Below are 64,185 nucleotides of genomic sequence, written 5' to 3'. Positions count from 1 at the left end.
CATTTTCATAATGATAAACAAAACAAAGCCTAAAAGAATACAGAACAATGGCAAAAATAAAAATCATTGACTGAAATTATTAAGTAGTAATGCTTCATCATGAATAACAGTTGAATCGAAAAGAGCCTACAATGAAAACATGTGAAACTAAGCATAAACTTCAATAGTCAGAGGAAGCAACAACAAAACTCTAGAAAACTACATGAACTAAGCATTAATAAGCATTAAGTATCAATTACAAATAGTCTTGTTAAGTCAGATAGATAGAGAAGATTCTCGGTTAGACTTAGAGCTTAGAAAGCTTGAAACAGAATAGAAATCGTAAGATTTCATTTTGATAAAAGATAATCAAAATAGTACATTGGTGACTCTTATATAGAGCAATTTTGCGTATTAACCAACTAACCAACTCTAACAAACTAATGGAAAGGCTAACTATCTATATTCTTAACACGAATCAACAATACTTCGCACTCGGCACAATCTCCATCATGTTTTCACAGTTTTAATGTTGTCCTGCAAAGACATTATACAGAAAAAATGCATAACCATAAAAATAAAAAGTGCAATGGAAGATATCAATCAAAGCATACATGACCAAAAATTGCAAAAAAAAAAAATTTACATTGCTTTTGAAGGTGTAAAAACTAATTTTGACATGTTTTGTTGCCCTCAAGTAGAATTGATTTTGTAATTTATTCTGACTTGAAGTTAGGGTTTGTAGCTTTTGAGTCTAAATGTGATTTTTACACATTTGAAATTTATTGTTCAACTCACTTTTATGTAAATGTATCCAAATATAAACCATTTACTCACTTTTAATTGAAATCAATTCATTCAAAATCAATTTTATTTTTAATTGAAAAAGTTAATAATTCAACTTTATTATAGATAAAAACATTTGCAAAGACACTCCAACATTGAATTAGTAACACTTACATGTGACAATGATTCTTGCATCCCAACTATACTGAACTGATTATCAGCAATTGTTTCTGGAACTTTGTTTCGGTCCTCAACATCAGAAGCCGCCATGTCTTCATGCCAATCTATATTGAACTGATCAGCAATTTCTTTTAGTAGTCTGTTTCGTTCCTGGGCAGGTGGTTTGGGAACTGCCAACCACTCTATTATCTGCAATTGAAAGTGTATGTATAAGATGTTTTATCCGCAAAAAACAAAAGCTTAAATAAAGAGCATTAAAAACATTCACATAACCTGCTCCTTAACGCCACAGTCTGGCTTGAGCTTGGCAGCATTAGTTATGAATTCTGACCCGTATTTTCTTGAAAATTGTGACAGAAGCTTATTGAAATCTGGAAGTTCACCGTACCTTGATCCAATATAGCATAAACTAGCTATGATTTCCTTCATGTCGGGGGGAACTTCACTGAAAAACATTGAGACTTCAGGTACAAATTGTTGTAAAATGGCTTTGCTTTTTTGTACTTTTGTTACAACCAAAACAGTAAAAATTTTATTAACATAATTTTGACTTGTTTAAGGAGTTATGCATGGAAATGGGGAATATTTTACATACAACAACAAATAAGGGAGAAAATGTCTCAATATATTGATAAATAACACGTTCCTTTGCTCTAAAAAAAAAAAACACGTTCTAATAATTACACTATATATATATATATCAATAGCAGCAAGTTGTTTACTTTGAATATTAAGTGAAATTCACTTGCCTTTTGGATTCAAGGAAAGGAAGATGACGATCAACTACTTCACAAAAGTATATAATATACTTTAGAAGATTAATCATGTTATTCTCGTCGATAAGATTCAATACCTCCTGCATATATATAAAAAAGAACAAGTTACTACTACAAAAGTTACTACTACAAAAAAAAGACTCGTGTGTTGAATCCTAAGACATTGGGTTTAAATAGAAAAAAGATGCAACAATAGAGTAGATGGGTATACCACAGTGTGAGCAATACGCATTTCCGACTTTTCCGGATTTTGGAGTGTTTTAGAGATGTCCTCTTCAATTTCTTTTACATGAATTTCCTTTCTTTCAATGAGTGACTGGGCATCTACAGCTATCTTTTTCAGCAAAGTCTCGCTGAAATGTAAGATATATAGAGAAATAATAAATAACATTTCAATTATGTTTTTGGTAAAAAGAATATAGACGGTGAAAAGTAAACAAACATTAGAAATTTGAAAATATATACACTTAAAATGTCACATATTTCATACAGAGAAGAAGGTGAAATACATATGAAGTCATTACCACGTGGAAACATTGAATCGCTTGTAAGAACAGGGGATCATGTTATAAAGCACCGACATCATGTGGTAGTTTCTATCTACATCATAGGAAAGGAACAATGATGATGAGAATTAAAACATGCAACAAAAAGAAAAACATGATCTATCTATTGCTCAAAAGAAAACCGTGCTCTGAAACTCGCAAACCCTTACGAAAACCCAATTTTTATCAAACAGGGCAGAAAATCAGAAGTTCTCCCATAGCGTACCTTGCATGTTGTCCTGCAAAGACATTATATGGAGAAATGCATAACCATACAAATAAAACGTGCAACTGAAGATATAAATCAAGCATACATGACCAAAGATTGCCAAAATAAATAAATAAGGTTTACAAAGTCTATGTTTGGTTCCACATTTGTAACAGCTAGAATTGACTCTGAAGTTTAAAATTGATTATGTTTTGTTGTCACTCAAGTAGAATTGATTGCGTCTAGAATTGATTCTAACTTGAAGCTAAGATTTATAGCTCGAGTCTAAACAGGATTTTTACAAAAATATTATTGTTCAACTCACTTATACGTAAATGTGTCCAAATATAAACCACTTTATATTCAACTCAGTTTTAAGTAAAATCAATTTAACAAAATCAATTCATTCAAAATATATTTTTGTCATGACAGAACCAAACAAATACTTAATTGAGTAAATAGTAACGATCCTTTATCATAATTTTTGTAATTGAAGAAGGCAATAATTCAACTTTAATATTAAAAACATTTGCAAAGACACTCCAACATTTAATTAGTAATACTTACATGTGACATTGAGTCTTTCATCCCAACTGTACTGAACTGATTATGAGCAATTTTTTCTGGAAGTTTGTTTTGTTCCTCAACATCAGAAGCCACCATGTCTTCATGCCAAACTATATTGAACTGGTCAGCAATTTCTTTTAGTAGTCTGTTTCGTTCCTGGGCAGGTGGTTTGGGAACTGACAACCACTCTATTATCTGCAATTGAAAGTGTATGTATGTATGTATAAGATGTTTTATCCGGTAAAAACAAAAGCATAAATAAAGAGCATTAAGAACATTGACATAACCTGCTCCTTAACGCCGCAGTCTGGCTTGAGCTTGGCAGCATTAGTTATGAATTCTGTCCCGTATTTTCTTGAAAATTGTGAGAGAAGCTTACCCAAATCTGGAAGTTCACCGTACCTTGATGCAATATAGCATAAACTAGCTATGATTTCCTTCATGTCAGGGGGAACATCACTGGAAAAACATTGAGACATGAGGTAAAATGGGTTTGCATTTTGTTAGGACCAAAAACAAGAGAATTTTGACTTGTTTACTTACCTTTGGGATTCAAGGAAAGGAAGATGACGATCAACTACTTCACAAAAGTATATAATATACTTTAGAAGATTAATCATGTTATTCTCGTCGATAAGATTCAATACCTCCTGCAGCATAAAGTTACTGGTTAGTTTAGTTGTGTGTTGAATCCTACCTAAGACAGACATGACATTGGGTTTAAATTAATAGAAAAAAGATGAGATGGGTATACCACAGTGTGAGCAATACGCATTTGCGACTTTTCGGGATTTTGGAGTGTTTTAGAGATGTCCTCTTCAATTTCTTTTACATGAATTTCCTTTCTTTGAATGAGTGACTGGGCATCTACAGGTATCTTTTGCAGCAAAGTCTCGCTGAAATGTAAGAAGAAGATATATAGACATGTTTCAATTTTGTTGTTGGTGTGAAAGACAGGAAAAAAGAACAAGTCACTAGTTGTGTGTGTGTTGAAATGTAAGATTAAAACAAACACGAAAAATGGAAAAACACAAACAATAGAAATTATTACCAAGTGGAAACGTTGAATCGCTTGTAAGAACAGGGGATCATGTTAAAAAGCACAGACATTGTGTGGTAGTTGTTTCTCTCTACAGTCATAGTCATAGTCATAGGAAAGGAACCATTGATGATGAGAATCAAAACATGCCATTAATAATTATTCAAAACAAAATTTATAAACCCTTATCAGAAGTAGTTTCTTCCTTACCTTTAGAAGAAACAAACCCACCCTCGATGCCGCCGATAAACCACAAGCACAATTTAGGGGAAAATCAAATTCAGTAGAGTAGACGAGAAAACAAAAGAGTGTCAAGAAAAGAAAGACTCAACACTCATGGACCGGGTCGGGTAGGGTCGGGTCGAGTCGGGTCACAACCTCCCCCTTTCTGGCCCAAATACAGTATCGCTAAGACCCTTTTTTTTTTTTTTTTAACTATATACAACAACTATTTTCTTGGAGTTTTTAATGTTTTTATAATAAACCATGGAATAATAATATCTAATTTAAATCTATAAAAGTACCATAGAAACTCTCAATGTCATGTTTCATCCCATACATATGATTCTCCTCTAAACGTACCATAGTTGTTTTGCTTCTTCACCTGTCTGTCTTATGCAGCAAAACCGCTAGACATTTGGCACAAACAATAGAACCAAAAAATAAAATTAATCAATACCCCGAAAATACTATTTAGCATTTTCCATTAAACAAAAAAAACTATACTTTAACTTTTTTAAAAATCTCAAACCTTTAAATAAAATTTTCAAGTCTTCTGAATCCGTAACTAAATTCAGAAGCAGCTGAAAACTTTCTTCGAAGAATTGAAATTATATCTAAAATCACAAATACTATCATATATTTTTCATCAAAAAAAAATAATACTATCATATATTGCTGAAATTCGGAGACAGTTAAGATGATAGTAACATGTCTAATAATGGTAATGAAAACTATCCATACATGCAATATGCAATATTTATAGTGAATCCGCCTCTCAATTTTCTACACAAGGTTGATGTGGGACTTATCTCTTTACATACTCTTTATCTTCATCTTCATTTTATGGTATTTCTCATCTGTCTTAGTCTTTGTTCTATTTGTGAGTTCTATGTGTTTGTTCTATTGCCTCAGTAGATTAATAGATAGTTACACATTGGTATATTGCTTGAGTCCAAAGTAACATCTTTTCTTTGAATATATAATATATATTGTGTTGTGCATTCTTTATTATATAATTTGATCAGGATAAGTTTACATAAATTACATTATTCTTAAAATTTATAAATTTAATTAGACTAATTATACTGACTAATCTATTAAAATCCTCCAAATAGTTCTTGTGGATCTATTTCTTGAATCCTGTAAGCTTGCTTACAGTTATCATACCAAATGGAAGAGAAAGACAATCCTGTGTAGGTGCTGACAATTCTTGTGCAACAGATCGCATCGTGGGTCTAGACTCAGGAGCAGCTCGCGTACAAGCCAAAGCTACTCTCATTGTGAACACTATTGTTTCACCTAATTTGTCTGTTGGAGGTGGAAGCCTTTGGTCTACAACATCCTTCACAAGCACTTCCATTAATGTCAAAGACTTGTTTGAATACAAGGTACCTAAGAATTCTCCAGGGTGTTTTCCCATCAATATCTCTAACACTACCACACCAAAACTATACACATCACACTTTTCAGTCACCCTCATAGTTTGTGCTAGTTCTGCAAAATTCAAAATTAAAATGTTACTAGTGAATATATTATTGATGTAGTCGTAGTACAGATCTAGAAATTTTAAATTGTAGAGTCAGTACTCAAATACATATGCCGGTAGGACACAAAAATATGTAATGTTCATGTATGAATCAGAATTTGACTCCTATAAAATATGTGACGACTAAAATTCTTATAATTTCATAATTTATTATATATAAGTAAATCATTAAATGCATTGTGTACCTGGAGCCATGTAGCCGTAAGATCCAGCAACGGAGGACCAGGTTGAATTGTTTGAGCTTAGAAGCTTTGCTGTGCCGAAATCTGCAAGATGAGGTACTAAATTTGAATCCAGTAGTATATTATTCAATGTTATATCTCTGTGCACAATTGGTGGAGAGCAATCACTATGAAGGTGAGAAATTGCATGTGCTATTCCTTGCACAATTTCTACCCTTGTACCCCAATTTATCTCCAATTTTCCTTCTCCTCCATACAACAATTTTCCCAAACTTCCTCTTTCTACATGTTCATAAACCAGGAACATTTGTCTCCTCGTAGAACAGAAACCAAAGAGCTTTATTATATTCCGGTGTCTTACTCCTGTTAGTGCTCTTATCTCATTCATGAAGCTCATATGATTCACATTTGGAATGTCATCAGAGTCAGACATATTGAATCTTTTCACAGCAACAACTTGACCTGTAACTAGTTCTGCCTTATAAACACTTCCAAATCCTCCTTTTCCAATACAGTACTTTTCATTGAAGTCGTTGGTTGCTTTCACCAGATCAGAAAATGTGAATTTTGCATCTTTTCCCCATACCATGCTAGTAGATTGATCATTATCTTCATTGCTTTTGGACTCTTCACTAAGTTTTTTGGCTTTTCTTTGAAATAGTAGGATTCCAAAACCAATCATCCCTATAAATAGTACTCCACCAACTGATGTAGTAACACCAATAAGTACCTTTTTGTTGGTCCCTCCAGAATTTTCTTTAGACAATGTTGTGGCACATGTTAATCCTTTTACCTCACCACACAAACCTGAATTCCCAGCAAAAGCTTCAGCAGTTTCTTTTTGAAAAACACCGCCTGTTGGGATCAAACCTGATAAGTGGTTGTAAGAAAAATCCACAGATTGAAGGCTGCCCATACTTGAAAAGGATTGTGGGATTGTTCCAGATAGATTGTTGTGTGAGACATTGAGGATCTCCAATGATGCTAACTTTTGAAGATTTTGAGGAATTTCTCCCAAAAGATTGTTGCTGCTGAGATCTAACATGGATTGGAGGTAGAACAGATTGCCTAGCTCATAAGGCACCGTGCCAGATAGATTGTTATGGCTTAAGTTAAGACTTACCAACTGATCACAATTACCGATCTCTTTTGGAATGCTTCCATTGAAGTTGTTATCAGATAAATCAACAAAGTTAAGCTTAGATAATCTTCCAATATTCTTTGGGATCTCTCCTGAAAAATGGTTCCTGCTCAAGTTCAACTTGTAGAGGAGGCTTAGATTTCCAATTTCTGGTGGGATATTTCCGGTGAATTCGTTGGAGTGCAGGCTAAGAAATTCTAATTTGCTCAGCTTACTCAGCTCTGATGGAATTTTCCCTGAAAGTTTGTTTCCACTCATTTCCATCTCAGTTAAGTTTATACATTTACCCCAATCCGAAGAGAGATGGCCATCGAGACGATTTTTGCTAAGTGAGATGAAATTAAGATTTGGATGAACTCCAAATGCTTCTGTCATGTTTCCACTGAACTGGTTATCATCAAGCCTAACTCTTGTTAAGGATGAACAATTTCTCAAGGAGTTTGGCAATGGCCCTGAAAAGCTATTGTTATTTACTGCCAAAACAACTAGATTGAGGCCACTGCACATGTCAGAAGGAAGTTCTCCTGAGAAACTATTGTTTGAAAGGTAGACATTAGTTAAAGAAGGACTGTTCTTTCCAAAGTCTCCAGGAATGCTACCCGAAAAATTATTGGTGAACACAGAAAAATGAATTAAGGAAGTTAGATGAGAAATTGTATGTGGCAATTCTCCATCAAAGTTATTATTGTCGATATCAAAGATTTGCAATAAGGTTAAGTTTCCAATATCCGCTGGAATGTTTCCAGAGAGGTTGTTGAAGAAAAGATTTATGACTGTTATGTTTGTGAGGTTCCAAATGGTTGTTGGAATTGGACCAGAAAAATGGTTTGCTGAAAGGTCTAACTGTGTCATTGCCTTTAAGTTTCCAATCTCTCGAGGAATAGGACCTGAGAAAATATTTTTGTAGAGAAAAAGGCGTATCATTTTTTTCAACAGGCCAATCTGTGGAGGAACAGTTCCTGTTAATTTATTGTTTTGGACTTGCAAAGAAGTTAACTCAGTCCAACTAGAGATCAATGAAGCTGAAATTTGACCAGAGAATGAATTTTCTGATAATCCTAGTTCTGAAAGTTTGGTCAAATTAGCTAATGACAAAGGCAAAGAACCTGTTAGATTATTTCCAGCTAAGCTCAGGAAAGTTAGATTTGTGCATAGGCCAATCTCATAAGGGACACTAAAGTTAAAAAAGTTAGCACTTAGATCAAGATGCACTAGCTCCTTTAGTTGACCTATGGAAGAAGGAATTTCCCCACGGGCTGAAACGTTGTTCAGTTCAAGGAATTGAAGCCTAGATAGCAATCTTATCTCTGTTGGAATAGAACCATTAAACATGTTATTACCGAGACGAAGATCTTTAAGATTTGAGAGCATAGACAAGTTGGAAGATAGTTTTCCTTCTAGTCCACAGTTGGTGAGGTTAAGATATTCTAGCCTTTTCAAATTACCATAAATGGATTCAGGTATTTTACTATTCCAGTTGTTCTGAGAGAGGTCAAGGTATGTTAAGTTCTTGCACTCAACTATGAAACTCGGAATGTCACCAGTGAATTTATTTACTTCCAAACCAAGGTAATTTAAGGAAGGCATGTTTGAATATTGGGACCAGTCAAGGGAAGATACAAAAAAGTTTGCTCCAAGTTCAAGGTAACTTACCTTGGGGAGATTAGTGAGCTGATAAGGAATCGTACCATTGAAATTGTTGTTGTAAAAACTAACATGTTGAAGTTCCTTAAGTTGGGCTAGGTCGGAAGGGAGTGTGCCTTCAAATAAGTTGTTTCCCAAGTCCAAGAAAGTGAGCGTCGAGAGGTTGCCAATTGTTGATGTTATTGATCCATGAAACCTGTTGTTATTGAGGTTGAGGAGAGTGAGGTTTGGGAGAGAAGCAAAATCTAAGCCAGTGAGTGTTCCACTGAGATTGGCATTAGACAAGTTTATCTCTAAGACAGTTGCATTAGTGTTGTCACAAACAACAGCATCCCAATTGCAAAGGTTGATATGGTTGGTGAGTGACCATGAATTGAGAGGAGAAGGAAAAGGAAGAGGAGGGGATAGATTGTTTTTCCATTTGACAAGAGCTTCTGCTTCTGTTTTTAGTGATGAAGTGATTTTCAATGGAAGCAAAGATATAAGTAGTAGGAGTATATAAAAGACAGAAGCAATAGACTTTTGAATATTTGCCATGTCTCTTATGTCTCTTAGTATATGTCTTTTATGTTAATGTTTTAATCTCTTATATAATGAAAAAAATCATTCATGTTTTAAGGTTTAGGAGTTGTGAAACACATGTTGACCTTAGAATCCAACTAGGAATTAGTTAAAATGAAGTTTATGTATCATAAAAAGGCACAAATGTTAAAGCTAGGGAAGCAAAGTCATAGTGTGGGACACATAATTCATGGTGTGATTGTTTTCCTAAGAAATGCAAGCTGAATATTCTAACATGAAATTCATTTATTTGGTTGAATATTCATCATTTTGATGTTACTTTCGTTGGCAAAATTTTCAAGACTTTACATAACGTGAATATTTTGTTAATAAATGTTGATGTTTATTGCACTTGCAATGAAGCTTCCGATTATTGACTGTGTGAATATCATTTCACCAAACTTCAAAGTTTTTGAATAATTATTTGGTTGTTGTCCAAGTCTATGCCACGGTCACTTCATATTCATTTGGAAAATGCTAACTAGTACCCCTGTGGCACTGGTTAAGGAGCTAAATAAGATATGAATGTATTGGAAATTGATTTTTGCGGGAGTTAGACAAGACTTTTGTTGGCACAGTTTGATTTTTGTTTTACGAGACTTTTTATGTTTCAATCTATTATTAATAGTCCCTCTAGTCTTTTTTATAAGAAATTTTTTACTTTTCAGATTCATTCAATAACTAAGGTATTTTGTTTATATTATCGACCAAATACATTAGTTATTCAGTGAATCTAAAAAATTGACATTTTTCTTATAAAAAAGACCGGAGGGAGTAATAAACATGTCAATGCCCTACCAATATGACAATGTCCTCCCAACCGGGTTATATTCATGAAAATTGTTTCACCTTTTAGGGTGAATAAATGAGAATAACAGAGTTCAATCTCTGGTCATACATATTACATGTGATGTCCCTTTATGCTCACGGGGGACAATTACTTTGTTTTATTCTTTTAGGATGCGTTTGATTCGTAAAACAACAAGAACTGAACATAACAGTACATGACAAAACAAGATAATACATGACAGGACAAAACTGTACCAGAGTGATATAAGGCGATAATATTTTCATATTCGAAAATAAAATGGGTATTTTCGTATTTTTTTATAGTTGTACTGTGGACAAAAAGTTGTCATGTGGTTATGTGAGGGACAAAAAATCTTGTTTTTATCCTGTCACTTGCTGCCTAATTTGTTCAGTCCCATAATCAATTTCAAATCAAACATGGTACAACAAAAGTTGTCAGGTTCAGTCCCCTATTTTTTTAGCGGATCAAACGCACCCTTATATTATTAATTAATAATAACGCGTAATTGCAGAGACTAAAATTTTAAGTCCTGTATGATTCAAATAAACGGCAAACTATCCCTAAAAATTTTAAAGTTTCTACTTGTTATAGTTTAGATTTAACTTTAGACATTGATTATGTAAAAAGATAGTGTCATCATCCAGCCCCTATTAGATACACAGCTTCGTTATATTATAAACTAACAATGAATCTAAGACCATCTCCAATGGTGTAGTACCTATTAGGTACTTATGGTACTTATTAGGTACTACCATTGGAGTACCACCCATTTGAGTACCTATTAGGTACTACTTCTAAAATAAGAACCATCTCTCTCCTCTTGGACCCACCTTAGTTTTCATTAAAATATTATTTTCATGAGCCCACTTTATTTTCTATATTCAATTTGAATTAATGGTACAAAAACACAATTTTATTTTTGTACATCACAAAAGCATAATTTTTGAATTGGCATGCCTCTAAAAAAATTTAATGCCAACCATATAGACGTTGGTGCAATATTCGATAAATAGAACCTAATATAATATGGGGTATTATTTAGCCGATGATATTTATCCATAATGGGCTACACTTGTCAAGAAGAGCACAAATTCAAGATAGACGAACTCATTTTCAACTTCAACATGATCTTGTCGAGCATATTTGGCAACGTTTTGGGCATGATGATCAACAAAATTAATTGTTTTTAAAATTATGTAATGTTATTTTAAATTATTTTTTAATTATCTAATTCTTAAAATTTGACAATATTATTTTAAATTAAATTTTGAATTTTAATTATTTTTCGAATTATAAAAAAAAAATAGTACATACTAATTTTTTAATTTTATCATTCAATCAATTTATATTATAAAATATATAATTAAATAATAAGTTATTGTAATGATGTGGAATTATTGATGGGACCCATTTTAGAACTTTTTAAGAAGTGCTCCATTGGAGGGGGTGAGTACCTATTAGGTACTATTATTAAAAAATAATAAATTAGTGATGTGTCAATGTGGGACCCATTTAAGTACTCAAAGTTAGAGTGCTCCATTGTGGATGGTCTAATTGACCGTGAATATCACTTCGCTAAACTTCTAAGTTTTTGAATAATTAATTAATTATTTGGTTGTGGTCAGTCCATGCCGTGATCACTTCATAGGTCATATCCATATCATGTTTGACTTTTATTGTTTCAAGTTTCTCTTTTCTATTTTCTAAAATGAGAAAAGAAGCAAACTGAAATTACTATTATGAGTAAACAGTGTAGTAGCATGTCGTGCCACTTAATAATAATATAGCTTGTGAAAGTTAAAAATTATTTCACGCCACAACACGTATTGTGCGTTGTAACAACCGTAATACCTACATACAATCGCAACAACTACACAACATTCGTGACTGCATCTGTAATCTAAAACCATAATTAGTACTTCTTAGTTAGTTCTTTTCTTGCTATTATAAACATTTTGTCTCCCCTCTACTCTTGATATATTTATATTATATTTAGATATAAAGGGTGATTTTATTTTTGTCAATTAGTCTAACGACTACATTTCATGTTTTAAGATGAATAAGGGAGAGTACAGAGATCGAACTCCGGTCTATACATATTAGATGCAATATCACTACCAACTAAGTTACTATATGCTCACAAAGACAAGGTAGTTACTGACATCAATACAAGTACAAATCCTTAGAAATAATATTAGGCTAATCAAACATAATTACATTTCGAGAAATACTAGTGACACACTCTTTAACGCACACATTCCAACACACACTTATGTATTAGTTAAAATTCATTAGTCCCACATAAATTTCAACTAATAAAAAAGAGTGTGTTCTTAGCATTATTTTTACCTTTTAGACTAAATACACATAAACTTCGTTGCCCTAACTTATTTTCTTGTATTTAGGCGTGAGGCAATTGATATAAAATAGTACCTTTTTTTATGTACCAAAAAAATAAAAGAGTACATTTTCGATTCAATTGAAGCAAGACGTCGAGCAATTAGTTCACAAAAGGGTATGATAATCTCTAGCAAAGTCATATAGTGTGGGACACATAGTTAATGGTGTGATTGTTTTCCTAGAAATATTGCAAGCTGAATATTCTAACATGAAGTTCATTTATTTGGTTGAATTCATAATTTTTTGTGTTACTTTCGTTGGCAATTTTTTTTGTCAGGTAGTTTAGTGGATTGAAATTCCACATTTTAAAGATGAATAAGTGGAGTGTTTGGGGTTCGAAATCCAACTTCTGCATATAAAATGCTGATGTCCCTATCAATTTAGCTAAGTTCATGCGGCCTGGCAAAATTTTATCTATTAAGACTTTACATGTAAATATTTTGTTAATAAATCTTGATGTTTATTGCCCTTACAACGAAGCTTCCAACTATTGACTGTGTCAATATCATTTCACTAAACTTTAAAGTTTTTGAATAATTATTTGGTCCAAGTCTATGCCATGGTCACTTCATATTTATATTATCATTTGACTTTCTATCTAACAATAACAAACGTATCTTTGGGAGTTAGATAAGACTTTTGTTGGCACAATTTCATTTTTGTTTTACAAAGACTTTTTATGTTTCAATCTATTTATCTATTATTAATAATTAACAAAACTTTACAAGTTTCATTCTATTTTTTAAAGTTGTTTAGTGGTTAGAATCTTATTCTCTCTTAAGATGAATAAATAGAAAATTTTGGATTTGAATTCTGGCAGTTCAATAGGGCAATGTCTTATCGACTGAGTTATGTTCACGAAAATTATTTCGTCGTTACGGTGAATAAATGAGAGCATCAACGTTCGAACTTTGATCTTACATACATATGACATTTTTACTAACACTATTATTAACAATTTGTGTATTATCAAATGGTAAAGGTTTTGTCCCTTTAAGGAAATGTTTGACCTTTAACTTTTGCGTACGAAAAAATAGTTGAAGGATGAGAATCTACCTTATATATTTCACATATTTATCAACATATATTAATCATCAATAGAAACTTTATATCTATAACATGGTAACTCGGAAAACAATTGGTATATTTCCCACCATTTAATGTATAGTACAACTACATATGATATTGAGTCAATGTAGGATGATATTTTAGTAAAAAAAAAATAAAAATCTAGAATGATGCTTACCGGTTAAAGATACTAGTTACTCCCTCTGTCCCAAAACTTTAGTCCTTTTGGAGTTTTGCATGGAGATTAAGAAATGATAAAAAAATTATTTGTAAAGTCATTTTTACCCTTACTTTATTAAGAAAAAGAAAAAATATTTAATTAATGTTTTAACTTTAGTTATGGTAGAAATTAGGGGTGCTCAAATCCAAACCAATCCAAATAAAAACCGAAAACCGATCCAAAAAAACCGAAAACCGCAAAAAACCGAAGTTTTTTGGATGTGTTTGGATGTTCTTTTGTGAAAACCGCCGGATCGGATCGGATTTCGGATTGATTTCTTAAAACCGATCCAAACCGAACCAAACCGCATACATATATTTTAATATTTATTTATCTTTTTATTAGTATAAATATATATATTGCATTAACCTTTTTTTCATTTTAAATTTTTTTAATACTATATGTTAGTTTAATTTAATCTATTTTAAATTTTGATAATACTATATGTTAGTTTAATTTAATCTATTTTTTTTATTTTTTATATGTTTCGAATATAATTGGTAATTGTCATTCCAAAATATTAATTTTCAATATATTATATGTTATATTTTACATCAAACTTAATATTTATTTTGTCAAAAATATCAAACTATTATTTTGTAGCGTTTTTTATAATATTTATATTTATTAAAAAAAAATACAATTTATAATTTGGATATCCAAAAACCGATCCAAATTAAACCGCATAATATTAGATCGGATTGGATCGGATTTTTTTTATTTGTCATCCAAAACCGAACCAAACCGCAAATTAATTTATTTTTGGATCGGATGAGTTTTTGCCTCAAAACCGATCCAAACCGAACCGCGAGCACCCCTAGTAGAAATGGTAAAGTATCACTAAATATGCTTTGGTTTCTTAAAGAGACTACAAAACTTTAAAACTAAAAAGACTAAAGATTTGGGACGGAGGAAGTAAATAATATCATGACAATAAGATTAGAGGACAGAAGACAAAGCTAAATATATCAACAAAAAATAATTTTTAATGCAAACAGGGTAAAGATCAATGTTTTAAGAACCGGACCGGACCGGCCGGTTCGACCGGTTCAACCGTGAACCGAGAACATCAGCGGTCCGGATGGAGGCCAAGAACCGGCAGTCAGTAAAACCGGATAAAAACCACTCTGAACCGGATTGAACCGCCCTGAACCGTTGAAATCGTTGAACCGGGGACGGTTTTGGAAAACCGGCCGGTTCGGAAGCCAGTTGGGGAAAAAATAAAAAGAACGGAAAATTCAATTTCTTTTCTTCAGTTTTTCAGTTTTTTTTCTCACTTTTGTGAAACAAAATGAAACCCATTTTTCTCTTCTTTGTGAATCCATTCTTTTTGAAGCAGTATCCTTCCACCTTCCATGATGTGTATTGATGATTTGTTGTTAGTATATATTCAGCCTTGGGGCCAAGAAAGGAAGGAAATTGATGAAAGAAACTTTTTGAATAAAAAAGGAAGAACATTGTTTTACAATCTAGAATATTTTCTTTGTTTTTTTTGAAGTTATGTTTTGTGTTGAATGAAAAATCAAACTAGCATTAAATTGAGAAGAAGAGAGAAATATGAAGAACATAATAGAGAAAAATTATAAAAAAAAAAAAAAATGGGAAAGAAAGCAAGAAGATGAGGGAGGGTGGCGGCTGTGTGTGTAGTGTAGTATGAGAGAGAAACTGTGTGTAGTGTAGTATGAGAGAGAAACTTTTTTAATATTATGGTTATAAAACACATAACATTATAAGTGGGCTCAACCAAATTTAGTAACATAATAAAAAAAAACTATCATAAAAATTCTAATTCTATACCTTAAAAAAAATTCTATTATATTTTACTATCATAGAAAAATTATATGAACGGTTCAATATAAACGGTTCAATAACGGTTGAACCGATCCGACCGGTTGACCCTTGAACCAGTTGTCACAGCGGTTTGACCTCCAGTCCGGTTCTTAAAACATTGGTAAAGATAATTTTTTAACTTTTTGTTGTTGATATATTTATGTAGCTTTTATCATGATGCTTACTTCATTTATAGCTTCGTCGAGTGTGAATTTATCTTTACCATGACGCTTACTTCATTTTTATGAGTTTCAATAAATTTGGCAAAAAAAGTTAAAAAATTGGGGTGAGAGAGGCTCGAACTCTCGACCTCAGGATCACTCAGTAGCTATGAGACCTACGCGCTAGCCAACTGCGCCACCACCCCATTGTTGTTAACTTTCATTCGTATCCGTATTTATCTTAGCTTTACGTCTCCATGACATAAAATTAGAAATTTGTGAATGGTGTAATTTCACAAAAGAATTTGACAAGTTAATAGCTGCATCATATACTAATATTTTTGCTTAGATATAACTATTTCAAAATATATCTTAAAAACTTTCATTAGTTTTACTTTAAAATTTATAGTATTTTATGACTTGGCTTTGGATAGTAATTTTATCCACTATGTTTGTTTTTTTAAGGAAAATTAAATATATAATTTAGTTGGTAGAGATATTGTATTATGCAGAGAACGAAATTCGAATCTAAATATTTTTTTTCCTTTTATTTGTCTTAAGGATAAAATTCAATCACCAGACAAGTTGATAAAAAAAATTCATATTGTATCAATTAGCTTATATCAAACAATGCATGCCCTTAATCTCTAAATATATTCTACCAAAGCCAATTTAATCAGCACAAATTTGTTGTATTCTCTAATAGCTTATGACATTTTGTGACATGTCCATCTCACACTAATAATTTAAAGAAAATGTTACAATAAAAAAATAGAGAGACGAATAAATTGTAAATAAAATGACACAAGTATAAAACAAGAAGATGTACGTTGCAACAACATATTTTTCCAAGCAATTGGACAATTAATTAATGCATGGTCTTAGGTAGAAGAAGCAATATAAATTAATGTTCAATAGAGTTAGAAAGAACATATAATTTTCTAGCATCATGACAATGGTAGGAGAAAAGGGCAGTGCTAGAGGAAAAGAAGATTATACTGAAGATGGCACAGTGGACCTTAAAGGTAGACCAGTTTTAAGATCAAATACAGGAAGATGGAGAGCTTGTTCTTTCATAGTAGGTACTGTAAATGCAACCTTATAGGTCTCTTAATGTCATACTGAATTTTTTTTATTATTATTTTCTGTCTTAACCTTATAATTCAAAGTGGAAAAAAAAAAGTCTAATAATATAGAGCTTATTAACAATTTAAATTTGTTAGTTAATAAAGTTTATTTAATTGGGGTGGGATGTGTAGCTCAAACTCAACTAAGAGTTAAAAGAGTTGCAACCGACCAAGTGTGATAGCCATGGGTAGGTCTAAACTTTTACGGTCATGTTCACTTAACCTGGTACCCGATCTATGTCTCACTCGGTAAACTTATGATATGGTCAATCATTGGTCTAGGACCCCTAGTCATTCTACAATGGGGGACGTATCTAGAAGGGTGGCCGTCAACCTTACTCCACATTTGGTCCTCATAAATTCCGAATACTTAATAATATTGAACACATTTTCCGAGTATCAAACCTAAAAGGTGAAGGGCAAAAGCGTTTTAATCGGGCACAGTGACTTAATATTTGGTACTGAACACAACTTTTTTCTTATGTATCTCATAAAAGCAATTATTTGACAATTCACTTAAGTAATGTATAGTAAATTACTAACCATATATTCACAAAAAACTCTCAACAATTTCAATTGTTTTCAGTGTAGTACAAAGACCGATTATGATTTCTTAATAAGGAAAATCTGTGTGTTTATTTATAGGGTATGAAATGATTGAAAGGATGGCATACTATGGAATAGCATCAAATCTAGTATTGTATCTAACAAAGAAGCTTCATGAGGGTACTGTCAAATCTTCAAACCATGTTACCAATTGGGCTGGTACAGTTTGGATCATGCCAGCTGCTGGTGCTTACATAGCTGATGCCTATCTTGGTCGATATTGGACCTTTGTCATATCATCAGCCATTTACTTTTTGGTTAGATATTCAATTCTAAGGTTTTGAATTTCTTATGTAGTGATCTTTGATATTGTTAAAAATCATAACTAAATATGATTAATGTAGTCCTCATTAATCCATTTTACAACCATTTTCAACCGATTTGAACTACATCCCTTGAGTTTACAAAATCATATTTTTACCAGTGTTCACTTGTCATCTCGTAAACTTACGATCTCATTAATGAGTATTACATGTGGCACTTAGTTACACAAACTAATTAATAATGAGACGTCAACAATCTGAATGAAACTCCGTCCAACTCCAAAACGCGGCTCAGGTGTCTGCAAACTTTTTAGTCCTATTTATAAACTTGACATGTTTTTGATTTTATTGATGTAGGGAATGTGTTTATTAACTCTAACAGTATCACTACCAATGTTGAGACCACCACCTTGTGGTCAAGATATAGCAGACAAAGATTGCCCAAAAGCTTCATCATTCCAAATTGGTATTTTCTTCTTTGCTTTGTACATCATTGCAGTAGGCACAGGTGGAACTAAGCCAAACATTTCCACAATGGGAGCTGACCAATTTGACGAGTTCGAGCCCAAAGAGAGGTCCCAAAAACTTTCCTTTTACAATTGGTGGGTTTTTTATATTTTAATTGGAACCATTTCAGCCCAAACAGTATTGGTTTATATACAAGACAATGTTGGTTTTAGCCTTGGATATGGGATTCCAACCATTGGACTTGTTATATCCATATTGATTTTTGTGTTAGGAACACCACTTTATAGACATAGATTACCCTCTGGAAGCCCTTTAACTAGGATGGTTCAAGTCTTTGTGTCTGCTATGAGAAAGTGGAAATTAAATGTCCCAATTGATTCAAAAGAACTACATGAGGTCAGCATTGAAGAGTATACAAGTAAAGGAAGGTATAGAATTAATCACAGCTCTTCATTAAGGTTAGTACTTAATAGTCTTTGTAAGTTTTTTTCATGTCACATAAAACACCAATCTGACACCGACACATATATTAGATATTATCCTGACACAGACATTGATAATATTTTTTAAAAAAAAAAGAAAGTTATTGAATGTAATCATACTTATAAGCATCATGTAAGTTTAAGACACTGATACATGTCTGATACCGGAAACGTCTCTGCACTACTTATATATATATATTCTCTAGTTGTTCCTACTGAACAAATTATAGTCATAAAATTGATGAATGTTTGTAGATTCCTTGACAAAGCTGGACTGAATACTGGCCAAACATCACCATGGATGCTTTGTACTGTGACACAAATTGAGGAAACAAAACAAATGATAAAAATGATTCCTATATTGATTACAACATGTATTCCAAGCACAATTATAGCTCAAACAACCACACTCTTCATAAGACAAGGCACGACACTAGACAGGAGAATGGGACCTCATTTTAAAATTCCTCCGGCATGTCTCATAGCATTTGTAAATATCTTCATGCTGATAAGCGTTGTAATCTATGATCGCATTTTTGTTCCTGCTATCCGACGCTACACAAAGAATCCAAGAGGAATCACAATGCTACAAAGACTAGGAACCGGCCTGGTTATGCACGTCATTATAATGGCTATTGCATGCCTTATCGAGAGAAAGAGACTCGGCGTTGCTAGAGATAGCAACCTATTAGGCATGCACGATACGATCCCTCTTTCCATTTTCATTCTCGTCCCTCAATTCGCTTTAATGGGGATTGCCGATACGTTTGTTGATGTTGCTAAGCTAGAGTTTTTCTATGATCAAGCACCTGAATCCATGAAAAGTCTTGGAACATCATATTGTACCACAACATTGAGCATTGGGAATTTTTTGAGTACTTTTCTTCTATCAACTGTTGCTGATCTCACAAGTAAACATGGTCATAAGAGTTGGATTAAGGATAATCTAAATGTCTCACGTTTAGATTATTATTATGCTTTTTTGGCCTTGTTGAGTGTTGTCAATTTCATTTGTTTCTTTGTTATTGCCAAATTCTTTGTATATAATGAGGATGTAACACAAACCAAAATGAACTTAGAGATGAACCACCCTGCTTATAAGACTGAAATAAGTCAAAGTATCTCACAACTAGATGCATCCTAGAGAAAACACTAAAAAAAGTTTTTCTGTTCTTGTAATAAGCCTTTAGTTGTGACTCATTTTCTATGCTTATATGTTCTTTTAAATCGCAAGTGTGCATATGTTGCTTAAAATCATCAATAAAATTGAGATAATTTTACATCTCTCCACCAGAAAAGACCTTCCATCAATAAGGTATGTTCCATTTTGTTGAGTATGATTCATAGTTACCGATAAGTGGATAGAGACACGTGTTGTCCTTTAGGCCATACTCAAATGTTTGTTTTTTTTTTTAAGTTAGATAATATTGTAAATTGGACCATAAATATTTAAATACAAGTTTGTACTAAGTAAATCATAACTTTGTGATTAATATAAGGGTAAATAGTGTTATACCCCCTGCAAAATAGGCGAGTTTTGCGTTACCCCCTGCAAAATATTTTTTTGAGATTACCCCCCTGCAATGTCAAGATTCTTTGAGTTACCCCCTGGCTTAACAAGTGGGCATATGACATGGAAGAATCTTGACGTGGCATGACACGTGAAAATTAATTTATTTTTTAATGCCAACTCATTAATTAATGTGGGTTTTTAATTAAAAAATTGAAAAAAAAAACTTAAAAGTTGTTATATTTTTATGAACTTACTTAAAAGAAAGTTTTGTTTTTTTTTTTTTTTTGACTAAAAGTTGTTATTATATATATAAAAAAAATTCTTATATATACATATAATAACTAATAATAGAGTAACAAAAAAAAACGAAGATGAAAAAAAAACTAATAATAATAATAGTAACCAAAAAACTAATAATAATAATAACTAATAATAATAGAGTAACAAAAAAAAACTGCAATCACATAGTCAGCGATTGCAGTTTTTTTTTTTGGTTACTCTATTATTATTAGTTATTATTATTATTATTAGTTTTTTGGTTAATATTATTATTATTAGTTTTTTTTCATCTTCGTTTTTTTTTGTTGGTTACTCTATTATTAGTTATTACTTATTATATATATATAAGAATTTTTTTTTTATATATAATAACAACTTTTAGTAAAAAAAAAAAAACAAAACTTTCTTTTAAGTAAGTTCACAAAAATATAACAACTTTTAAGTTTTTTTTCTTCATTTTTTTAATTAAAAACCCACATTAATTAATGAGTTGCCAATTAAAAATAAATAAAAAATAAATTAATTTCCACGTGTCATGCCACGTCAAGATTCTTCCATGTCATATGCCCACTTGTTAAGCCAGGGGGGTAACGCAAAGAATCTTGACATTGCAGGGGGTAATCTCAAAAAAATATTTTGCAGGGGGTAACGCAAAACTCGTCTATTTTGCAGGAGGTATAACACTATTTACCCTTAATATAAAGAAACTGCAACCACTCTGCAGACTGCAGTCGGATATATAGGCATAATTGACTAAATTTTATTACCAAACATCATGTGTTATTTGTTTGCATTTTTCTCATAGCATCTTCTTAGTTTCTTTTAAGTACTACCAAAAACACTTCAACCGTTAATTATATGTTAGAAGCCAGCATTTTGACCTTAAATATGTTTATTAATACCTAAAAATTAATTTGAATAGAAAGAAATTGTTTCAAGTTAGAGATATCTATAACAACATATAAAAATGATAACTGAGTTTCGGATGAATTTTACAATATACTTATTTTATCCTTGACTTAGTTTCACAATGTCCATTAACCAATCGGTTATTTAAAAAAAAATTAAATCATAAAAGTGTGAATAAGTGGCAAATGGGTTGCCTATACATGAACGTTACCAACTTAATACTATATCTATACTATATATATAAAGATGATACAAATATTTTTTGTGTCTATTTTTCATAATATCAACCATATCCTTATTTTTTTAGCAATTAAATTTTTTTTATTAACAAATTCAGCATAACATAAGACATGTCTTTGTTTTGGACATAAATTAGACAATTGCAGACACATAACGCGCCTGTCTGACACGCTAGTTGACTCATAAAGAATGTAAGAATTTTTTTTATATATATTACTTGATTAGATCCTTAAAAAAAAAATCTAATTTTCATTTATCTTTCAATACAATTCATATGGATTTCCAAGACTAGTAAGCTAGTATTATACTTATTATTTTTTTTTTATAAAACATTAGCTGCATAGGCATCACATGATAATTATGACATCCCAACTATGTTGGCACCCCATAATCATCACTTATCATTTGCAGCACCCTAATAAATTTATTAAATAGAAAGAAAAATAGACAAACTTGGGGGGACTAGACCAAAACCCAAGGAAACAATAATACAAGGAGCCTACCACTACCTCATTAAAAATCTTTCCTGGAAAACCCCAAGGGATAAAACCAAGGATAGGGAAAAAGAGTGCAGTGGATTTAATGAAATCTAAAAGACGGAAGACCCATTAAATTACTAATATAATCTCCTTGAACACTCGGCGGAACATTGTCCCACCAGTAAAAACCATTAACATTAATGTCTAAAGCAGCCATTCTATCTGCACAACAGTTCCCTTCACGATAAATGTGAGTCGCTCTAAAATGCATGGTTTTAGTCAACGTCAAGCAATTGAACCATCTATTACGAAGCTTCCAAGGGACAATGTGGGCGGACTTAAAAGCTAAATTAACCAATTGTGAATCGGATTCAATCCAAAGATTGTTCAACCCTTTTAAATGAGCGATCTCAATAGCATTCATAACACCTATAAATTCAGCATATATTAATAGGAAACCCCCCAAGAAAAGTAGCAGTAAAGTATTATACTTATTAGATTTTAGATTGAATTGCATTTTTGGTCCACCTAAATTTCACAATTTTACGATTTTATTCCCTTAATTTTAGTCCATTTTGCAGTCGGGCCCCTTTAATTTCGACTTGATCGGTGCTTATGTGGATGGCTTAGCACATGCCGACTATACACATATTGCTGATTGTACATTTTTTAATTATTTAAATATTTTTTAACTCATAAATTCATCTTCCTCTTCTTTAAACAATAGTATAGTTTTTCTCAAAAACTCATGTTATTCAACCCACAAAAAGACCCCAGGATTTATCGTGTATATATATATATATATATATATATATATATATATATATATATATATATATATATATATATATATATATATATATATATATATCACTCAAACTATTATCCGATGCGCAATGGATTGCTCCTGAAATACGTTAAGGGCCCGTTTGGTGCACAGGATAAGAGACAGGATAGGATAATTATATCATATTCTGCCGCAATCCAGTGTTTGGTGATAGAGCATGATATGATAAGTTAATCCTGAAGCTTATCTTATCATGTCTCTCTAGTTATAATTCTTATCTTAAATTTGAGCTGGGTTACCAGCAGGATAGGATAAGAAAAAAAAATTACTGATTTATTTTATAAAATATATTTTAAAATACATAAAATAAAATTAATAAAATATAAATAATAAAATAATTAATTTTTAAATATATATGTGATTTTCTCACAGGGGTAATTTTGTAATTCATATATTCTAAAAAATCAAAATTTTACTAAAATTACGATATTTTAAAGTAAAATGATTATTAAAAAATTGACAAATAGGGATATTAATTTAAATTTTATAAAAAATTAAATATAATTCTTTTGCAATAGTAGTTTTATTATTTACGTATGAGATATATCATATATTTATTTTGCTTATCTAACATGTATATATTATTGAGTTATTTATTTGATCATGATTCATATAAAAAATTAAACTTGATTATTTTCTCATGATTTTTATTTGAAATTATATAAAGTTATTTGATTACTTATTTATATTTTTTATTTATAAAATTCAAAGTATTACAAAATAATTTTAAAAAAATAACAATTGTTTTACAAGAGTAATTTTGTCATTTAAATATGTTATATATCTTATCATAGTATTATGAGCTATTAAAAACAAAATATAATAGTTATCATGTTTGTTATCAAATGTGCACCAAACACATGATATGATAACTGAGTATAACTGTTATCCTGCTGTTATCATATCATATCCTTATCCTGTTTTATATCCTATCATGTCACTATGCTATCTTGCGCATCAAACGGGCCCTAAGATTAACACTTTTTTGTTTTTAATCTTTCGGTTTGCAATTATTTTTTATTTAATCGATTACTTTAAGATAAATTCTTTGGTACACATTATGTGAATATATACCGGTACATTTGTTTAGATATATGATTCTGATTGGTTTATAAATAGTATTTATTAATTTTTCTATATTAAATATTATTTGTGAACCAATTACAATCATCCACTATCCACATAATATAATACATGTACTACGAGTGTTTACCTTACTCTTTTTTTTTTACAAGTTTTTACCTTACTTTAATCCCTCTTAACAACAGATATGCTGCTCTAAAAAAAAAAGTCGCCAGTGATGAGTAGGGTTGGGAATAGGCCAGACTAGGCCTTGATAAGTCTGAGTCTGGCCTATGATTTTTCTTCAGGCTTGAGTCTGGCCTACAGCCTATTAAAAGTTATTTATTTTGGTCTGGCCTGAGCCTTTTTAAAGTCTGACCTGACCTTGTAGCCTATTTAAAAGCTTGTATTACATAAAGGTCTCTATATACTCTTTTTAAATAGGCTAAACAGACCTTAAAAACCTATTTCACATTTAAATTTGTATAATTTCTTCAACATTAAGAAAAAAACTAATAAAATGATTAGCACAATAATTAAAAGTTAACAAAATAACAAATATGATTAAATAATAATATAATTTTTCTTTGGCAAAACAATATATAAATAATAATATTATATAAATGATAATAATTAAATATAAACATGTCGGCCTATCAGGCTTTGAACGCTTTTTTAGAAGCATGAGTCTGACCTATTATGTAAACAAGCTTTTTCCAAAGCCTAAACTTGGCATTTTTAATCAACAGGTCAGGTCAAACTAGGCCGAAGGCGTCTGTAGGCCGCCTGGCCTACTCCCAACTGTAGTGATGAGACAGTGTTGGGAGAAGGTGATATAGTGAAAATGTAATAAGAGAATAATGAGATTAATGAGTTTATTTGTTTGATGAATACCTGGATTTAGAGTTGATTAATTTTTGGGTTTGGATTTTTTTTTTTGGTTATAAAATGATAATTATTTTAGTTAAATGATAAATGAATTGCTAAAAATATTTAAATAATTAAAAAATGTCCAGTCATCAATATGTCATGTGATGTACACATAAGCATCAACCAAATCAAAATCAAAGGGGCCAAAAATGCTATTTTTAAAATAAGAAAGTCAAAATTTCAAGATTGTAAAACTTAGGGATCAAAAATGCAATATAGCCTAGATATTAAATACATATCCTGTCAAAGCATAATTCAATAAGAATATGGAAAACTATTCATTTTCTAATTCTTGGACAATACTCTAGTTGAAAATGTAAGAAGACCGGTGATGAAAGTCTCGATTATGTTTCTAATGAGTTATGTCTCATATTTAAATTTGGATGAGACATATTCTATTCCTTGATAATTTGGAGTTTGTTCAACAACTAATGACAACAAATCACATAAGTAAATTTATATGTGGTACTTTAAACTAGTATTAACAAATTTTTATTTCACATGCATGTAGCTTATTCTGATTGATGGGTAAATACTCCCAAATTATCAAAATGTAAATTATAAAGAAAAAAAAATCTTAAATTTGTCGTTAGATAAAAGTTTTACTACTTTACTTAAAATATCATCAAGTGATTAGTGAACTCATTCTAAGACGAATTCAATTGAACCTTGAAACTCTACAAGACTACACACCTATAAAAAAAATGTAGCTCCAGCCTCCAAGTATTCGCACAGTCGATCCCCGTTGAGGACAAGCCTAGAAAGGAAAAATGAAGAGGCTCGTTTGTTTGTAGAAGGGGAGTGTTGAAAATTAAAAAGTCTTAGATGGAAATAAGAAAAATTAAGGTGTTTATTACTAGTCCATTTTATAAAAACAGTTAACTTTTAAATTTATTGAATAACTTATGTATATATTAATTATTTTGTGTAAAAAAAAACGTAGTTATTTAATATTAAATCTGAAAAATAAATTATTTCTTATAAAAAAGAAAGGATGGAGTACTAATTATTAGAGTTTAGAATCTATTGGTTCGAATTTTTGAAGCGTACGTCACCACATTAAAACACACAAACTAATCCATTACTCTCTCCGGACACAATTATAAGAAAAAAAAAACACTTTTTAGATTCATTGAAAAAGTAATGTATTTCGGCTATATTATTGACTAGATATATTACTTTTTCAATGAATTTAAAAAATGTTTTTTGCTTATAATTGTGTCGAATATTGTGTTTCCACAATTCAATTGGACCTATACAATAATTTAACTTGCCCAATAATCAAACTATAGACTCATAGCTTCCTTAACCATATGTGGTAATTGTTTGGTTCATACTACGTATCTATTCAATTGAGTAATAGATTCATCTATTATTTGAGTATTAAATTAATGTTTCATGTTTTATTGCCTTAACATTGTTGTGAAACTAACTAGTTCTTATTCTTATAAGGTAGATTATATTAATTATAATAACCCTTTTTAAGAAAGAAAAAAAAAATAGCTTTGGAATATATCGTTTTTTTCGTTGTTTGAAGTTCACACATGAGAATATGTACATAAAAAAAATGTTCGATCTACATCTCTTGCGTAAGTAAAAAATTCAATTGGAAAGAATTCACTATATATGTCCAATAAATTTTCCAACAAAAATTAAGGTAAAAACTTTATATCTATAGGTAATTAAAAAACTAATGACGAATTGGGAAAGAGACGTGTGATCATAATACTAAAAATGACCACCGACTACTAGAAGGGTTACACAAGTTACAAACAAAGAGTATATAAAAATGCACTATAATTATAACTATCACACAAAAAAAACATTTTAATCAATATTATTTTCTTTTTCTTTTTTGTAAGCTGGTGACCTTTTGTTTCACATATATATGATATCAATCCCACGTCCACTTCCAATACCAATGGCTTGGTCCAAAAGGTAAACACCACAAAATTCCTTAAATAGAAAAAGAGACATAAAAAGTGATGAACAAGTTATAAAACAAAAATGTTGCAAATTATTCTTTCTAATATTTGGCCTTGAAATATCTTTTTTAGTAGTTAGGTTATGATGGAAGTGGTTGATGAAAAAGGGCAAGATGATTACACTCAAGATGGCACAGTAAATCTACAAGGTAAACCTGTTTTAAGATCAAAGACAGGAAGATGGAAAGCTTGTTCTTTCATAATAGGTAAAATTATTTAAGAATTTTGAAGCCTAAAAATTACTTGTGTATTTTTGTATTTTATTTGATTCCCCAAGATTCCTTTTACGAAAAATAAATCTCATCCATCATTCGAAATATTGTCAGACACTGAATGTGTGTTCATTTTTTTAACCGAGATTCAAACTTCAGCTCGTCACTAATTAACATTTCTTATTCCCCTACCAAACTAAATTACCAACATTTTTGTTATTCTACTTATAGTTTTTATATATATATAGTATGACAAATTATTAACACTTTATGAATATATATATAATTTATAAATAAATGTACAGTGTATGAAGTGTTTGAGAGGATGGCTTATTTCGGGATAGCATCAAATTTAGTGGTGTATTTGACAAATAAGCTTCATGAAGGTACTGTGGAATCTTCAAACAACGTTAACAATTGGTCGGGTTCAATTTGGATGATGCCACTTGTAGGAGCTTACGTAGCCGATGCATATCTTGGTCGATATTGGACTTTTGTAATTTCATCCTGCATTTATCTATTGGTATGATATATGAGATTTTTTTTTAACATTTGAGTATATATATATATGACTTATCATTTTTTTTTTATATAAACAAAATGAATGGAGAATGCAAGAGGTCCCAACTCATTAAATCACAATTATCTTAATGTCTCCCTGGCTGGTGGCCTGTGCACAAGTTATTCTATGTTATTTTGATGTATTATTTAGGCTTGACATGATTTTGATTTATTATTTATACATATCCTATGTAATTACAACCATGCATGCCTTGCTTTCTTTTGACACAGGGGATGTGTTTGTTGACTCTAGCAGTTTCACTACCATCACTTAGTCCACCACAATGTGCCCAAGGTATCCTAGACCAGGATTGCCCTAAGGCATCACCATTGCAAAAGGGTATCTTCTTCTTTGCACTGTACATCATTTCTATAGGCACCGGTGGAACCAAGGCCAACATTTCTACACTAGGAGCAGACCAATTTGACGAGTTTGATGCCAAAGAGCGATCCTATAAGCTCTCTTTTTTCAATTGGTGGTTTTTCAGCATTTTCACCGGTGTCCTTTTCGCCAGCACTTTCGTGGTTTACATACAAGACAATGTCGGTTGGGCCCTTGGATATGCTCTTCCAACCATTGGTCTCACTATTTCAATATTAATGTTTTTGGTAGGAACACCATTTTATAGGCACAAATTTCCCTCAGGCAGCCCTATAACAAGGATGCTTCAAGTCTATGTAGCTGCTTTGAGAAAATGGAAGGCATGTGTTCCAGAAGATCCAAAAGATCTACATGAGCTAAGTATGGAAGAGTACACATGTAACATTAGAAACAAAATTGATCACACATCTTTCTTGAGGTCGAATCTAATTACTTTTTATCCATTCAAGTTTTACTATACTACTACTCCATCATTGATTATAAACAAAAGTCAAATTTTCAGATTCATCAAGTAACCGATAAATCTGGTATACATTATAGACCAAATACATCAGTTATTCAATGAATCTGAAAAGTGAACTCTTACTTATAGTTATAATTAAGGATGGATGGAGTACATTCAGTTGTATGACTAATTTAGTTTACATACTTCTTCTCCTCATTTATGTGCTCGCAGATTCCTCGACAAAGCAGCTGTAAAAACTGGCCAAACTTCATCATGGATGCTTTGTACTGTGACGCAGGTCGAGGAAACCAAGCAAATGATAAAAATGATACCTATTTTGATTTTAACAATCATTCCAAGCACAATGGTTATGCAAACATTCACACTCTTCATTAAACAAGGCACCACACTAGATAGAAGAATGGGGCCTCATTTTGAAATCCCACCTGCAAGTCTCACATCATTTATAGTTATCTTCATACTGATAAGCCTTGTAGTCTACGATTGTTCTTTCGTTCCTGTGATCCGATCCTACACAAAGAACCCTAGAGGGATCACACTCTTACAGAGAATAGGAGTTGGCCTTGTGGTTCATGTCATTGTAATGGTAATTGCATGCTTGGTTGAGAGGAAGAGACTCAGTGTTGCAAGAGAAAACAACCTCTTAGGCCCGCACGATACACTCCCTCTTACTATTTTCATTCTATTTCCTCAGTTTGCTTTAGCAGGAGTTGCTGATAGCTTTGTTGAAACTGCTAAGATGGAGTTTTTTTATGATCAAGCACCACAAGGTATGAAAAGTCTTGGAGCAGCCTTTTCCACAACAAGTTTAGGTTTAGGAGGTTTTGCTAGTGCCTACATTCTATCAACTGTCGCTGATATCACCCGAAGACATGGTCACGAAGGTTGGATTTTGAATAATCTAAACATATCTCATTTAGATTATTATTATGCTTCCATGGTAGTACTATGTTTAGTAAACCTCATTTGCTTTGTGGTTGTTGCCAAGTTCTATGTTTATAATGATGTAAGGCAAAACAAACCAAGCTTAAAGATGAACTCTACTCCATCTCAGGACAATTTTACAATAAGCCAAAGCAATCCACAAGAGATTGCCAAGTCCTAGGGAAAATATGAAAACCAATTTTCATGAGTTAAAGAATCAATTGCGGTCAAAGAATCAAGTTCACAGGTGTAAGATTCTTCAAAAGTGTAAGATTTACTTAAGAGATTGAAATGTAGTCACACTTGTAGGTAAGTTAATGGAAACAATTGCTGAGTTCAAAATCTTAAAGTTTTAATTATGACAAACTTAAACTATGCCGAGCTTATTTTAATCTTTAATATCATTTTTTGGTGTAAACTAGGTATCTTCTAGGCTTGACTGGATTAATCCCTCGAGTCTTGTGGAACTCAAATGGGCGGCAAACTCTCTTTTAATAGCCCTTTTAATTGTGATAAAATGTCCCTAGGTTATCGATGAGTTGTTTTAGAATAATAACTTGTGACTATGAGCAGTCGGATTTAAATTGATGTGACAAAAACATATTTGATTTTGGATTAAGAAATTGAACTTGGGTTAGTGTTGTGTTTTCAAAGAAGAGAAATGGTAACTTGTGGCTAAAGTAAAATAGAAAAAATCATCAACTTACTACATAATAAGAAGAAGAAAAAGAAGTAGTAAAAAACCCTTGAGAATTAACATTAGGAAGATTATTAATTTCAAATTAAAATTAAAGAAATTATCAACAAACCACCTTACTAAGAAATAAGAAACAGAGGAAGTGTTTTTATTATTATTAGTGAATACAATACAGGTATGGTCTTAAATGGCGCCTCCACTATAATAGGAATCAACAAAAAGATTCACTAATCAATGTGTGTTTGAAAAAGCCATTACTAAGTTACTAGCATGGCATTTTTTCCTATAATAATTCAAACTTCAAAAAGCTACTATACTATTAGGATAGAAATCTTATAACTTGGCAATATAATAATCAGATTTAGCATGGAGTTTTAAATAGTATATTGCAATTAATGTACTTGTTTCCAAATTGGATGATCAGAGATTAAATAGTGGCTTATGTGAAAACAGAACTCGATCACATTTTATGACAAATAATGACTAGAAAATATCGACCCTATAAATTGTAGGACACTCAGGATTTATCTCTATGATGTACTTAGATATTAGATTTTTAAGTGGTAGGTTTCCAATAAGAGAAATTTCTAAGAAACCATACAGAGAAAGTGCACAAACAAATTATACAAAAACACTTGTAAGGGTTGGGAACAAATTAAATAGGTTTGGCAAATAAAAAAGGTTAATGGGATGGGTGAGGTGAGGCTCAAACTCTCAACCCTAGCTAGGATGACTTAGGAACTATAAGATCTATGTGCTAGTCATATTTTGATGAACAGCACAACAAAAATCGCTTCATTAGATTTTCAAATTTTTCTATAAAATGAAGTTTGACTTTGTTGTGTTTAGTTCTGCCAAGGAACATTATGTTTGGATAAGCTTGTCTATTTACATAAGCTTTGTTAAACTGTTTGCAAGAACTTATAAAAACAACTTATGACATTTTTTATGATCTTTTTTCAACTTATTTTTATAAGTTTTCCATAGTTTATAGAAATAGCTTATAGCATATACATAGGTTTAATTTTCCATATTGGCTATCATGATCAGGTCTTTTATTCTAGCTGAGACATTCATAGGTTTTTCTTCGATTCATTCTTCCATGAATCGTTAAAAAAGAAGTTCATCAAAACTCAGAATCTAATAAATCGAATAATTGAAAATGATTCTAAAAATTAACAAATTTGTGAATCACGAATACCCAACTTATTTATTATAAGTTTCTATAACGTTTTTTTTTTCTTTTAACAAATAAGACTGTAGTCGTTGTAGTTTTTCCCAAAATTATAGGTAAACATCTTTGAGATAAATAGTCTTTGGGGAGTAATTCAAAATGTGAAATCTTTGTATCTTATTACTGTAATTGAATACTTGAAATTCAACTGATTGGAGGTTTTCGTCTTATTTTGTTGATGCTATAAAAATAAAATAAGTTCTTTGTCCAAACATGTCCTCAATCAAGTTATAGTCTTATAGATGGACATGTTGTTAAATGTTTCCTTGACCTAAATCAAAATGAGAAACTATAGAGTGGGTGTTTCGTGATTTCACTGTCTTATAACACTATTCTAAAACTAACAATTTTAAAAATTTTAAAAAAAATATATATTTAAATAAATAAAAAAAAAAAAAACTTTTGGCAATTACAGTGCTTTGTTTATTTTTCTCATTTTAGTTTCAAACACTAGTTCAAATTTCAAAAATAAGAAGGGTCATTAGTTCAAGAGACGGAGACGTCATGACATTATAAATCATGAGTACATACTACACAAATACAGTTTGGGGAACTGAAAGGGAATCGAGCATATGTGAGGAGAGAAATAATTATGACCGTGTAATATTACACAGTCCAATATGCATGCATTTTGAAACTTGTCATTGGATTAAAATTAAAAATGATTCGTTTTAAATATCACATCTATGATACTTTAATTTTTATTTAATATATTATTGAGATACAATAATATTAATGTCGTATAAACTTGTAGAACACCCAATTGGATATATGTAGGAAAAAAAATTACATAGTCCTCGTGAGCTTAGTTTAATTGGTAGAGACATTGCAAATTATTACAGGGATAGGGGTTTGAACCAATGTTTTAAGAACCGGACCGGAGGTCGAACCGTTGTGACAACTGGTTCAAGGGTCAACCGGTCAGATCGGTTCAACCGTTATTGAACCGTTTATATTGAACCGTTCATAAAATTTTTTCACGTGTTTGAGTCTATGGTTGGAAAGGAAAGATTTTTGATTTTTTAACCTTTCAATTTCAATCCATCGTTTTTTTTAATTAAAAAATCAGTTTTTTTTTTTTTTTTTTAAGTGAGAGAAAAACCGGCCGGTTTTCCGGTTCACCGGTTCACCGGTTCACACCGGTTCATACCGGTTCACACCGGTTTTTGACCGGTTCCACTGACTAGCGGTTCTTGCTAGTCGACCGGACCGCCGAGGGCACCGGTTCGTGGTCGAACCGGTCGGACCGGCCGGTCCGGTCCGGTTTTCAAAACATTGGTTTGAACCCATCAAGGTCCCCCGTAAACGTAGGGACATCGTAGTGGCAGCTTGCATACATGTGCAAGATGTGCGACCGCATCGGGCCTCAAAATTTTGAGGGTCTCAACTCAAAATTTTGAGGTCCTGTAATATTACTTATGTGTTATTTATACCTATAAAATATCATATGTATATTAATAGATTAATTTTTAGGCCCTGAAATAATAGTTATATAATGTTCATAAAATATCATATGAGTATCAATAGATTAGTTATTTATACTCGTAAATATAGTTCTAGTCTATTTTAATCTTTGCATAAAATTTAACCTTACATTAGGAGGTTCCTTTTTGACGTTATATACAAAGATAATTATTTTGTATTTCTTGTCTCATTTGATTTAATTCAATTGGTTTAATATTGATAATTTATATGTTTACAAGAATAAGAATCATTTTTTTTTTATATATTATAAGCAATTAAAATTGAAAATTCTTTTAAAAAAAATTATATTTTTTTATTAAGGGGCCACTTTTATATTTTGCACTGAGTCTTCTAAAACTCGGAGACGTCCCTGGGACATCGCACTATATGTACAAGAGTCGAAGTTCGAACCCTGAAATTTCTAGTCACTTGACGACAAAAATAAAAAAATCCATCAAGGAAATGCGGAAAAGCCATGTTAATGAATTTATTTTTGCAATTTAATGACATTGTGTGCCATGTCAATTTCAAAGATCTAATAGCTTGGTCGAGAAGGTAAACAATATGGTAATAAAAAATTGATGAAAATTGTAAAAAAATGACATGTAGATTCTCGCTATGTTTTTGGCCTTTGGATTTCTACATCATGTTAGTTCATGCAAAATTGACTATGTATAATTACTTAAGTTTGGAAAAGCTAAATATCTAAAATCAAATTTCCTTAGATATATTAAAAGCTCATTGGAAAATAGTTAGCAACCTTGTATGATTCTCCATATACCAAAGACCTCTAGTAGTTGTTATTGTTCTGTATCATGGAAGTCATTGAAGAAAAAGGGTCAGTGGAAGATTACACTCAAGATGGCACAGTAGACCTACAAGGTAGACCTGTTTTAAGATCAAAGACTGGAAGATGGAAAGCTTGTTCCTTCCTTGTAGGTAATAAGTCACGGATCCAGAACTTTTTTAATGTGAACTTTTTTTGGTTTATTAATCAATAATCTTGAGACGCTCATTAATATTCTTAATAATTTTAAGAAGAATTTTTTGGCACCCAACTTATATTGTTAAAATCTATTTAAAATATGAATTTTTTAAATATAAATTGATATGAAAATATGACATGATATTGAATTTTACCTAGAATATATCGATACCCAACAATATAAGTTAGGTACCGGAGTGTTCACCTTAGTTTATAATTTATTGCGGTGTAATAAATTGACTATGTAGAAACAATATTACTATATAAGTGGGGTCACATTATATTAACTAAAAATACACTAGGCAATCGGAGTCGGCTGATCTCACTGCCCCCACCCTAGATTTGTCTTTTACCATCTTATACAAGTAGAGATGATCTTCACCTTACAAGTTGATTTTACAGAGTTGAGCTATGCTCAACCCAAAATTTTACAGAGTTAAAGCGTTTCATCTTACAAACCGATTTTGTAGGGTTGAGCCAAACTCAACCCACATTTCTAAAATTTATTCTAGTTTTAGTCTCTTTTTAATTAAAGATACATTAATCATTTATCCTTTTTAAAACTTTTCTTTTTGTTTTCATTTACTGCATAAGGAATTGTCACTTATGAATGTGACATAATTTGTAGGGTATGAATTGTTTGAGAGGATGGCTTACTATGGAATATCAACAAATTTAGTGGTGTATCTAACAAAGAAGCTACATCAGGGTACTGTAGAATCTTCAAACAATATTAGCAATTGGGGAGGATCAGTGTGGCTTATGCCACTTGCAGGAGCTTATGTAGCTGATGCCTATCTTGGCCGATATTGGACCTTTATAATTGCATCATGCATTTATCTCATGGTATGATATGTGATATTTATTTCAGCATTTGAATACAGTATATCCTATTTACTGGTATAGAAAAGTAGGACTGATAAGGTGGATGAATATTATATGTAATTGTTCTTTTATGTATGTAATCTTTATTTTACTCGTTTCGAACAAATGTTATGATTTGGTATGTTACCTAATGTAATTACCGACATGACTGTGTGCTTGTTTTCTTTGGCCCCAGGGAATGTGTTTGTTGACTCTATCGGTTTCACTACCATCACTGAGGCCGCCAGAATGTGATGCAGGTGTTGCATTCGAAAACTGTCCCAAGGCATCGCCGTTGCAAAAGGGTATTTTCTTCCTTGCCTTGTACATCATTGTTTTAGGCACAGCTGGAACCAAACCCAACATTGCTACTATGGGAGCAGATCAATTTGATGACTTTGATCCCAAAGAAAAATCTCATAAGTTATCCTTCTTCAATTGGTGGTATTTTAGCATTTTGATTGGTGTCCTTTTCTCTACTACTTTCTTGGTTTACATACAAGACAATATAGGTTGGACCCTTGGATATGGCATTCCAACCATTGGGCTCGCATTTTCAATTTTGGTGTTTCTAATTGGAACACCATATTATAGACACAAATTGCCCCTAGGGAGCCCTATAACAAGGATGCTTCAGGTCTTTGTGGCTGCTGTGAGAAAATGGAAGGTTAGTGTTCCGAAAGATGCTAAAGAGTTACATGAGCTGAGTATTGAAGAGTATGCGAGTAATGGTAGAAGCAGAATTGCTCACACTTCTTTCATCAGGTTAAGTCACCATACTTCTGTGTGTGCGCGCGCGCGTGTGTATGTTGCCAACACTTATTAACTTATTTTTATATCACCCCCTTCTCTGCTTGCAGTTTTCTTGACAAAGCGGCTATAAAGACTGGACAAAACTCGCCATGGATGCTTTGTACAGTCACACAAATTGAGGAAACTAAACAAATGACAAAACTGGTTCCGATTTCGATTTTCACAATTATTCCAAGCACTTTGGGAATGCACCTTTTCACACTCTTCATTAGACAAGGCATGACACTGGACAAGAGAATGGGACCTCATTTTAATATATCTCCAGGAAATCTCGTGTCAATTACAATTATTTTCACGTTGATATGCATTGCAGTTTATGATTGTATTTTTGTGCCTTTTGTTCGACGCTACACTAAAAACCCTAGAGGAATCACAATACTGCAAAGAATAGGAATTGGCCTTGTGTTAAACATCATTATATTAGTCATTGCAAGCTTGGTTGAGAGAAAGAGACTCATTGTTGCAAGAGAAAACAACCGCTTAGGCATGAATGATACAATCCCACTTACTATTTTCATCCTCCTCCCTCAGTTTGCTTTGTCGGGGGTTGCTGATAACTTTGTCGAAGTTGCCAAGCTGGAGTTTTTCTACGATCAAGCACCGGAAACCATGAAGAGCCTTGGAACAGCATGTTCCACAGCCTCCTATGGTCTAGGAGGTTTTCTTAGTACCTTCGTCATATCCGCCGTTGCTGATATCACCCAAAGAAATGGTCGCAAAGGTTGGATTTTGGATAATGTAAATGTATCCCGTTTAGATTATTATTATGCATTCATTGCAATAATAAGTCTATTCAACTTCATTTGCTTTGGGATTGTTGCCAAGTTCTTTGTCTATAATGATGTTGAACACAACAAATCAGGCTTGGAGATGAACACTACTTCATCTCAGGACAAAGCTCATAGACCAAAGTAATTCACAACCAGATGCCAACTTTTAGGGAAACTGGTTATTTCTCTATATTTAAAAAAAAAAATCAAGTGGGTGAAGATAAGGTAGGTTCACAATTTATCTTTATAAGTGGAAGATTCATTCACTTTAGAGCTTTTAATGTTGGCACACTTGCAAGTATATTAATGGAAATAATGAATATGATTATTTATGATCTTAAGTTGCATACTTAAAAAAAAAAAATTGGTGAATGCATACTTCAAAATTTTAAACATGTCTATAATTATAATTATTATTTATTGAGTTATTTTTTTCTTGTGTGAAAGCATATCAAGTATGTGATTTTAAAAAATTTAAAGTCAGAACTCGCCTTTTATCATGACCAAGTAGTTTGATGTTATTAACTCACCTTTTCAAAACAAATTTTCCTTTTCTCTCATCTCACAATAGTGTTTCTGAAATCAATCACTCATTAGAACCAAAACTCGTGCACCCGTCGAGTTCTCTGCTATTAATTTATTGGATTTTTCAGCATCGTCTCTAGTCTTTTAACCAAACTTCATAATACTCGAGAAATAAAAAGCAAAACTTACCTTACAATTTATTCAATTCCACATGGATTTCATTAACTATTAGTGTTACCTAGCATCTTTCAATATCTTGAACACCAGAACAAGATATATCTTGAATGCCAGAACAAGATATAAGTTCAGTACAAATCCTATACAAAATTGATCAACTTTTGCAAAATAAACATCCTATTAAAAGATGAAAAAGATATCCGGTACAGAATGCGTTTTAGCTAACTAAAAGGCTGCAACTTACATGCAGCAATTGACTCCAGAATCCATGTGTGACCAACAGTATTGGCAGTTAAATCCTCTGCTTCATTCAGTCTCTGCCAAAGAATTGAAACTTCCTCCCCCAGCTTACATCCTTGTGGGGGATCAAGATTGTAAACAGCTAGCAAGTTTGCATCTCTTCCTACTTCCAATTCATCCTTGCTTTTCAAAACAGCACCTCCTCCTCCTTCAACTAAATCTTCAAGATATTTCTTATAACTCAGATCATAATCACCAGAAAAATAAAACTTTAAGCCATTGAATAGCTTTGGCTCCTACAATCACAATCAGAATAGAAAATTCACAACAGATCTACCAAAGTAATTTAACAATGAATATCAACAGATATGTGGAGGCTAAAATAACTAAATTGTAAAGTCATTGGTATTTGGTAAGCTAAAAAGAACAGTGATCTTATTCATCTAGATATTTCAGTTGCAAGGCAAGGAAAATAGTAAGTCAATAATTGACACCGTGATTTTAAAGTCTGCAACTAAAAATTTCAACATAAAGGTTTCTGTGATCTTTGTAACCACATTGAAACAGAAATATGGTCACATTAGTCCCATTTGTCCAAATATTTTTCACAAAATCAAAGATCACACACAACTGTAATTCAAAATCTAGATCAAGTTGCTTCATATTCTAATTGACAGTGCAAAAAAATACTTAATGGACTTGCAAGAACATAAAATGGAATATGAAAGAATTCTTACATTGGCCAATGCCCTAAGTCTGCCAGCTTTTGGGCCACCCTGACACCCTTGGTTGTCAAGATCAACTTCATACAGTTCTTCTTCTACGAGATTCATCGCTTCCATACATGCTCTTATCCCTACAGCACAAGATAGGTAAAAATAGAACATGAATACAAAAACATGAATAAATATAAGAATACAAAATGCATAGGTCCGTATGAAAATCATGGTAAGGCCATTTTGTCATAGACAGTTCAATGGATCACATTAAGAGGGTGGAACAGATAAAATTAAGCTTCAGATATCGATACTAATTAAAAAATACATATGCTCTCCATTCCAATTTCATATTTCCCACTCCCTCATCCTCAGGCCCCAGTCGAATCCACCTCCAAAAGTTTCATAATATATCAGAGGTATTTCAAGTTTAAGTTTTCAATAAAACTTAATTACTACCACAAAATCAAGTAGATACTTCAGAATTAAATTCAACATTTTATTGAGGGGGTCATTTATAGTTGGCAAGATGAAAAAAAAAACAATATATGGAACATAATTGATTCTGTTTTCTTTGTCCCCCCAAATTAAAAGTCATCTTCCAAATCCAAACTCTCAAAAGAACATGGAGTGATATAAATTGAAGACATTCCAGTTTTGCAAAGTAAAAACCAATTAAGTAATTCATCAATGTGTGTCAATAACCAAAATAAAATATGAGAATCAAATCAGACAATCATCATTGGAAGCCTAAATTACATACAGTCCATTTTTAGGATCCATTGTCCATTTAGAATCGCCCTCAAAACTTTCAATGTCCTGGAGCATGCTCCATTTGCATCAGTCGCCGCGATCACGTGGGTGACATTTGAGGTCCAACACTTGGTCACTGTAGCACCAACCTTTCTTGCAAAATTAATCATTAGCAACTGCACCATCAAGAGGAGAAACATATTAATTAGTTAATATGACATTGATAGACAAATAACTCAAGTACATTAATTTTTTATTTGATCTTATCATTATATATATCAAATGATTTAAATTTAAAATCATGATTTCCACGCATATCATAATATCAAATATCTTAAGTATTACATTTTCCCTATGATAATGAATTAATAAGTCTCACCAAGAACCCACCAAGAGAGATCATTGCACAATTTGAAGAACATGTTTCTTTACGAAAAATATTGTAAAACATGATTAACTATTGAACTATGTCTTTAACCTTTAATCCATCCATCAATTTAAGGCCTTTCACTCCCTTAGTTGACCCTCATCATTAAAAAAATTGGAAATTTTTGGTGTCAGATGTGCCATTTTCATGTGCATTCAATTAGGAGTGTCAATTAGGTGCCCTATCCATGTCTTTAACGTGTTGGACAATTGGATAGGCCTTCAACCTAAAGGGTCGGTGTTACAAGTTTTATGAGTGCTTTCATCACCAAAATAGATTTCAGCTGAAGATTCAGCACAAATTCTACATTTTTGTAATGCAATACTCCAACAAAAGTGTAACTAGAGGTCCACAAGAAAAAGTGAGGAGCAAGTTTTATTGATAAGATAAAGGGGACTCCTTTACCACAAAAATTCTAGAATTTCTTTCGGGTTCCAGGAATGGAAAGTATAATTGCAAAAATGACCCAATTCAAGATTAAGCCCCTTATAAGAGGTTTACCTGCCAATTAATTCCCTGAATTTCTTCATACCACTCTTTCTTTCACTCTCCTACGAACATATTATCATTCCTATAACCGACTACCCCTTCTTCCACTCAACATGTCAGAAATTTGTTGTGCTGCTGCTCATTAGCATAAAGCCAAGAACATTCTCAATACCCCCATCTCACCCTTCTTATACGGTCTAAGAAATAAACAGTTATGATAATGAAGGGAACAAAAGACTTAATCACCGAAAGAAGACAACATCCATACTGACCTTTTCTTCATTCGATAGAGCAGATCCACAGAAAACCATTTTTTTACCATAATCCTCTGAAGCTCCCAACTGTTGATTTGACTGTTGAAATGGCCTACAGCAACAGCGAATATATAACCTTAGAAACAATATCAAACAAGATGACAAAAAGGAGTATGCTCATAGTAACAAATTAATAGCTTCATTACGTACATATACTATTTTGGTAAAAAAAGTTGCAGTGAATTTAACCCTGAAGTCCACTCAAAAATAATAAATACTTGAGTGAGCTATTAGAGCATAATAGAATATCTGTGCATAATGTTTTACTTGAATTTCTTTTATGTGTATTACAGTAGACCTTCAGCCCTAATTGGATTGTAGACCGGATCAATGACCATCTGCACTTAGGTGTTACAATGTGCTCTAGTTTATGCTCTAATCTTCAGGTAAGCAGTACATGCCATTATGAAAATACTATTCTACCTGAGAATTTATGCTCTAATTTATATCAGAGTAGTATTTAATATGCTCTAGTTTATATCATAGATTCATAGTAGTTAATATGCTCTAATTTATATCAGAGTAGTATTTAATATGCTCTATATGCTCTAGTTTATATCAGAATTTATATCGAGTAGTATTTAATATGCTTTAGTATTTATATCAGAGAATTTATATCAGAGTAGTATTTATACCAGAGAATAATAAATTTATATGTTGTGAAATAAGCAGTGCATGCCATTATACATATACTGTGCTACCAAACTTAGAAGACTACTTAAATAAACTTACAGATGAGATGAAACAGGATGGTTCTGAATTGCCTGTTTATCATGACTGGATTTCTCATTTGGAAATTTGACATTTGAATGAACAGGACATAGCAAGAGATAATCCACCTGAACCGGAGAATGCATCAACAAAGTTCAAATAAATGCACACCAACACAATTTTGTTGAAAAATAATCACAAAACACTAATATAAGAAATTTGTACATGATCCCAGCGGCAAGTAGAGATGTCCATTGCACAAGGGACATGATAAGTTCTTCTACATGATTTGACATAGCAACCAAGAGCAGCTCCCTTTAGACCGCATTTTGTGCATTTAAGCTTTGCTCCCCTGGCCACTTCTGCCTTCAAATTCTTAACAGTATCGCCAACAAAATACACTTGTGGTGCCCTGGGTTCCCATAGTTAACACCAAATTCATCAGCCAAATACCAACAAAACTAAAAGAGGACAAAAGGTTTAATCTGTGCATATTAAGAAATATTTGAACAGCCCATGATCGACCAGGATTCAATATCCATTTTAGAATGATTCCGCCAAAAACAAACATCCAGGATCTATCATAGTAAACAATGCATACACAGTAACACAGGATAGGTTAGCTTACCAGTCGATACAAGCTTTATGCACATGCAGGACATCTGGTTGCATTGCAGCATCTCCTGCAACTGAAATCCCATTTGCATAATGCAGCATTGGCCCAGTAGCCTACAAAAATCCCCGATGAAAAACCAGGGGAAGAGTTTCACCAGATAGATTAGTGGCAAATATGAGAATAAGATAGCTCTCGGGGAAAGGGAGTAGCAATAGGCACTGATTAAATGCAACAAATTAGTACATGTCATATATTACCTCTGAAATTCTAAAGGACTGGCAAAACAAGCAGAAGATGCTAGTATTTGGGCACAAGTCATTTGGTGCATTTGAAGGGATGAGTGCACCGGGGTCCTTTTCAAAATTAGTGCCCGAGTCACAGGGAGAATCCACAAGCTTATTATGAAATGAGGTGCGTTGTTGAATAATACCATCTCCATTAGTAAGATTCTTTTGTCTCTTAAGATCTCTCGTAAGATCCTCATTTTCAGAGGCAGAACTTTCAGACCTGAATTGAGCCATTCTTTCTTTCATATTACCTTTTCCTGTGTTTGCTCTTGTCAATGACGAATTTTCAGATCTCTCAAGATTGAGAGGCTGAAATGAAAAATTTAATAGAATAAGATGTCAAACTGAAAGTGGAGTTGGCCTACACAAATAATCAATACCAGAATATAAATAAATAAATGAAAACCCACCTTCTCACTGTTTTGATCGCTGCAACCATTATCAGAACCTTTGGTGTCACAAAATGGAGGGCTATCTGGTGCTGATTGTGTCACTTGATTCAAATCCATTTCCATATGACCCCCAATTTCTGTCTGGGAACATCTCATTGAATTAGGCTTCACTGCAATGTGGTTGTTACCCCCTCCTCTGCGAGACATTTCAAGCTCCCCGGCTTTACCATTCATTGTAATTCCAGATTTGTGATTCTGGCCAACCCCAACTCCATTTGAAATGTGTGAATTGTGCAGAACCTTATCAGCCTTTTTATTACTACCAGTTGAATTGCGAAGAGTTTGGCACTGCTCCAAAACCCTCGTGTTATCTACATTAATCAATTAACAAAAAAACACGTCAAACCAGCATCAAGCAATAAGCTACATATTTCTCATTCCTAGCCAAATACAAAAGTAAATTGACTCACCAGAAGATCGTTGCTGAAACGCATTAGCACAAAATGTCGCATCCATATTCTTATAAATTGCTACCATGTTTTCCAGAAAAGACAAATGCCTTACATCTGCCACCCATAATCAACACACAAATAAAAATTACGAAAACCTAAAGCCAGCAATAACATATTAACAAACTTGCATCTTCTATTCTTCTCACAAATAAAATAACAGGAACAAACACATAATTGAATTAATTTTTATTTTAATAACAAAATCATTAATTATACCACCATCGCTGATACAAATCTAATTTCCCCTCCTAGAACTTTTAAGATAATTAACTATATAGAACCAAAAACAAATCAAAATTAAATCAGCAATCGCGTCTAGAACCCGGATCTAAACAACAAAATATGCACATCTACATAATATACATAATTAATAACTTAATGAGTTACCTGTTTCAGCGTACTTAGTCTTACAGAGAGCACACTTAGAACAAGTACCAATCTCAGTACCATCCACCAAGCAGGAACTACAAATTCAAAAAAAAAAAAAAAAAAACGAGATTCAATTAAATTCAAGTTAATTAATAACCTAGAAATATTAATTATCACTAAGAACGTAATTAACGAACCTGCAGAACAAGTGATTACATGGAAGCAAAACTGGTTGTTTGAACAAGTTCAAGCTACAAGATCCATTACGAAAACAAACGAATTCAAAACCTAAATAATTAAAAAAATTAAGGGAAAAATGGGAGAAAAAAAAAATAACGATAATAGTGCTAACCAGAGAGAGCACTTGAGTTCGAGAGCGAGTTTCTGAAAGTTAAGCATCCATGAATTCAATAATTTACTACTACTGTTGAGATTGGATTTTCCAGAATCTTCCATTTTTGTTTTGTGTTTTGGTGTTTTCGGAAATCGAGGGGAAGAAGAAACTGAAGGTGGAGTTTTTGTTTTATGGTTGATTTTGGAGATTACGTGGACGGTTCAGATCTTTTGTTTTAAAAATGATGAATTGAGGCGCGGGGAATATAATTTCATAATATTGGCGCCTTGCATCGGTGACGTTTTTGATTGAAAAATTCTCGCGCTATTTTGCTTTCAGATTTCTCCCGCTACCTTTTTAGTTGATTTTTTTTTTTTTGGCTTGGGCCATGAGACCCTTGAATAAAGGTTCGTGTCAGAGTCAAAATGTAATTTTTTAAAATTTTACTCTTTTTCCTGATTTTTTTTTCTTCAAATTTTCATTTTTATGCTTGAATCAAAATTTCGGAATGTGATTTCCAAAATTTTCTTAGTTTAAATTCAAAAAACATGTTCCAAAATTTTTATTCAAGATTAAAAAAAAATCGAAAAACGATTTCCGAAATTTGTATTCAATGGCAAAAATAAAAATTGGAGGGGAAAAAATAGTCTTGGGGGTAAGAGAAGACGTCATCTTTTTTTTATAAAAGTTCAAAAGGGTACGATGATGACAACTAATGCTATATTTGGAATGATAAAATATATCATTCCATTATTTTGATAATTTATGATGGAGCGGCAAAAAAATTACATTTCATGTTATATCTCCAAAATTGAGGGCATGAGCTTAGCTCAATTGGTTGGGACATCAGCATTTTATATGCAGGAGCCAGGGTTCGAACCCTGGACACTCCACTTATCCATCTTTAAAGGTGGAATTTCAAGCCACTAGGCTACCTGACCAAAAAAAAAAAAAAAAAAAATGGTGGTATGAAATGAAATTCATCCTATTCCATTCAATTTCATTGTTATTTTTATAATTCAAACAATTGAACATTAATCTATTTCATCTTTTCTCATTTCATCTCATTCAATTGATTCAACGTAGTTTTAGGCATCCCAACTATGTAGGCAACCAAAATAAGTCATATATGAAACATTCTAATGAAAAATATATTAAATAAAACTAAAATAAGAATGACATATAGGAACCTTAAGGGACTAGACTAAAACTCGAGGTAAGAAATTTTCTATCTCATTAAAAACCTTATCGAGAAAAATCCAGTGAGATGAAAAATTCGGTGAAGAGAAAATGAGTGTAGAGATCAAACAATGGTTCAAATATAAACTATTGTTCCATTCAAACAGGGTTCAAAGAATGCATAACAATGTGATGTCTCCTAGGTCACTAGATATAATATTTAAGATGATTGGTTTTGTTATTCAAAAAGGGTTAGCAGAGCAGTTTGTTGCTCGTTTATCTTTCATTCAAGTATAATTATCATATGATATATTTTGACTCATTTTTTAAAAAACTATAATATTAATTTCAATATAAACAATAAAATTAACAAAACTCACCGGACGATATGAGCTAAACTCACATGGAGGATCTCTTAAATGTATTTAACTATCATTTTACTCTTATTTTTTTGATACAACTATCATTTTATTAAGTGGATGATATAAATATCTTGTTGGCACCACACTTATACCATTTGAAGTAAATATCAACATAAGACGTCTCTTGTTGATATAATGCCTAATTTTAGCAACTATATAAATTCTTTATCTTAATGGTGATTGTATTCTTCAATTCAAACTCCCACTTTTTATATATATACTTTTTTTTTTAAAATAGATCACCTATTATGTTTAGTTTCACTTTTGCATGAAGTAATATTAATTCTAATAAAGTCTATCTGATACACAAACTTATTTCTATTAAAAAGTAAAAATTCAATCACTAAACTACTCGGAAAAAAATAATTGACTCTAACATTTTTGGATATACTTAATTTTGCCTCTAAAATCTATTCCAACTTTTCTTTTTGACGAAAAAACAATTCTATTTGAAAGTTATACCATACAAATTATCTATTCGTCACACTTTATATTAACATATATTTAATAGTTTTATATAAATTCACTTTCAAATAAAATTAATTTTCATCACAATTCACAACATAATAATGTTGTAAAGAATTGTAAAGTTAAATTTATAGTACCAACAATTGGATAACGAGGATGAGGTACATGACCCCTTAAAAAATTGTTGTGTCTTGTCCCCATTTTTGAGTAGAAAAAATTCGGTATATGACATAATAATTCATCCTCCATGCTTCATGATTTTTTTTTTTTTAAATTTGGTATTCGGCCTTAGGACCGACTAATCCAAGAGGACAAATCTCACCGCCCATTTGCGGGGCCCCATTTAAAGCTAGAGTTTTTTTTACTCTGTATGTACTTAGCACACCGAAATTGACACCAGTGAGAATCGAACTTGAGACCTTGAGAGGAGCATACTCCAAAGGCTCATGCCAACATCACTCGACCAATCCCAAGTAGGTTTGCTTCATGAATTTTTTAATAGAGAATAATCACCATTAAACTGTCAAAAGTAACAAATTTGTACATATAATATAGTAAAAAAGTATTAGTATATTCACAAAAAAAAAGTATTAGTATAAATAGCTGACACAGTTAATTTTAATAATGATAATTATATCTTTATAAATTGAGAGTATTTATCATTAACCAATGAGAATAAACTATATATACGTAAAATAAAAGTTGATTACAAGTTAGTATATCGACTTGGATCCTCAGCTGCCATGTTCTCTGCTGCAATGCCTGCTGCAAATATGACAGCCCTTAGATTAATCAAATGGCCATGATATAAGATTAAAAATCTGATATAAGATTAATGCTATGTACCAAAATCTGATTTCTATGGCTTCTTTTTTGCTTGAAATGTGGCTACTGTACATATCACGCTCATCTCTGCAAATCATTTGGATATTCCAATTTCTTGTACTACTCTCAAAATCAATTTTCATTTCAATTATAAGTAGACACTTAAAAGAAACAAGGTAATCTAACAAAATAATCTCATCAAAGTTGAAATTAGAAGGATTAGAAATTGAAAAGTAAGATGATCCGTTGCAATAAATTGAGAACCGTTATTATAATGGTAAAAGACGTCGAATAAAAAGAAAGCACAACACAGTAAGATAGTTAGTCTCTAAGGGTCTGTTTGGTTCGGGGGTTTTGGAGGGGAGGGGAGGTAATATTTTAATTTTTTTGTGTTTGGTTCAATTTTTAGGAGGGGATATGAGGGGAGGGGAGGTGAGCAAAATCCCTCCTAAACTCAATTTTTGCTTCCCCCCAAATTGGGGGGATTTGGAGGGGAGGGGAGGTGAGCTCTTTTAATATTTATTACATTCACCAAATTATCCTCGATACAATTTTAAAATTCCAAAATTACCCTTATTACCATTTTTATTATTAGGTTTTTGTTGTCTGTACTCTGTATTGCCTATACTTCTTGTCTACCTCTTTTTGTTTGTGTGGTGCCGTCGCTGCTCCTTGTCTACCTCTTTATTAATCAAGTATGTATCAGTTTATTTTGTATGATTACTTGCGTTTATATATATATGTATCATGTTTTCCTACACATACATATATATTATGTGCCATTGCTTTTCGTGTTTTCCTGTACATTTTTGAAGAAAGTGTTTTCCTGTACATATGTTAATATCTACGTGCATACTTAATTTGTTTACTATTCTTAATTTGTGTTTTGGAATATACACATATGAATATACATATGTTTACTATTCTTTTTCTTGAACTCAATTCTTTGTACACTACACTCATATGCAGAACATTTTTCCGTAGCAGTGGTGCTGATGCTTCTTGTATATGAAATTTTATATGTAGTTTAAATGTTAATTTTTTTTATAGAGTATTGATAGTTTGTTAAACTATTATATGTAAAATTTATTTTTTTAAAAATATTTTATTGAATTAGATGGATCATCAAGAACGTGAAATTGCTATTAATAGATGGTTTGATTTGCGTCGAAGAGTTGTAGCTCAACTTATGTGTGCAATTGTTTATTGTTATGTTCGGATGTCTGGTAAGAGAAAATTAAGTTATAGTATGAGCTCTGAGAGAGAAAGGGTGCGTGAAGAAATAATGTATCGAATTAGTAACTGTGAAACTAGTAGAAATCTATTGAGAATGAGCCCTCAAACTTTTTTAAGGCTATGTGATATGCTAGAAAGAGAGGGGGTTTTACAGGCTACACGATGGTCAAGCGTGGAAGAACAAGTTGCAAAAACAATTTTTTTTCTTTGAAAAGTATGTGTTATCTGTTTTGATGTAATAATAAAGAAATATTAGTTTTAAAAATATGAGTGTTATAAGATTTTAAGGGTAAAAAAGTAAATTGTTTTTAAAATACCTCCCCTCCCCTTGTGAACCAAACATATATTTAATTAAAATACCTCACCTCCCCTCCTCTCCCCTCTTTTGAACCAAACACATATGTAATTAAAAAATTTCCCTCCCCTCCCCTTCCCTCCCCTCCCCTCTATAAAAATACCTCACCTCCCCTCCCCCTATTTTGAACCAAACAGACCCTAAAGGTGTTGTAAGAATGGGTCATGATCACACTGATGAAAAATTTAGCAGATCTTTTGACGAAAGGAATAGCTAAAGTGGAAGTCCTTAATACATCTGTAAAGATGAGACTAATGCCTAAATGAATTTCTCATGATGGAAACCCAACCTAAGACAGATTATGAACTATAAACAAATAGAAAATTATATTCAACTTATATAATATCAAGTTATTCAATTTCCTCTATATATGATTCATCGACCCACCGCCAAGTTAGACTTATATAATGAATTATCACGACAAATAACAATATAAATTAATTACTTCAAGCTATCACCAATCTAAGTATATACTATACATATTCCTAACCAATTAAACAGATTAAGAATTTAGCTTCAAAGTAATGAACATGATAATTTATCAATGGCTAACATATCTAATAATAATAGTCATATAAGCATAATTCTTATAATAACAAAGTTGTGTTACCTGATCATGTTCTTAAGACATAATGGCACTAGATGCCTCGTCAACGAATTGGATGTTTAATCCTCTGAATCTACCAAATGGTTTTAGCAAGGGAAATCAATACAATTGAGTGTATGAAAATGCTAAGCTGATTATAATGGTGGCTTAGCAACTGGTTTTTTTTTCTTGTTAGCAATTAGCAACCCAATTTAAAAATAGATTAAATTATATCTCTATACTTGGCAGCAACCAATACACCATATATTTCGTAGCCATACTTGTATCTCATTTTCTATATATTTCAAGGAATCTTCTCCTTCTTTAATGATATATTGGTATCCACTAAAAAAGAACATAGAAAACTATGGTAGGTAGTCTTAGTGTAGCCATAAAATAGAGTTATTCTCCCATCAACTTAACCGTTACAAATTAATGGAAAATAAATCACAATAAATCAAATAAATAATTGTGAGACTTAATAAATTTATTTTCTCAAAATACACACTAGTATGCTACAATACACTAGTTGGTTCTAGTACCCGATATGAGACTCAATTTTATTTTCAATTCACACACCAATGTGAACTTTGTTCCAACAATTATTAATAGAAAATAGATTATGAATGAATAATAATGGTTATGAATGAGCTTTCATATAACATTTCTTGAGTAAAATATTGTTTCAGATTTTAAAGTTACAACTTACAAGTATCTAATATTTGAAGACTTTAAATTTATAAAGTATCACATTTCTTCTTAGCTATGTACTAGCTATGTTATTGTTAGAGGTAATGATGTGATTGATAAAAAAAAAATGTATTGATGTGTCACATTAAGTGACGTATTCACGTTCACACGTAATTCAATTTGGTTGTTTAGAAGGGCCTTACTTGGTTGGTTACTTCTGAATTGAACAAGATTTATCTATAAACTGTACTTTGTCTGCCATGTTAAGTGTACGTGTCTTTGCTTATACAAATTCATCTCGATCTAATTTTGTTCTCCATTCTCTGGTTATACTTAAACTTGTTTGGTTGTTTACTTCTGAATTGAACAAGATTTGTCTATAATATTGTGCTACTTTGCTTCTACAAATTCATCTCAATCTGATTTTGTTCTCCATTCTCTGATTTTACTTAAAGAGTAGAGAAAATGATTCATTTTTAGACCTCAAAAAAGTATTTCGGTAATTGCAATTCTTTTTATTTGACTTGCAAAGTTAAGTTAAAATATGAAGCAGCCTAAAATAACAATAACAATGAACACAAGATAGAGACACGTACGGAGGGACAAACCATTACAAACAATCTATGACGATCGATGACAATTAGAATAAAAAAAGTGCACAACATTTTGTGCCATGTCAATATCACGTCATCTTCAAAGATCCAATAATACCTTGATGAATAAGTTAAATGTAAACACCACCATGCCAAACCTCAAAAAGAAGAAAAATTATACTATTAGACATAAATTTGACATCTAATTTCAATATAAACTTAGCTCTGTTTGATCTTTGCAGGTAAATATACTACATAAAATAACATAAGATAGACCAATATAAATAAAATAAACTTTTAAGATATTAAACTTGTACGTGAACAAAATATTATTTTATATTGTATTTTAGATAATTAATATTTGAGATCCAAAGTTATCATGTAGTTTAATATGATAGACAAAAATTTCAGTTTTTGTCTAATTTTTTACCCCATAATTTGTTGAGTTCTAGGAATAGTATAACCGAAGTTGTCTTATCCGATTCATTATATTTAGCGGCTCAATCAAACCCACGTTTAAATAGTTAACACAATTTAAATACATAATAAACTATATTTAATAAATAATTATAATAAATATAATAAAGTGTCGCAACTTATTGATTAATTATTTAGAATACACTTATACTAGGTTAACCATCTAAATTAATAATCCCTCCGATCTCATACATAAGTAAAAATTTACTTTTCATTATAAAAAAAAAGTAAAAGTTCACTTTTTAAGTTAATTCAATAACTAATGTATTTGACCTATAGACTAAATGCATTATAAAATCAAATATATTAGTTGAATGAACCTAGAAATTATACGGTTGCTTATTCATGAGACATGATAAAGTATAAAATTAAATTTCAAAATAACACAACTCAAAGAAAAAGACAAAAATTGTGAAAAAAACAAGAAATGCAAAACAAAAATCTAACTGATTCCTTTTTTTATTTCGGCCTTAAAATTTATATGTTGGTTAGCTCATGCAAAATGGACAACATATAAATATAAGGTAGGTAAAGCCAAGCTTCTAAAATCAAATTCCCCGTCCTAAGTTAAATGTATCAAAAGTTCATGAGAAAAAAAAGCAAGTAACATATGCATGATTCCCAACATAAGAACTAATACAGCACAAGTAGTTGTGATCTTGTCTAACATCATGGCAATGGTTGAAGAAAAAGGCTCTGCAAGTGGTGAACAAGATTATACTCAAGATGGTACAGTAGACCTTAAAGGGAGACCTGTTTTAAGATCAGAAACTGGAAGATGGAAAGCTTGCTCCTTCATAGTAGGTAAAAACAAAGAAGCTTTTTGGTTCCATTTTAGTGTTTTTTCACATATAGTGACATGAGAGAGCTTCTTTTGTCACCCCCTATACTACTCGACCGCGTGCCCTTCTAGTTTCCTATTTTACCCTTCTTCTACATAAGTAGCGGGTGTTATAAAAATGAGAAATTTATTTGAGGAAAAAAACACCGCCTAACATGAAATTTTCATCGTTCGCTACTTAAGTAGCGAATGTTATAAAAACAAGAAATTTGAGGTAAAAAACACCCCCTAACATGAAATTTCCAAGATTTTACACATCTGCTACTTAAGTAGCGGAAGGGGTATTTTGGTAATTCCGGGGGACACGCAAGAAAACTGAGGGGGTGCCCAAAAAAATTCTTGTGACATGAACTATTATGCATTTTTGTGTAATTTATAGGGTATGAAGTGTTTGAGAGGATGGCTTACTATGGGATAGCATCAAACTTAGTAATTTATCTAACAAACAAGCTTCATGAGGGTACTGTGGAATCTTCAAACAACGTAAGCAACTGGGCGGGTTCAGTGTGGATGATGCCGCTTGTAGGAGCATACATCGCCGATGCTTATTTTGGCCGTTATTGGACTTTTGTAATTTCATCAGGCATTTATATCTTGGTATGTAATGATATTTATTTATATTCACCATTTCAATATATGCTACTTAGTGGTAGGTAAAATTATTAGATGAATATTATGTTATTTAGTATGTTACTTATGTGATTAATAACAGACATGCTATTCTTTTGTTTGGCCACAGGGAATGTGTTTGTTGACTCTAGCTGTTTCAGTAACATCTCTGAGGCCACCACAATGTGCACAAGGAGTTGCAGACCAAAATTGCCCTAGGGCGTCGCCATTGCAAAGGGGTATTTTCTTCCTTGCCTTATACATCATTGCTGTAGGAACAGGAGGAACCAAGCCAAACATTTCTACAATGGGAGCAGACCAATTTGACGAGTTCGAACCCAAAGAGAGGTCCTATAAGCTTTCCTTCTTCAATTGGTGGTTTTTTAGCATTTTCACTGGTACCCTTTTCTCCAACACTTTCATAGTCTACATACAAGATAGAGTGGGTTGGGCCGTAGGATATGGCCTTCCTACTGCTGGACTAGCTGTTTCAGTATTGGTGTTTCTGATAGGAACACCATTGTATAGGCATAAATTGCCCTCAGGCAGCCCTATAACTAGGATGCTCCAAGTCTTTGTGGCAGCTATAAGAAAGTGGAAGGCACAAGTCCCAGAAGATCCAAAAGAGCTGCATGAGTTAAGCATAGAAGAGTACGCAAACAGCAGGAGAAATAGAATTGATCACAGCTCTTCCTTGAGGTTAAGTCTAATTACTTTTTATTGCTTTTAATTTCACCATCTTTTTACATGCATGAAAACTGGATAGTAATCACTTAATTTGCATGCATCGCCTTTCTATGCTTGCAGTTTCCTTGACAAAGCGGCTATTAAGACTGGCCAAACGTCGATATGGATGCTTTGTACAGTTACACAAGTTGAGGAAACCAAACAAATGACAAAAATGGTTCCTATTTTGATCACAACAATTATCCCAAGCACCTTGATCGTTCAAGCGACCACACTCTTCATTAAACAAGGCACCACGCTAAACAGGAATATGGGTCCACATTTTGATATCCCTCCGGCATGTCTCACAGCATTTATAACTATCTTTATGCTAATAAGCATTGTAGTCTATGACCGTGTTTTTGTGCCTATGATCCGGCGATACACAAGGAACCCAAGAGGAATCACAATGTTGCAGAGACTAGGAATTGGCCTAGTGCTGCACATCACTATAATGGTCATTGCATGCTTGGCTGAGAAGAAGAGACTCCACGTTGCAAGAGAAAACAACCTCTTTGGCCGGCATGACACAATTCCTCTTACTATTTTTATTCTCCTCCCTCAATTTGCACTGTCAGGGATTGCTGATAACTTTGTCGAAATTGCCAAGTTAGAGTTCTTCTATGATCAAGCACCGCAAGGCATGAAAAGTCTCGGAACATCATATTTTACAACTAGCTTGGGTTTAGGAAGTTTTCTAAGTACTTTCCTTCTTTCAGCTATTGCTAATATCACTCAAAGACATGGCCACAAAGGTTGGGTTTTGGATAACCTAAACATCTCCCGTTTAGATAATTATTTTATATTCATGGCAGTGCTAAGCTCAATCAATTTCCTTTGCTTTGTGGTTGCTGCCAAATTATTTGTATATAATGTTGATGTCAAGCAAAACAAATCAAGTTTGGAGATGAACCCAGCTTTATCTCAGAAAAATGCTAGAATAAGCCAAAGCACTCCGCGAGAAGATGCCAGTTCCTAGGAAAACACGATTGTTAATCCTTCTATTCGCCTTTCAGAAAATAAATAGCTTCATATCTGTTAATCCTTCTATGCAGTGGTCTTTTCTTGTTTAGAAACATTAATATGCTCATAAAGAGTTTCACATCAATGATAAGGAAGATCAGCTGAAAAAAACTATGTGAACATCTTTTACTGTACAGAATAATTAAGAATATTAATGCAGCTTATCCATTGTAATTAAGCATTTATAGAAAACCTTCAGCCATTATATACTAGAATATCGTCCATGTATGTGGTTCAATTACTTATCTATATGGCAAAAGATGGAAAATATTTTTTAAAAAACCCAACCAAGAATGTCGAATCAATAAAGTACTAATTACATAGTCTATCAGATGTACTTTGGTAATTGGTCCTGGGTTCGATCCCCGGACGGTGCGTACGGAAAAACATTTGTTGGGAGAGGTCAACCACTTAAATGGTTCTCAGTTACCTCGAGAGATTAGTCTCCGCAGTTGCGCGCGGAGGATATCTTTGACTTACCAAAAAAATGTACTCTGGTAAGAGACTTCTCATGATCTAATCTCAAAATGTTAAGGATATAGTTATAATTCAAAACATTACATTAACAACCTAGATATGCTAGGTCACTAGTACATGAAGTAAAAGCATGTTCATAACTACTTGACTTTACACAAATAGCTTAAAGAAACACTAGCAATAATATGAGAATTTTGACAGTAAGTTACCTGTTTGAGCATACTTAGTGTTATAATCACAGACAGTCACATTCAGAGACACACGTTGCACTATCCACCTTGTAGGCGCTACCAAGGAAAAATAAATAATCCCTATTTAAAAACATTTTCATCGAAGAAGGTACTCGCGTAATAAAATCACCTACATAATACTACAAGTCTTCAACTTATAGAAGAACCGGTGGTAACAAACCTGCAGAACAAGTGATTGTATCAGAAACATTTGCCTCATGAAAAAGCTCAAGCTGCAAGGTCCAGCATTGTCTGCATTAAATCTACCAATATTAAGGTCATTCACTCATTTACTAGACCCTGCCATGCATCCTTATGAGTATGGTCCACAATTAATAAGCAATTTTTTGGTTAAGCAATGAGTCTTTACCACTACAAACCATCCAAATAGCATACTGTACACAATTAATTACACTTCATAAAAACAAATAGAAAATTGAATAACTCTGCAGAGGATAAAAAAAGATAACCAAATCAAATTTTTCTTTGAGGGTGAGGGAAATCTAAGGTTGAAATTAATTAATTCTGAACATTCTCTACAAGTTATGGAATACACAGAAAAGTTTAAACTCTATATTTTTCTAACTAGCAAAATTCTAGTTCCTCATTCTACAAACTACTTTATTGCACATCATTGAAACCAATTCAGACGCTATACTTGCTTTCCTGTAATCACAGATCGTCTTATTGTGTTACACAGCATGCTAACCATGCACGAGAAAAACACTTAAACAATATTGAGTAGCTGCCGGAGCTCACTCCGGCGCTTGAAAGTCTGATTGAAATGGATTAATGTGGTGTCACAAAAGCAATATAATTGACGCAGTACGGAAGCGCTAGGTTAGCAAAACGCTAAACCTAATGGATAAAGACAAGCCGCAAACACAAACTTGTCAAAATAGGGTTTCGGAGTCCACCGAAAGAGTAATTTGGAATCCACCAAATTTGAGAAAAATCTCTGAATTTTTATTCAATCAAAAAGTTGCCTTCAAGGCTACAATAATTTAGTTTAAATAGGAGTGAAAAATAAAATTAACAAATCTCCTAAAAGATTGTAAAAATAAAAACAACAAACCTAGCTAAATAAAAATTACAAATCTACCTAAAATATAAAAAAATAACTAACCTAGGTGAAATATAAAAATAAGAAATCAACCTAAAATATAATAAAACTAAATCTAACTAAAATAATAATATACAGAAGAAATCCTCCTACATCAGTCTCCTCTACCTCAAAAGAACTCGACCCCGAGTTCTCGTTTTGATAAAGAGCTTCCTTTGCAGGTTGACTCCTCCAATGAACAAGAGACCACCCTCCTGGATCCCATTGAATGAAGTGAGAGGACCTGTCTCGTGTCAACACATCCAAATGACCACCGGGGTTCCATTGCTCAAAGATGGCACACCGAATTGGAAATTTATCACAAAAGGGTATTTGACTCAACTCAGTTAACATGCTTGAGCTAGTGCCTAAACCATAAGATTTAAGGTAAAACCCGAATTGAACCCGATCTACAAGCAAACCTTTGAGTTCAATGTGACGGCTGTGATGCGGCGGTTTTGCTGAGATGGAAGTCGTCGCCTGCATCCTAGTGTCTCGAGGTTCTAGTGGCGGTGAGGTTGTTGTCGGATTTCGCACAAATACATCTGGCTTAGACAGAGCCGCCATAGGTAGGTCGACATCAAGTTGTGGATCGCCAGACTTGCACAAGACAATTTTTTTTATCCTATTTGGAGTCTCTTCACCTCCCTCTTCGGACACAACTTCCTCATCCTCAGAACTCGAGTCGTCAGTAGATGGGTTGTTGCGGTTGTTGTCGCCGTTTCTGTTGTTGTTATTGTTTCTATTGTTATTGTAGTTTCGGTTGTTGTTAGATAACGTTGTCACCTGTGTTGTCAGAGCGGTGATGGCCGCGGTTAAAGCCGTCATGGCACCATAAAACTCTGCTTTCGTCACCGGTTGATCTCCCATCTGATCACGTTAGGAAAAGAACAGGAGAAACCTGCTCTGATACCAACTGACGCAGAAACGAAAGCGCTAGGTTAGCAAAACGCTAAACCTAATGGATAAAGACAAGCCGCAAACACAAACTTGTCAAAATAGGGTTTCGGAGTCCACCGAAAGAGTAATTTGCAATCCACCAAATTTGAGAAAAATCTCTGAATTTTTATTCAATCAAAAAGTTGCCTTCAAGGCTACAATAATTTAGTTTAAATAGGAGTGAAAAATAAAATTAACAAATCTCCTAAAAGATTGTAAAAATAAAAACAACAAACCTAGCTAAATAAAAATTACAAATCTACCTAAAATATAAAAAAATAACTAACCTAGGTAAAATATAAAAATAAGAAATCAACCTAAAATATAATAAAACTAAATCTAACTAAAATAATAATATACAGAAGAAATCCTCCTACATCAATAATAAGCAGCATTCTTTTTTACCAAAGGCAGCATATACTTAAGGCACACAAACCAGAAAGATGCACAAACTGACTAAAGATGCTCACAAACAAAACGGAAAGTAGAGACGCCGGCGATCACAATGGGGGAAACAACATTGCAAAATTCAGTCGCAAGGTGGCGTGCGTACCTCATGCACCAGAGAAGAAATGCGGCATTGCAATGTCACATTAAATTGTGTGACTTAGGGGACACACTTTGTTGTCTAACTGACCGGCGGATTCCGCTTGTTTTAAGGGTGGTTTTGTCAAAAAAGTGGCCGGAACATTTCCTAATGATGGCAGACATTGGCAAACAATGGTGGAAGCCAGAGATGAAAAACAAAAAAAAATATAGCAGCCGCCAGAAACTGAACTGTAATAGTACAGTTTTCACTTTAATAATTTTATTTCATAAAAATTATTAATAACTTATTTATTTTATTCTCACTTTTCTATATAATTAATCAGATGTTGAAAAAGTTATACTTTCCTTTTTATCTTAAATTTTCTTTCCACATTTGAGAGTGTAAAACAATTACAAGCATATTCGGTATATGTTGTGCCTGCCGGCTACATAACATATGATATATGATGCTGACATGTTGTTCAAATTAATAACTAGTAATATATAATAATGAATAGTAACGGTAAACTCTCATATATCTTTGTCTGATGCAATGTGTACGTATGGAGTATTAGTTAGTATATAAATATAAAAATGCTTTCGGCAATTACAACATCAACATCTGATCGCAACATGAATATATACCGGTACATCGCCGAGATGAATAATTCTGATAGGTCCATAAATAGTATTTAATATAAAAAAAAATAAACATTAAACTCAGAATTGTCCACCTCAGTAAATGTATTGGGGTACATATCTAAATAAGATGTATACCGAAGAATTCACCTTCCTGAAAGTGAGAATTAACATGAGACAGAGATTGAGACACAAGTGAATGGCCATAGCATAGAGATGACCAGTGAATAGAAAGGGAATGAAGCATATATTTTAAATATAAATATATAAAATACATTCAGGGAAATAATAAGGGAATAAAATCTATAAATATATTCGGTGAAACGCTTGAAAGCAATTTTAACTAACAGAATTATTTTTTCTCTTTGTAAGTAAGTATGTGACTTTTTCTGTCATGTTAATATCAATTCTCAAGTGAGCTTCAAAAGATCTAATAACAGTTTGGCATGTAAGTTAAAGGTATAACACTAAACAAATCAGCAAAGAAAGAAAGAGATGAAAAATGTGTAATTCACAAGAACTACGAAACAAAAAATCCGGCAGATTAATTGTTATTATTTTCGACCTTGAGGTTTCTCTGTTTGTTTGCATGCCAAATGGACAATTTACAACTTAAGGTACTGAAAGCTAAGTTTCTAAAATCATATTCCACATCCTTAAATACATCAAAGACTCATGAGAAAGGCTAACAATCATAATGGCGATGGTAGAAGAAAAAGGCTCGGCAAACGGGCAAGAAGATTACACTAAAGATGGCACAGTAGACCTTAAAGGTAGACCAATTTTAAGATCAAAGACTGGAAGATGGAAAGCCTGCTCCTTCATAGTCGGTAAAATGAAGCTTTTTGCTATCTTAACATTTCAAAACTTATTCAGTTATGCTAGCTTCGGCTTCGGCAACATTTTGTGGATTAATATCACTGCATTAATTTGGTGTATACATTTGTGTAATTTATAGGGTATGAAGTGTTTGAAAGGATGGCTTTCTATGGAATAGCATCAAACTTGGTGGTGTATCTAACAACTAAGCTACATGAGGGTACTGTTGAATCATCAAACAATATAAGCAACTTAGGGGGTGCAGTGTGGATGATGCCACTTGCAGGAGCTTACATAGCTGATGCATATCTCGGCCGATATTGGACCTTTGTGATTGCATCAATCATTTATTTCTTGGTATGAAATGTGAAATTTATTTTCATCATTTAAATAGATAGCTCATGATTTCTTTGACCACAGGGAATGTGCTTGTTGACTCTATCAGTTTCATTACCATCTTTGAGGCCACCAGAATGTGCACAAGGCATAGCAGACCGCAACTGCCCCAAGGCGTCACCAATGCAAAAGGGTATTTTCTTCCTTGCCCTATATATCATTGCGGTAGGCACAGGGGGAACCAAGCCTAACATTTCTACAATGGGAGCAGACCAATTTGACGAGTTCGAGCCCAAAGAGAGATCCTATAAGCTTTCCTTCTTCAATTGGTGGTTTTTTAGTATTTTCTTGGGTACCCTATTCTCCAATACTTTCTTAATTTACATTCAAGACAATGTCGGTTGGGCTGTGGGATACGGCCTTCCGACCATTGGGCTTGGTATTTCAATATTGGTTTTTCTGGTAGGAACTCCGTTGTATAGGCACAAATTGCCCTCAGGCAGCCCTATAACTAGGATGCTCCAAGTCTATGTGGCCGCTATACGAAAGTGCAAGTCATGCTTCCCAGAAGATCCAAAAGAGCTGCATGAGTTGAGTATGGAAGATTATGCAAGTAAGGGTAGAACCAGAATCGATCGCAGCTCTTCATTGAGGTTAAGTCAAGTTACTTCTTATCCCTTCAAATCTCACTATACTTGTTTTTCCGTGTCATGGAATTTTAGCATGAATTACTAACTCGCATACATCTACCTCTTCTCCAATTGTAGTTTCCTTGACAAAGCGGCTATAAAGACTAGCCAAACGTCACCATGGATGCTTTGTACAGTGACACAAGTTGAGGAAACCAAACAAATGACAAAAATGATTCCTATTTTGATTACAACAATTATGCCAAGCACGTTGATAGTTCAAGCGACCACAATCTTCATCAAACAAGGCATCACATTAGACAAGAGAATGGGACCTCATTTTGATATTCCACCGGCATGTCTCACAGCATTTATAACTATCTTCATGTTGATAAGCATTGTAGTCTACGATCGTGTTTTTGTGCCAGTAATCCGGCGATACACAAAGAACCCAAGAGGGATCACAATGCTACAAAGACTAGGAATTGGCCTTGTGTTGCACATTCTTATAATGGTTACTGCATGTTTAGCTGAGAGGAAGCGTCTTAGTGTTGCAAGAGAAAATCGTCTCTTTGGCCAACACGATACACTTCCTCTTACTATTTTTATTCTCCTCCCTCAATTTGCACTATCAGGGATTGCTGATAACTTCGTCGAAATTGCCAAGATGGAAATCTTCTATGATCAAGCACCAGAAGGCATGAAAAGTCTTGGAACAGCATATTTCACAACAAGCTTAGGTTTAGGAAGTTTTCTAAGTACTTTCCTTCTTACGGCCGTTGCTAATATCAGCCAAAGACAAGGTCACAAGGGATGGATTTTGGATAACCTAAACGTCTCCCGTTTAGATTATTATTATGTATTCATGGCAGTACTAAGCTTACTCAACTTCCTTTTGTTTTTGGTTGTTGCAAAGTTCTTTGTATATAATGTTGATGTAACACAAAACAAATATGGCTTGGAAATGAATCAAATGATGATTCCTTCATCTCAGGACAATGCTGCTGCAATAAGGCAGAACACTCCACAACCAGATGCCAAGTCCTAGAGAAAATAGGATTGTTGTTCCTTCTGCTAAATTAAGAAAAAGCAGTGTAGCTTATGATAAAGACTTCTCTATTATATGCGGTGCCAAAGTCCCAATTAGTTGGGTGCTTATTAGTTACATTTAAGAACTTCTACAAAACCTCCAGCCATTATATGTTGTTAGAATTAAAATAGGGTCATGATAAACGGTTACTCGAGACATTTTTTTCTAAGATACTTGAACAAGTTTTCACGGAATAATAAACAGTATAAACAAAAGATCCAGAACATCATGGAATATGGATACATATTTAGGTGTGAAACATTTTAAGAGTACCACAATCAAAAAGATCTGCTTACAAACATATTATTCTGCTCCCATAGCCTACTTAATAAAGGTCCAAATTTGCATGACATCCATAACCTATATCGGAATCCATAACTTGCCAGGGTAAACATCGGCGGGGCGGGGCGAGGCTTTATAGCCTTGAGAGTTGAGACCAATGACCCATCTTTGATCTTTACCATCAAACACTTCTGCTTCCAAAGTCCGAGCACTATCAGCACACCCAATATGAAAGTTAAGATTATAAATGGGATTTTTTTCACTCATACCCCTATTTTTTTCCCTTTTTTCTGTAATACCCCTGTTTTGAAAAAAAATTCCGTAATACCCCTATTTTGAGACAAAGTCTGACGCATTGCAGGTCCCCACTGATGGCGGAACCCACATCTGCGCCATCAAGGAGGCATGGCGGAACTTAGAATCTCGCCATTGACCAAAGAATATTTTTTTTTATTTTTCGTTTTCTGAACCGTTTGATCTACATCAACGGCTGTGATGGGAGGACTCATGGTAGGCATGTGCACACTGAAACAGGAGATATAAATAACCTAAACCCTCACAAATCATTCATTTTTCACAAATTTTCTCTCTCTTCCTCTCAGTCTCTTACCGCCCCTCTCTTGCTCTTCTCCTTCACCATTGTTCTTCATGATGAAGAACACCAAATCCAAACCCAAAACACAAAATCCAAACCCAAAACACCCCAAATCAAACCAATAAAACTATTTTCAAACCAAATCCGAACTAAAACAAAAAACCAAAGATCCAAAATCTTAGATCTAAGTTATGTGACTCTTTTTCATTCCGGTAAAAACCTCACAAAAATCAAAACAAACCAAAACGGAAGACTTTTAAACAAATAGGAAAAAAAAAAGATAGGTCAAGGTTGAACTATGGATTCGAGCTTTTCTTCTTCTTCTCTTCTCAGATCTGTTTTCTTTTGTTCTCAGATCTGCTTTCTTTTTTGTTGTTGTTTTGTTGTTTTTTGTTGATATTTTTTTTTTTCGTGTTTGAATATTTGGATCTGGACTTAACTAAATAAAACTTGGAAAATTCGCGTTCTGTGATTTCCAATTCGTCATATTTATTTTATAAAAAAAAAACAAAAAAAGGGCAATTTCTGCCCAGAAAATGAAAAAAAAACGAAAAAAAAAACAAAAAACAGTCTTTGGTCAATGGCGGCAGTGGCAGTTCCGCCATGCCTCCTTGATGGCGCAGATGTGGGTTCCGCCATCAGTGGGAACCTGCAACGCGTCAGTTTTTGTCCCAAAACAGGGGTATTACAGAATTTTTTTTCAAAGTAGGGGTATTACGGAAAAAAGAGAAAAAAATAGGGGTACTGGGGGAAAAAACCTATAAATGGATCTAGAAACACTATCCCTCCTATTCGCAGTCACGATATTGATAGGTTGTCAGGATCGGGATCCCACTAAAGATCGTTGGGGTACAAAAAGATCGTAAATCGTAAGATCGTAACAAGGATCGGAAGATCCCACAAATTTTCATAAACATAAAAAGTTTATTAATATTAAATATAATCAAAATATAAAAACTTCATTAATCTGTAACCAAAAAAAAAAAAAAAACTTCATTAATCTTTAACATAACTAAAATAGCTTAACTCTACTTCCAAAAAAAATAAAAAAATAAAAAAATAGCTTAGACTTTTAAATGATGATTATGAATAACTATGAATAATAGAATTGAATGATAATTATGAATAATTAATTAGAATAGGTAGCAGGTGAGTGAATTAGGGAGAGAGGAATGCATTAAACCCACCGATTCCCCATGTGAAGTAATGTGTACTCATGCCAAGCACGGGTTAAAATATGACGGTAAACAAACATATTTAAATATTAAAGTTTTTTTGTACTAAAGTTCTTATAATTAATAAAAAATTAACATATTTGTCAGGTTGATGTCAGAATTGATCTCTGATTCAGATTAGGCGTTCTAATAGACTGGATACTGATGTGAAAACTAAAAAAGGCTGATATAAAAAAAAAATCATAACTTTACAAATATTATTGTGTAAAAGCATTTATTTTTTGACAAATTATTGTGTAAACATAAACATGAGAGCCACACAATTTCGTTCAATAAGATGTGTGAAGAAAATATTTAAAGTCAGAGAACCAAATTAAAATTGATGATGCTTATTAGTACTACCAAATATTGTAGAAAACATTTTCGCATTGATTGTTTTACGGTGCCAACACTCGGAGATGAATAGAACTACTTGGTGTCAAAACTGACAACCGAATCAAATTAGGCGGTCCAATTGGCTGCAAATTGACGGTTAAAACAAAAAAAAACTTATGTAGAATAAATTAAGTATTTACTACTTAATAAAAAAAAAAATCAATTTTTTTGTTTTGATTTTTAGGGGAAGGGAGGGAACCATAGTAATAGAGTTTGGCTGCGCGAGGTAAGTTAAGTCATGGAAAAAAAAAAAGGGGGTGGAATAAATGAATGAAACGAACAAGGAAATATTAAGTCATATTCAATTGAGCATTGAAATAGAGCAAATGCTGAATATGGAAGATTTGATCACTTTTGATAAACATGCATTTATTTAAAATTAAAAAAAGATAGTAAATGCATTCGGCAAATAAATTACGAACAATGAGGATTAGACCAAGATTTCATGCAGTCAAAAATCAATGCATTCCTGCGGTCAATAAAATGTAGATCTTTATATTGAAATTACATGGTACAAATATAATACAATAAACTATATAAAAATTATTTGATCAAATCCAATGGGTGAGATTTACCTACGGTCATTTTATGAATGCAGGGAATCTATTTCCTACGGACATAGTCCGTAGGAAAGGGGCAATTAAATATAGTAATTTTATGATTAATACATTAAACGTCAAATTAGACTCATGTACGATTTTTTAATCAGCGGAAAACATAAAAAGTACATAACCCACATCCTTCTGAAATTGGATTGTCTACTCCAAAGTTTTTCACACATTAATTTGAGACATCAGGGACTGTCTAATTTTTATCAAACATTTTAAAGAAAACTAAATTTTACTTTAAAATTTAAATTTCAAAATAAGATATTAAATATGAGACATCACGTATTGATCGAATGATTATCAATATTATGAATGCGTGTATGAGTGGACCTGCAAATATTAGCCTTTTTTTTGTTACAAACAAATATTAGTCATTTATCTTTAGAAATTGTTAAACCACTTGTGCTGGTGCATTGGTATTGAATATCAATTTTATAATTTCTAAATAAAGACCTTCAGAACGAATAGAGTGTTTGGAAGCATGTTTAAATGAGGAAATCTTTAAAATTAAATGTGTTTAAAACTATGTTTTCAATACTCCCTCTGTCCCTTAATATAAGTTCATATTGACGTTTTTCACGCATATTAAGAAAAGTTAGTAGTGTAATAAATATGTACTTTTTGAGTATTACAATTACTAAATTGTCCTTGATGAAAAGATGTATTTGTAGTTGAATTTTTGGATTTCAATGTAAAGTAGGGTTATGTTTGGAAAAGTAATACTAAATGTGTCTAGGGAATTGCAAAGTGGCTTATATTTAGGGACAAATTCTATCTTTGAAAGAGTGCTTATAATTAGAGACGGAGGGAGTAGCATTTTTATGTCCTTGGCGTAAAAATGCAAATATGCATAATACATCATTGTAAGTCTTTTTTTCACGAGGATTGCTAAATATTATGAAGCATTTTTTAAATGAAATGCAATAATATATGTACGTGTTGCATTTTTTTTTCACCACCAGTTGAATCTGGTTCGGAAGT

At 32.6% G+C, this 64,185-nt stretch overlaps 8 protein-coding genes and 1 non-coding gene across 12 annotated transcripts; 5 read left to right on the top strand and 4 right to left on the bottom strand.

The window, feature by feature from the left end:
• Positions 1-189: 189 nt before the first annotated feature.
• On the bottom strand, positions 190-4,421 carry LOC123889254. Its single transcript, XM_045938511.1, has 13 exons — positions 4,291-4,421; positions 4,093-4,171; positions 3,796-3,937; positions 3,585-3,691; positions 3,329-3,500; positions 3,042-3,236; positions 2,493-2,505; positions 2,246-2,321; positions 1,933-2,074; positions 1,695-1,801; positions 1,219-1,390; positions 940-1,134; positions 190-516 (listed from the first exon to the last, which is right to left on the bottom strand). Exons 2-13 carry the CDS (start codon positions 4,149-4,151, stop codon positions 490-492), a joined length of 1,407 nt encoding a protein of 468 aa, XP_045794467.1. The 5' UTR covers positions 4,152-4,171; positions 4,291-4,421; the 3' UTR covers positions 190-489.
• An 81-nt stretch (positions 4,422-4,502) lies between these two features.
• Positions 4,503-9,613, bottom strand: LOC123889253 (MDIS1-interacting receptor like kinase 2-like). The gene is made up of 2 exons (XM_045938510.1): positions 6,034-9,613; positions 4,503-5,796 (listed from the first exon to the last, which is right to left on the bottom strand). Exons 1-2 carry the CDS (start codon positions 9,350-9,352, stop codon positions 5,429-5,431), a joined length of 3,687 nt encoding a protein of 1,228 aa, XP_045794466.1. The 5' UTR covers positions 9,353-9,613; the 3' UTR covers positions 4,503-5,428.
• Positions 9,614-15,987: 6,374 nt separating this feature from the next.
• TRNAM-CAU lies at positions 15,988-16,072 on the bottom strand. Its single transcript is given in 2 exon segments — positions 15,988-16,023; positions 16,035-16,072. It is a non-coding gene; the product is annotated as a tRNA-Met (tRNA).
• A 724-nt stretch (positions 16,073-16,796) lies between these two features.
• LOC123890482 (protein NRT1/ PTR FAMILY 5.2-like) lies at positions 16,797-20,087 on the top strand. Of its 2 annotated transcripts, none has more exons than XM_045940096.1 (4): positions 16,797-16,948; positions 17,639-17,856; positions 18,220-18,788; positions 19,068-20,087. In XM_045940096.1, exons 1-4 carry the CDS (start codon positions 16,816-16,818, stop codon positions 19,954-19,956), a joined length of 1,809 nt encoding a protein of 602 aa, XP_045796052.1. In that variant the 5' UTR covers positions 16,797-16,815; the 3' UTR covers positions 19,957-20,087. The 2 variants fall into 2 exon arrangements, with proteins under 2 accessions (XP_045796052.1, XP_045796053.1); XM_045940097.1 differs by lacking the exon at positions 16,797-16,948 and adding an exon at positions 17,170-17,451.
• A 6,898-nt stretch (positions 20,088-26,985) lies between these two features.
• On the top strand, positions 26,986-30,238 carry LOC123889929 (protein NRT1/ PTR FAMILY 5.2-like). Of its 2 annotated transcripts, XR_006802675.1 has the most exons (5): positions 26,986-27,262; positions 27,574-27,791; positions 28,061-28,629; positions 28,888-29,910; positions 30,024-30,238. XR_006802675.1 is itself a non-coding variant. In XM_045939450.1 (4 exons), the coding sequence occupies exons 1-4, from the start codon at positions 27,139-27,141 to the stop codon at positions 29,780-29,782; spliced, it is 1,806 nt and encodes a 601-aa protein (XP_045795406.1). In that variant the 5' UTR covers positions 26,986-27,138; the 3' UTR covers positions 29,783-29,967. The 2 variants fall into 2 exon arrangements, 1 of the variants encoding a protein (XP_045795406.1); XM_045939450.1 differs by lacking the exon at positions 30,024-30,238 and having other exon boundaries at positions 28,888-29,967.
• A 3,446-nt stretch (positions 30,239-33,684) lies between these two features.
• LOC123889934 (protein NRT1/ PTR FAMILY 5.2-like) lies at positions 33,685-36,769 on the top strand. Its single transcript, XM_045939456.1, has 4 exons — positions 33,685-33,935; positions 34,610-34,827; positions 35,042-35,610; positions 35,706-36,769. The coding sequence occupies exons 1-4, from the start codon at positions 33,812-33,814 to the stop codon at positions 36,571-36,573; spliced, it is 1,779 nt and encodes a 592-aa protein (XP_045795412.1). The 5' UTR covers positions 33,685-33,811; the 3' UTR covers positions 36,574-36,769.
• A 356-nt stretch (positions 36,770-37,125) lies between these two features.
• Positions 37,126-43,648, bottom strand: LOC123891265 (BRCA1-associated RING domain protein 1). 2 transcript variants are annotated; one of them, XM_045941104.1, is made up of 13 exons: positions 43,309-43,648; positions 43,154-43,207; positions 42,975-43,051; positions 42,546-42,641; positions 42,094-42,446; positions 41,654-41,992; positions 41,409-41,509; positions 41,006-41,192; positions 40,802-40,908; positions 40,028-40,121; positions 38,850-39,015; positions 38,108-38,226; positions 37,126-37,666 (listed from the first exon to the last, which is right to left on the bottom strand). In XM_045941104.1, the coding sequence occupies exons 1-13, from the start codon at positions 43,410-43,412 to the stop codon at positions 37,352-37,354; spliced, it is 2,112 nt and encodes a 703-aa protein (XP_045797060.1). In that variant the 5' UTR covers positions 43,413-43,648; the 3' UTR covers positions 37,126-37,351. The 2 variants fall into 2 exon arrangements, with proteins under 2 accessions (XP_045797060.1, XP_045797061.1); XM_045941105.1 differs by having other exon boundaries at positions 43,154-43,244; positions 43,309-43,429.
• Positions 43,649-50,613: 6,965 nt separating this feature from the next.
• LOC123891264 (protein NRT1/ PTR FAMILY 5.3-like) lies at positions 50,614-53,532 on the top strand. The gene is made up of 4 exons (XM_045941103.1): positions 50,614-50,925; positions 51,342-51,559; positions 51,702-52,270; positions 52,379-53,532. Exons 1-4 carry the CDS (start codon positions 50,736-50,738, stop codon positions 53,274-53,276), a joined length of 1,875 nt encoding a protein of 624 aa, XP_045797059.1. The 5' UTR covers positions 50,614-50,735; the 3' UTR covers positions 53,277-53,532.
• A 4,400-nt stretch (positions 53,533-57,932) lies between these two features.
• LOC123892537 (protein NRT1/ PTR FAMILY 5.2-like) lies at positions 57,933-60,067 on the top strand. The gene is made up of 4 exons (XM_045942347.1): positions 57,933-58,065; positions 58,194-58,411; positions 58,475-59,043; positions 59,158-60,067. Exons 1-4 carry the CDS (start codon positions 57,933-57,935, stop codon positions 60,065-60,067), a joined length of 1,830 nt encoding a protein of 609 aa, XP_045798303.1.
• Positions 60,068-64,185: the final 4,118 nt, after the last annotated feature.

The sequence above is a fragment of the Trifolium pratense genome, linkage group LG6, assembly GCF_020283565.1.
Source record: "Trifolium pratense cultivar HEN17-A07 linkage group LG6, ARS_RC_1.1, whole genome shotgun sequence".
NCBI classification, from domain to species: Eukaryota; Viridiplantae; Streptophyta; class Magnoliopsida; order Fabales; family Fabaceae; genus Trifolium; species Trifolium pratense.
The sequence above is the reverse complement of the archived record's forward strand: the minus strand, read 5'-3'. Positions and strand labels throughout refer to the sequence as shown.

What these genes read in the sequence shown, in the direction of transcription:
- LOC123889254 (XM_045938511.1), bottom strand. Translation starts at nt 4,151, where the DNA reads ATGTCTGTGCTTTTTAACATGATCCCCTGTTCTTACAAGCGATTCAAC. An exon ending in TGCGTATTGCTCACACTGTG is followed by an intron (nt 3,692 to 3,795) that starts GTATACCCATCT and finishes TTTATGCTGCAG; the next exon opens with GAGGTATTGAATCTTATCGA. An exon ending in TGCGTATTGCTCACACTGTG is followed by an intron (nt 1,802 to 1,932) that starts GTATACCCATCT and finishes ATATATATGCAG; the next exon opens with GAGGTATTGAATCTTATCGA.
- LOC123889253 (XM_045938510.1), bottom strand. Translation starts at nt 9,352, where the DNA reads ATGGCAAATATTCAAAAGTCTATTGCTTCTGTCTTTTATATACTCCTA. An exon ending in TTACGGCTACATGGCTCCAG is followed by an intron (nt 5,797 to 6,033) that starts GTACACAATGCA and finishes TGAATTTTGCAG; the next exon opens with AACTAGCACAAACTATGAGG.
- LOC123890482 (XM_045940096.1), top strand. Translation starts at nt 16,816, where the DNA reads ATGACAATGGTAGGAGAAAAGGGCAGTGCTAGAGGAAAAGAAGATTAT. An exon ending in CATCAGCCATTTACTTTTTG is followed by an intron (nt 17,857 to 18,219) that starts GTTAGATATTCA and finishes TTATTGATGTAG; the next exon opens with GGAATGTGTTTATTAACTCT. An exon ending in AATCACAGCTCTTCATTAAG is followed by an intron (nt 18,789 to 19,067) that starts GTTAGTACTTAA and finishes GAATGTTTGTAG; the next exon opens with ATTCCTTGACAAAGCTGGAC.
- LOC123889929 (XM_045939450.1), top strand. Translation starts at nt 27,139, where the DNA reads ATGATGGAAGTGGTTGATGAAAAAGGGCAAGATGATTACACTCAAGAT. An exon ending in CATCCTGCATTTATCTATTG is followed by an intron (nt 27,792 to 28,060) that starts GTATGATATATG and finishes CTTTTGACACAG; the next exon opens with GGGATGTGTTTGTTGACTCT. An exon ending in GATCACACATCTTTCTTGAG is followed by an intron (nt 28,630 to 28,887) that starts GTCGAATCTAAT and finishes ATGTGCTCGCAG; the next exon opens with ATTCCTCGACAAAGCAGCTG.
- LOC123889934 (XM_045939456.1), top strand. Translation starts at nt 33,812, where the DNA reads ATGGAAGTCATTGAAGAAAAAGGGTCAGTGGAAGATTACACTCAAGAT. An exon ending in CATCATGCATTTATCTCATG is followed by an intron (nt 34,828 to 35,041) that starts GTATGATATGTG and finishes CTTTGGCCCCAG; the next exon opens with GGAATGTGTTTGTTGACTCT. An exon ending in GCTCACACTTCTTTCATCAG is followed by an intron (nt 35,611 to 35,705) that starts GTTAAGTCACCA and finishes CTCTGCTTGCAG; the next exon opens with TTTTCTTGACAAAGCGGCTA.
- LOC123891265 (XM_045941104.1), bottom strand. Translation starts at nt 43,412, where the DNA reads ATGGAAGATTCTGGAAAATCCAATCTCAACAGTAGTAGTAAATTATTG. An exon ending in GTTTCAGCAACGATCTTCTG is followed by an intron (nt 42,447 to 42,545) that starts GTGAGTCAATTT and finishes TGATTAATGTAG; the next exon opens with ATAACACGAGGGTTTTGGAG. An exon ending in AGTCCTTTAGAATTTCAGAG is followed by an intron (nt 41,510 to 41,653) that starts GTAATATATGAC and finishes GGATTTTTGTAG; the next exon opens with GCTACTGGGCCAATGCTGCA.
- LOC123891264 (XM_045941103.1), top strand. Translation starts at nt 50,736, where the DNA reads ATGATTCCCAACATAAGAACTAATACAGCACAAGTAGTTGTGATCTTG. An exon ending in AGCTTGCTCCTTCATAGTAG is followed by an intron (nt 50,926 to 51,341) that starts GTAAAAACAAAG and finishes TGTAATTTATAG; the next exon opens with GGTATGAAGTGTTTGAGAGG. An exon ending in CATCAGGCATTTATATCTTG is followed by an intron (nt 51,560 to 51,701) that starts GTATGTAATGAT and finishes GTTTGGCCACAG; the next exon opens with GGAATGTGTTTGTTGACTCT.
- LOC123892537 (XM_045942347.1), top strand. Translation starts at nt 57,933, where the DNA reads ATGGCGATGGTAGAAGAAAAAGGCTCGGCAAACGGGCAAGAAGATTAC. An exon ending in AGCCTGCTCCTTCATAGTCG is followed by an intron (nt 58,066 to 58,193) that starts GTAAAATGAAGC and finishes TGTAATTTATAG; the next exon opens with GGTATGAAGTGTTTGAAAGG. An exon ending in GATCGCAGCTCTTCATTGAG is followed by an intron (nt 59,044 to 59,157) that starts GTTAAGTCAAGT and finishes CTCCAATTGTAG; the next exon opens with TTTCCTTGACAAAGCGGCTA.